Source organism: Chenopodium album, chromosome 25 (genome assembly GCF_948465745.1).
Source record: "Chenopodium album chromosome 25, dcCheAlbu1.1, whole genome shotgun sequence".
Lineage (NCBI taxonomy): Eukaryota > Viridiplantae > Streptophyta > Magnoliopsida > Caryophyllales > Amaranthaceae > Chenopodium > Chenopodium album.
In genome coordinates this window covers 22,624,972-22,697,060 of record NC_137858.1, presented here as the reverse complement: position 1 = coordinate 22,697,060, position 72,089 = coordinate 22,624,972, and the positions used below count along the sequence as shown (strand labels likewise).

General features: G+C 36.7%; 3 protein-coding genes across 7 annotated transcripts in view; 2 read left to right on the top strand and 1 right to left on the bottom strand.

Moving 5' to 3' along the window:
- LOC145614795 (uncharacterized) overlaps positions 1–1,414 on the bottom strand; it is a 3,860-nt gene extending 2,446 nt beyond the window's left edge. For 2 of the 5 annotated variants that reach the window (XM_081669858.1, XM_081669859.1), the window contains exons 1-2: positions 1,137–1,414; positions 891–1,051 (exon numbers count right to left, since the gene is read on the bottom strand). The gene's annotated coding sequence lies outside the window, so the exon portion shown is untranslated. The remainder of the gene's footprint in view (positions 1–890; positions 1,052–1,136) is intronic. The other 3 variants (XM_081669860.1, XM_081669861.1, XR_014107159.1) reach the window with 2 other exon arrangements.
- Positions 1,415–32,851: 31,437 nt separating this feature from the next.
- LOC145614560 (putative cyclin-A3-1) lies at positions 32,852–35,374 on the top strand. Its single transcript, XM_081669616.1, has 8 exons — positions 32,852–33,486; positions 33,692–33,924; positions 34,021–34,096; positions 34,186–34,262; positions 34,390–34,423; positions 34,525–34,674; positions 34,765–34,899; positions 34,998–35,374. Exons 1-8 carry the CDS (start codon positions 33,115–33,117, stop codon positions 35,070–35,072), a joined length of 1,152 nt encoding a protein of 383 aa, XP_081525742.1. The 5' UTR covers positions 32,852–33,114; the 3' UTR covers positions 35,073–35,374.
- A 2,944-nt stretch (positions 35,375–38,318) lies between these two features.
- LOC145613883 (metal transporter Nramp3.1-like) lies at positions 38,319–46,530 on the top strand. Its single transcript, XM_081668922.1, has 5 exons — positions 38,319–38,625; positions 40,749–41,064; positions 44,079–44,215; positions 45,531–46,183; positions 46,273–46,530. Exons 1-5 carry the CDS (start codon positions 38,319–38,321, stop codon positions 46,528–46,530), a joined length of 1,671 nt encoding a protein of 556 aa, XP_081525048.1.
- Positions 46,531–72,089: the final 25,559 nt, after the last annotated feature.

Here is a 72,089-nt window from a genome sequence, read left to right as displayed (position 1 = left end):
TCATGATAGGCACAAGATTAGGCATAAAAATTATGAAATAAATCAGTTAAAACCATTCAATTCACATAGTTCACTAATTAACCTGACAACAGCACTTTTGCTTAGGTTTAGGCTCATAATCATATCGAAACTTACCCAAAACATGATAATTTAACTTAGAGATATATCTAACATGATGCTATACCATAATAGGCACAAAAACAAACTAAATCATGACCAAATGAGGCTGTAAACCCACTGAACAACTATAGCAAATAGAGCAGCGCAAATTCGTGAACATTATAGTACAATTAATACTTGAAATCCACCACAAAACGCAACAATAATTAATGGTACCAAAGCTATATATATATATATACTAATTCTAGGCTTGATTATACAACATAACAACCAGAAAAAAAATAAGTAAATAATTAAATAAAATCAGTGTAATTCGTAGAAAAAGGAGCTTACAGTGTTAATTAGATCAATGATAACAGACTCAAACTATTATTAGCTAACAAGAGGGACAAAATCGAACTCAAAATCAAACAGCACATACAAACTCAAACCCAAACACAGCAACCACATCACAAAATCCAAAATATAACCTTATAACTCAATGAAATCGAAATCAAGATAAAAATTCATATTATCAGCTGTAAATACCCCAAAAAAACCCACTAAACACTCAAAAAACACCCAGAAAAATGCCATAAAAAATCGAAACATGTCTATCACACATTAACACAACAAACTAATCAATTCCAAATCAATTCAAACCAAAAAAAAAAATCAGAATTTCAGTAAATTGAAGCCCAATCTGAACCAGATCCTAACCCTAAAAACACAATTCAGCAAAATAAAAAAAAGAAATCGAAAACAATCGAAAAAATTACAAATACAAGTACCTTATTCTCGGATTTAAGCAGAGGACTCGAGAAGAGATAGAGAGATGGAGTGGGCTGGCGGATCGGGACCAACGTCACCATAATAGCCTTGGCGCCGTGAAGAGAACAACATGTTCATCAACCTCATCACAACATAACCCCAACTAATTCAATCAAACGCCCTATTCATTTCAATTGTTCATCATTATTCACAAAAAAAGTAAATAAAAATCAGAAACCCTAAATCTCAAATCGAAGAGCACATACCTTCGTGAAGAATTCCACCACATCTGCAAAGATCTGGCACCGGTAAATAAATAGACCGTCAATTACGATGGTGGCAACAACATTCACCACCGCCGTCATCCTCAAATCCTAAATTCCCCAGTAATGCTGCCAAGAGAGAAGTGAAAAAAAGAAAGATTGGAGTGGCGGTAGATGGAGCGGCGGTAGATGGAGCAAGAGGAGGCAAGTGAAGAGTGAGAAAGGAGGGTTTGAGCAGAGAGAAGAGAGAGGAGACGGGGAAATCAAGAAGAGAGAGAAAACAAAGGAGAGAGTACGAGAAGAGAGGAAGGCTAAGCTAATATAATAGAGATGAGGCGCGTTTTTTTTTTAACAAAACCACCAGTTCAAAACCGGTGGCCTTTACCATTTATGCCACCGGTGGCCTTTACCATTTATGCCACCGGTTCGGCTTGAACCGGTGGTAATTTAAATATATATAATCCCGCCCACTTTTTAAGCCACCGGTTTTCGAAAACCGGTGGCCATTGAGTAGTGCCTTTTTGTATTTTTCTACTAGTGAGAAAGTAGCATTTTTGGGCCATGTGAATTCCAAGGACGAAGTTGCAGTGGACCTGAGCAAGATTCGAGCTGTGAGTGATTGGCCAACCCCAAAGAATGTGTCGGATAAGGAGTTTCTTAGGTTTGGCATGCTATTATAGAAGTTTTGTGAAAGATTTTTAAAGAATTGCAAAGCCCATGACAAGTTTGATGAAAAAGGAGCATAAGTTCTCATGAACTCAAGAGTGTGAGGAGGCATTTAAGATTTTGAAAGAGAGGTTAACCACAGCACCTATGCTAGCTTTGCCGGATGGAAGTGATTTGTATAAAGTGTATAAAGATGCATCGAGGTTTGGACTAGGATGTGTTTTGATGCAAAGTCGAAGAGTGATTGCGTATGCTTCGAGGCAGTTGAAGGTTCACGAGGGGAATTACCCAACCCATGATTTGGAGTTAGCCTCGATAGTGTTTGCCTTGAAGATTTGGAGACATTACTTGTATGGGGTGACTTGTAGGATTTTCACGGACCATAAGAGTTTGAAGTACATTTTCACCCAAAAGCTTTTGAATGAGAGGCAGAGACGATGTTTGGAGTATATGAGTTATTATACATTAGATATTCGATATCATGAAGGAAAGGCTAATGTAGTGGCAGATGCTTTGATTAGGAAGTTAGAACATACGGTGAATGTGATGGTAATAACAGATCAGTTGTGTGTGGAATTTCAGAAGTTGAACTTGGAAGTAATGGAGCATGGTGAAGTGACTAGGATGTTGAATGCCTTGGTGATTCAACCATCCATTTATGATGAGATAAGGGAAAGTCAATTGGAAGACAAGAATGTAAAGGCAATTAAGAAGAAGATTGATGGAGGACAAGTGTTGGATTTCACCATTGGTGATTAGGGAAGTATTTGTTTTAAGGGAAGATGGTGTATACCGCATAATCGTGGGGATCTAAAACAAAGATTGATGGAAGAAGCCCATAATTCTAATTATTCAATGCATCCTGGAGGGGATAAGTTGTATAAGGACATGAAGAAGACTTTTTGGTGGCCTAATATGAAGAGAGAAGTGGCTGAATTTGTGACTAAGTTCTTGACACGTCAGAAAGTGAAGATTGAGCATCGTAGGCCTCAAGGAAAGGTCTAATCCTTGGAGGTGCCCAAGTGGAAATGGGATTCGATTTCTATGGATTTTGTGGGAGAGCTGCCAAAGACCAAGGCAAGGAATGACACTATTTGGGTAATAGTGGATAGGTTATAAAAGTCAGCAGCATTCATACCCATTAGAAGTACTTAGACTATGGATCAATTGGGAAGAGTTTATGTGAAGTTTGTAGTGTAGTACCATGGGGCACCCACGGATATCATTTCAGATAGAGACTCAAGATTATTGTCTAACTTTTGGCAAATTTTGCAAAAGGCGATGGAAACTAAGTTGTTAATGAGCACAACATTTCATCCTGCGACAGATGATCAAATAGAAAAAACGATTCAGACATTGGAGGACATGTTAAGAGCTTGTGTGATAGAGTATCAAGGGTCTTGGGAAGACCACTTAGATTTGATAGATTTTGCTTACAACAACAGTTACCATGAAAGTATTGGAATGGCACCGTTTGAAGCTTTGTATGGTCGGAAGTGTAGAAGCCCAGTTTGTTGGAGTGATATAAGTGTGACTATGCTAATTGAACCAGAGATGATTGAGGATATGGTGAAGCAGGTCAAGTTGATCCAAGAAAAGATTAAGGCTTCCCAAGATTGAGAAAAAATTTATGCTGATTTGAAAAGGAGGGAAGAGGAATATGAAGTAGGAGAGTAGGTTTTGTTGAATATTTCACCCATGAAAGGTGTGATGAGGTTTGAGAAGAAGGGGAAACTAAGCCAAATTACATAGGGCCTCGTGAGATCATCTAGAAAGTGGGAAATGTGGCTTATAAGATGGATCTACCTTACGAGCTAGAAAGGGTTCACAATGTGTTCCATGTAAGCCAAATTCGAAAGTATGTTCCTATTGTGACACGTGTGTTACAACCAGAAACCATTGAGATGGATGAGAATTTGACTTACGAGGAAAGACCAGTAAAGATTCTTGACTCTAAAGTTCGGAGCACAAGGAACAAGGAAGTGAGTATTGTGAAAGTGTTGTGGTCAAATCTAAAAACTGAGGAGGCTACATGGGAAGCTGAGGCTGATATGAGGAAACGTTACCCAGAGCTGTTTGCCTACGGTTAGTGGTCGAGTTACGGGGGCGTAACTCCTTTTAAGGGGGGTAGAGGGCGAAAGAGTTTCGCGTGTCTACTTTTCGAGTCTTATTTGAGTTTGATTAGAGTCTTGAGTCAAGTTAGGATGTGCATGAACCAATAATTTCAAAAATGATTTTCGTTTCTTTTGGCTAAGTTTCGGGTCGAAACTTATTGTAAGGGAGGTAGACTGTACCCCATATTTTCATACCTATTTTCTAATTAATTAATTAGGAATTATTTTATAAAAAGGGATTTTAGTAAATTTATTATTTGGAGCCAAAATGATATTTGAATTTTGGCGCCAAAAGTATTTTGAAAACCAATCATTATTTTGGATAAGATTTATTATCCATTAATCTTATTTTAAAAACCAGAGTGTTTACATATTTCGGATATTTTAATTAAAGTAAATTATTATTTTATTAATTATATTAAATGGCGGAACATTCCCATTTATTTAGGTAGGAAATTCAGATTTTTCATGTATGGAAAATCTGATTTTTGTTTTTTTTTTTTTTAGTTATTTATTGGTGAATAATTGGTATTTAATTAATTTAATAATTTAATTAATTATTCTAAATTATTTACACAATTATTTTTATTCCTTAAACCGAGAGAAAATCTTCCTAAATACTACTAAGGGAATCCGATAATCTGAGCTATGGAAAACTCAAGATTTTTGGCCCTCTTGAATTATTTTGGGGGAATTTTTTTTGGTAAAAATTGCATTTTTTATTTATCTCCCAAAATCTCTTATTTTCCTTAATTCTATTTCTCCATCTTCTTAATATTTGATCATCATATTTTTTTTTGCTTTTTATTCCACTTAATTATTCCCCAAGTAATTCCAATTGCCATGTTATTTTTCATGACAAACATACCTTCCATATTAAATTATACACTATCACCTTAATATCAAAACCTTCCATAATTCTTTTATTCACTTCTCCAAGTAATCCCATAAACCCAAATTTCCATAATTCTTCCTACACTTTCCTACCATAATTCATGCTTACACTAGCCTATAAATTCGCCTTCAATTCATGATCAAACACTCACTCTAATTCTCAAAATTCTCTCTTATTTCTCTCTCAAATTCTTTTCTTATTTCTTTTTCTTTTTCTTCCTTGCGCACCACCTCCACCGTGCACCACCACCTCCGGCACCACCTGCTTCTGCCGACAGCCCCTTGCCGCCACCTCCTCTCTTCTCCTCTTCTTGGTTTCTTATCTTTTCTTCTTCTCTTCTCTTATTCAATTAATTATAATTATTATGGGGGATTTGTAAAAATTATTATGAGTAGTTTTTATTATATTAATCAGATTTTTAATGATGTTTATGAGAAATTAATTTAAAAGGTTCATGTACATATAGTTGGGGGTTTTTAATTTAATTATTGTGATTATTTGTTACCCTTATATTAATTAAGGTTATATTAATTTGTAGGGTGTGTTCGATCAAGATCTAGGTTATTTTGGTTTGTTTTGCTAAGCAATGATTAAGGTATGTTAGGTGGTTAGATAACTTGAAGAGATTGGTTTGAATAAGAATGTTTGAATGATGATTGAATTAAATTAAATTGAATATTTATGAAATAAAAGTATGTTAAATAATTGGTTTTTATAATTAAATTGGAGTATAAATTTTTATAACATGTTTTGATTAATTAAATTATTATTCATGTTTAAAAGGTTTGATTTTGGAAGCATTTTGTATTTAATAAAAAGGAGTTTGAATTATTATTATTAAGGTTGGAATTATTGGATTTAAAAAGAATTTATTGAATCATTGAATTATTATTGAATTAATGCTTTATAAACATGTTAGTAATCCCACTATGCAGATTTGGTTTATTGATAAGGACTTGGACTTTGTATGACCGGATCTTTCCTAAGGAATAGCCTTGTAACCTAAGGAGACTAGCTTGGGGGTGTGCACACTTGGGAGAGGAATTGTTTTAAAATTATTGGAATTGGTTTTATTGAATATTGATATTGGTTATTGAAATTGGCTTTGGAATTATGAGTTGGAACTATGGGTTTAAATATTGGAATGGATGGAATTGGTTTCAAAAGCATGTTTGCAAATAAATTGAGTTTAATTATCTTGCACTTATCGTACTTAGCATATTTTGCTAACCTGTACTTCTTATTTGTTTTGGTTTGCCCTGTTTACCGTAATGGTAAGCAGTGTTGACTAATTTCAGGTGGAGTCAATGATTGAGCATTTGGAGTCCCGGGATGGTTTCACCTAGATTAGGAAATGTTGGTCTTTTTATTTATGTTGAGTACTCATGACAATGGTTACTATTTTGGTCTACTATTAAATAAAGAAGAGTATTGAAGTTTTCGCTGCAAAGTATTGGTTTTATTTAGTAAGTTTGAGTAGTCTTGCGTAATCGCGCGGCGGTAATACGCCTAACTCTATCTCTACGGTTTAATTTTACGTATTATACTAGTATTTCCGTAGAGGGAGATTTAGGGGTATTACAATAGCCAGTACGTCTCGACGCAACATCCGAATCGATGTATCCGCAGGAACCAAAGGCTCCTCGGATGAAGACTTCCAGAGAACATGCTCGCCTAAAAACCAAGCGTCTGTCCTCTAGAGCACAGAGAGTCCCTGATAAAGGGACGGGAAATGGCAGCGAACCATGCCTGACTGGACAGCCTCAGGGACCCCGACGATCAAACTCCTCGGGCGGAGATCGATCTACAAAATACAACCACATGAGAAAATCATTTAAAAAAAGATACATATATTTAAACGTGTGCAATGTTAAAATACTCACCGACGCACGAGTCGCCAAAAGAATCCTCTAGCGAAAGTCGCCTGCTGAAGTTGCTCGTATCTTCCTAATCATGACCAGACTGTGGTCAATAGGAAAACGAGCCGCCCCAAGTATCCTGGGGGCTAAGAAAGTTAGGTACGAGTATCCCCGAGCCTAAAAGAAACGAGAGAAAACAATAAGATTAAAAAGGCAAAAATGATGATTAAAGATAAAAAGATTAAGACAAATACGCACCTCGAGGATACGACCGTGCCACGAAATGGAGATCCAAGGCACCTTAGTAGCTACCGCAGAATCCATCATCCAGGTTGCCTTGCCCATAGCTGTAAGCATATGGGAATACGACACCTCCGCCCAACTCAGGTTACCTACTTCCCCCAAATCACTAAGGCGAATAAGTAACCCGATAGCGAAACGCTCTCCCCGATCAGTCAAGATAGTGACGGAAAGAACGTGAGAAACGTATATCCGAGCCAGCTGCTCAGGTGTACATTGCCGATCAACCTCGTTAGCCGACAGTTCGTCAGTAAGAACCGAGTACGGACAAGACTGCGCGTACATATGAAGAGCCGTCGCAAGACGGTCCCCCACAAGGTCGCGTAATCTCTCGTCTGACCCCTTTACGGTCTCCATAATCACAGGCTCACCTCCGAAAGGAAAACCCGTGATCATAGAAAATCGAAAGGGGTAACTATCATCTCTCCCCATGGGAAGTGGAAAGTGTTGATGGAATCCCACCCAAACTCCAGCAACCCACGAAGGAAAGCTAACAATGTAGACTGACTCGATAGATCTCGAAGAGCCGCCTGCTGGGGGCTGATCCCCGAAAGCTCCACTATACCCTTTACCACGTTAGGTTAACTCTCAAAACAGCCTCTCTAGTCGCTTGAGCCGTACAAACGCATGCTAGGCTCGCTCTTAAAACACAAACATACGAAAAAAAATACGACTTATTCAAAAAAGAGAAACTGTAGACACCCATTTGTGTCTCCCCAAAACCAAACCCAGTGATGAATGCCTTTCACGTCGAACCATAATCGAATGAGGTGAAAGTGGTTGAAAGTCAAGTGTTGCGGTTTAGTTTTATTAAAATTCTCTTCTCTCTGTTTTTGAAAATAACTTTATTTATTTTAAAATAGCCAAACCAGTTTAGTTTAGTCCATAATTAAGGTCCAATAATAGTGTAGTTGGATAGGGCTCGAAGAGACCTTTCTAACGATATATTATAAGCCCAGTACCGATGAATATTGAGGAAGTTATGGCCAAAATACTAAACTGGGCCCGGTTAATTATTTACATACGGCCCAATGATCTAGAGGAGGGCCCAATATTAATTATTATTCCTAAAATCATTAGGATTAATTATAATTTTCTAGAAGTTTCTAGAAGGTTCTTTTTAATTCTAATATTATTAGATTTAATAATTATTTATTTTAAAATAGACTTTTATTTGGAATAAAACATTATTATTATTATCTTAAAAATACGTATTTTATCTTCTGTACAAATTCCGTAGATCAAGTTGATTAAAGATCGGATTCCGCGTGGAGAAAACGCGCTAATACAGGTTGTCGCCAAACGACAAGTCTGTCGCCTCGCGACAGAGTCGATTCTTCGCGACAACGTGTAGTTTTATTCCTTATCAAATTCTGTATTTTTTCAGAATATTTTCCTTATAAATAGGGTCCAGAATCTCTGTTTTCATTCATCAACTTTCATCAATTTTCCCAATCAATTCTCTCTATCAACTCTCATCAAGAATTACTTAATTCTTATTTTTCTCTCTCTCTTTCTAAACCAACCTTTCAAATACAATTCCGCATTCACAAGACTTAGAGTCTCTTAGCCAAGTTCGAAGTTGCCTTCGCCCTAGACGTGCAAGGTTGATATTTTCTGAGGGTTTGGTCCAAATCTAGTCAAAACTTTATTTAATTTGATTTCAATTTGATTCTTTAATTATTCTTTATTGATTTTCATTGAAGTTTACTAACTTGTGTATTTTGTTATTAGAAAGAGGTACGAGGCTTCAAAGTAAGTAGATTAGCTTACTCCCTATTTTATTAACAATGTAGAAAGCATGCTTATTATTGTTTTATGATTCCTAGTATCATGTTAGGATGTTTTTAATGCTTTCTAGTATCATGTTTAGGATGCCTTCAATCGTTTCTAATATTGTAATATCATGTTAGCATGTTAGTACCATGTTAGGTTTAAGGCTTTGATCTTTATTGTTTAGTGACATGCTAGGAGTTGTTATTAATCTTGTTAGTATCATGCCTAGGATCTTGCTATTATATTTAAGCTTTATTATGCCTTATCATGCTATTATCGTCATTATTGTTATTGATTTATTATTATGTTGCTTGATATATTTTATATTGTTATTGCTTGATTACACCTTTTATGATTGTTAAAGGGAATTTGTACTTGAAACCACGCTTAATAAGATAATTATTAATTTTGTTTAGGCTAATGTGATTTTAACTCAAGTGATCGCCAATAATAGTTTATTTGTGCATTAATATTCAACTAACCAACATAGATTAAACAGGTTAGGTTCAATATAATGTTTGTATGTTATTCGAAAAGTGCACATGAATACGAGCAGAACAAAGTAGAGGCCTATTTTATAGGGCGAGTCCTTTCTTTTGTAGATTGGATTCGTACCCTCATCCCCGGACCCTATTTGGTTCAAGACCTTATGGAGTTGATGGTCCTTTTGGATTGTCTTTTGGGTTTACAAGTTCCTAAATTTTGTTGGCGACTCTTTTGCTCTCTTTTCTTTCCCTTTGGAACGCCACCATACTTTTGTGTATGATCACAGTGGGGTTCAAGTTTGGGATCATAATGCTTGAAATATTCCCTACAGTTTTTGGCGACTCCACTGGGGAGGATTTCTATTTATATTCCTGAAATTTATTTTGGCAATTATTTAGAATGAGCGGATGAGACTCGAAAAATTCTAAGTATTTCATGTGCGTGATTTGATTAACATTATTTTCATGCATTAAAAGGTTCTCATGGGAGAGCCCCATGAGTCAATACCTAGGAATTTTACACGTAGGAAATTTGAGAAATATCTTTCATGACTAGAATCGAAAAAACGATGCGAAATCTGGGAAATCCTAAGAACACAGAAACTTGCCAAGGCATGTAGGAACTAGCGTCTAGAAAACAGGGCTTGTCGCCCGTAAAAAGTTTCTGTCGCCTGGCGACAGAGGCTTTTTTGCGGCGACAGTCCCTGTAGTCTGGCGCCAAGTTCTTCCAGTACCGAGCTAGGGGTCTGCCTTCTTGCTTTGACCATTTCTAGCATTGTTGGCTTGATTTTACTTATTGATTGAGTCCTTTTCTCACTTTTCTGAACCCATATGTGTTCTACATATGGATATAACCCTCTGGGGGTTCCTGCTTCACCTGCCTAATTGAATAATCCAATATCATGTGCAAATAACGGGTACGTGCAAAGTTTGTGAATCCACCAAACCATGGAGTCGAGTTCGATTTCATCACGAACTCGCGGGGTCCCGTCCATCCGCACCAACCCTCACGGTAGGCTTATGTGCAATGCATACGGATTCATAACCATGGACCTTTTTGACTTAACCCATATCCTTGAACTTTAGAGAACTAGAGCCATGGTTAGGTTGCAAACTCATTGCATCATATTGTGACTATGTGAACTACTTGTGCATCCTTGCTTGTGCATATTATATATGTGTTAACCGTTTGTTTGACTTGTGATTAAGACTAAATAAATTGACTAATGACTAAAAGGACTTTGTCTAATTAATTAATGTTGAATTAATTAAAGGCTAATAAATTAATCAATTTGACTTAGTACGACTTTAGGCATGTCCACTTAGAGTAAAATTACTGGAAACAGTCCAGATTGATGTTCCAGCAATGGCACAGAAATTTGGACTGTGGCGCTGCAGTTTAGTGTCTGTCGCCTGGCGACAATTTTGTCGTCTGGCGACAGGCTTTAAACAGTGACGACAGTCCTGTTGTTTTAGCGACAGTCCAGTTTTTCTTGCTCGAGTCATCACGACGAGTCTAATTAACAGTCTACTAATCAGTTTATCAATTTATTGTTTAAGTCTTTAATTGAGTCTAGGCACTTAAAGTCCAATGGTCATACACTAAGAGTCAAAGCATGTCACTCACACACATTCATAAAGCACACACATAACATGTTTGTCACATTATGACCATGTCTAGAGAGTCTTGTATGCGTGTTTTCCGTCATTTTTTTTAGGGGGGTAAGTCGGATATTAATCCTCCAATTTTAAAACTTCATTAAATTTTCCCTTAAAGTATATACCCCATTTTTTTTGAATTTTAAATCATAAAGTCAAGTCAATTAGAGTCGAGTATTAAAACAAATATGGTTTAACTTACAGCGCGTGGACAAGAAAGGAAGGGCGTTTGATCAAGGACAATACCTTTGTGCAAGTCTTACTTTTTGATAAACCGGTTAGTAGGAAAAGGAAAGCTAAGAAGATAATGGCTAGTCAAGAAGAACTTAATGAGGTTAAGGGACGGGTAGCCAACTTGGCTGAGACATTACAAAACTTATCTATGCAAATAAGTGACCCTGCAAGACAGAAACAAATGGACCTAGTCCAGGAAAGCTTGGACAAGCTGTCCAACGACTTTAGATTCCAAGGGATTAGCTCACAAGGGGTCTCGGTGGATAAGGACCTTCTCCTACAGAAGTTCAATCCCAATGACATCCCTAAATTTAAGGCTATGGATAACCCTTATTTTCATTTAAGAGCATTTGAAACTATAATGAATATTAAGGGGATAGATAAGAAAGCATTTCATTCTGTATTTTCTTTGTCTTTAGAAGCTGTATGTCAACAGTGGTACTTTTCACTTGATAAAGAAAAGACCTCTAGTTGGGAGTCTATTGTAAGTGCTTTCATTGAAAGATATAAATGCAATATACAAATTGAAACTGATCATAGAGAATTAGAAATTCTAAAGCAAAAAGAAAATGAAGGTTTCACCTCCTTCTTTAATAAATGGAGGGAAACTACTGCAAAAATGGTTGAAGTACCTAGTGAAAAAGAATCTGTCAGGATGTTCATTAAGAACCTCCAAGAAAAATATTCTAAACATCTTAGGTACCAAAGAAATCTAAATACCTTTAAGGCTGTCTATGATATTGGTATTAATATTGAAGATGACCTCGCTAAACAAAAAGCTGTTAACAACAACTCAAATAGTGGCTGGAAAAATAAGAAGAATGACAATCCTTCTTCATCCAAATCCACCCACTCAAACAATGTTAGCACCTTTAATCTAAATGAAGTCCTAGCAATGAATAACAATCAAGGACAAAAAAAACCATTTAGGAAGAACTATACTCCTATTGGTATGATTTATGACACCGCATTTGACCGCTTACATGCAAAAGGTCTTATAACTCCCATTGGACCATTTGGGGACCCACCTGTCGAAAGGAGAACGGCTAGCTAGAACCCAAATGCACATTGTAAATATCACCAAGGCAGGGGCCATCCCACGGAAAATTGTTGGAGGCTAAAGGAAGCCATTCAAGACTTGATCGATAGTAACAAGCTTCCATTGCCCCCTGCAAGCAAGAAGCCAAGCATCAACACCGCACCGCTGTCGGATTCCTTGGCTATTTCTGACGAAGACAATCAAGTAGACCCATCTAGCCTCATAGAGCCTATCGAGACCGTTGAAGAAGAAATCTTCGAAGATGCTCTTGAATCTCATGACCAAGAACCTGCAACTAAGCAAGACGTTTATGTGTTAACACTAATACTGTCAGAAATGTACAAGTTGTTGTTCCAAACTTATGAGGCTTTAAGAGAGAAAAATGAGTTACTCAAGAGTAGACCTCCACCCAAAGAGAAGAAACCCTTTTCTCTCCAAGTAATTGACACTCCCAGGAAAAATAACAAATGTTATACTCCAATCGGGACGTCATACGCTAATATGTTCAAAATGCTCTCCGAGAATGGTAAAATTCAACCTCTCGAACCGAGACCATTTGAGTCACTAAAAAGGATGAACAAATACTATTGTTCATACCATCAATCAGGGGGACATACAATAGAGAACTACTTCAAGTTCAAAGATTTGGTTCAACGTTTGATTGATGAAAAGAAACTGGTTCAACTTCCACAAGATGCTACGATCAATGGAGTGTGGGACAGTGATGATGAGGATGTCTACCTCAAAGATATCGAAGAAACTCCTCTATCAACAATATACCCAGTAAGTGACATTTGGGACGAGGAAGATTCGCCCATAGATGTCCTCACCAGGTCCGGGAGAATGCAACCTCCCATTTTAACACAACCTATGCCCACTATCCAGCAAATTCCCATGCCTATCATAGAAGACAACGATGTTGTCAAACAACTAAAAAAGACTAAGGTTGAAATGAACATATGGAAGCTCTTAGCCACATCCCGAGAGCATAGAATTGCAGTCATGGATGCCTTGGCTAAAGTAGGCATAGATTCGGACACCACTCCTGAGGGACTTGCTAACTTCCTCACGAGTGATCTTCCAAGTCCAATCGACTTGGTCACCTTTTCGGATAAGGATTTACCACCGGAAGGTGACAAACACAATAAAGCTCTAAACCTCACAGTAATATGTAAAAGGATGAACGTTCCTATGACTCTTGTGGATAATGGTTCAGCAATTAATGTTTGCCCGCTTAGAACCGCAAGAATGTTAGGAATAAGAGATGAGGATTTATCCCCATCAACTCAAGGGATAAGAGCTTATGATAACTCACGCCGTCAAGCATTAGGAACAATCACCATGAACATAACGGCAGGTGCAATTGAACATGCCACCACATTCCAAGTAGTGGATATTAAGGCATCTTTTAACTTGCTATTGGGACGCCCTTGGCTTCATGATCTAAAGGCCGTCCCTTCATCTCTTCATCAACAAGTGAAAGCCATAGTTGGAGGAATTCCAATCACCATCGATGCTTTATCCATGAGAATCAAAACGGTGGAAAATCCATTAATCAATGTAGAGCACGATGAAAATGATGAAGATTTGTGGGGCTTTAGCGAAGAGGTCTCCTTAATAGAGGAAGATGAAAGGACCCCTCTTCATTATGACCTCCACTCAAACATGGTAACTAATGATATTCTAAGAAAACAGGGACACTTTCCTGGAATGACTCTAGGAAAGAAGAAAGGAATAGCTAAACATATGGGATTACCTGACCTCCCTAAATTGGATACTTTCGGACTTGGTTTTGAACCAACTCGCGAAGACCTTAAACGGGCCCAGGAAAAATCGAGAGCACGGAGGAACGCTCGTGCACAAAAGAGGGAAATACCCATGTATCAATATCCTCTCACCTTAAATTGACAATTTATAAGAGAGGGAGAGGATTATCCTTGTCATGAATTTCCTAAACCTTTCGTTGTAAATGGCATAAGACAACCTGGGTTCGAGATCTTTTTGGATTGTTATTTCCTAGACGAGATCCCAGCTCCCATTTATAAGGAGAAAGCGCCCCCCTGCTTTGACTTTAATGTCATGGGACTTCTCTTTGGAAGAGAAAAGAATGAGCCAAGCTACGTGGAAGATAACTCTTCGCTCATTCAAACGGTCCTCCAAAGTGAAAGCTTTGATCCCTCGAAATTCATCACTCCAATAGAAGATCAAGAGCGTGGATGGCGCAAAACGGTGAAGATAACCACTACAAATGGAAGGAAGATTTCAGTAACTATAGGACAAGGGCCAATGTTCGAAGAATAGTCTGAGTCAGAGTCTGAGTCAGAGTCTTCCCCTATCGAATCTTCCAAACCTTTAGTTGTAGCATCCTCACCTTCTATTTCTACTCCTAAGATAGTTAGCAGTCAAGTCCCAACGGACATCTCTTTATTCGATGTAATGATTTCTGAATTCAATAATATGTCTTCTTCCCCGTATTCCTCTTGTTTTTCCTTATCTAAAGATGACGAGCATTGCTTAACTAATGATGAAAATGACAAAGAAATAATTAAAGTAATGGAAACACTTGAAAACAAAACGCTAATAATTGAGGATACAGAAACGGTTGATATCTCAAAAGATCCAACCATTAAAAGAGAAGTTAAAATCGGACTAACACTAAGTAAAGATGAAAGAACCGATTTAATTAATCTACTTAAGGAATTTATTGATGTATTCGCTTGGTCATACGAAGATATGCCAGGTATTAATAGAGAGATAGCTCAACACACAATACCATTAATTCCAGGAATGAAACCTGTAAAACAAAAGTTACGTCGAATGAAACCCGACGTAGCTCTTAAAATAAAAGAAGAAGTGCAAAAACAAATAACTGCAGGTTTTATTAGGGTATCTAAATACCCCGAATGGGTCGCCAATGTCGTCCCGGTTCCGAAAAAAGATGGTAGAGTTCGAATGTGTGTCGACTATCGAGATCTAAATAAGGCAAGTCCAAAGGACGACTTCCCTTTACCACACATCGATATTTTGGTAGATAATACAGCAAATCATGCGCTTCTCTTGTTTATGGATGGGTACACGGGATACAATCAAATCCTTATGGCTAAAGAAGACATGGAAAAGACAACGTTCATAACACCTTGGGGTACTTACTGCTACACGGTAATGCCATTCGGGTTGAAAAACGCGGGTGCTACTTACCAACGAGCAGCGACTGCCCTACTCCACGACATGATGCATAAAGAAGTGGAGGTTTATGTGGATGACATGATCGTAAAATCCAAAGACCGCCCAGGACACCCAATAGCCTTAAAAAAGTTCTTTAAAAGGCTAAGGAAATATAACATGAGGTTAAACCCTTCCAAATGTGCTTTCGGAGTTACCTCAGGAAAACTCTTGGGATATGTCATAAGCTCTAGAGGAATAGAGATAGACCCCACCAAAGTCAAAGCGATCATGTCCATGCCACCGCCCAAAACCAAAAAGCAAATTCGGGGATTCATTGGCCGGTTGCAATACATAAGTAGGTTCATATCCAAGCTAACCACAATATGTGAACCAATATTCAAGAAACTTAAGAAGAATGTACCAATTATATGGGACGATGAGTGCCAAAAAGCCTTTGAAAAGATCAAAGCCTATCTCTCGAATCCTCCCGTATTAGCTCCAGCACTCCCTGGAATACCCCTAAGGTTATACTTGACCGTCACAAAAGAAACAATGGGAGCCATGCTTGCACAAGAGGTAGAAAATAAAGAAAATGCTATTTACTACCTAAGTAAGAAAATGCTCGAGTATGAGACACGTTATACACCATTGGAAAAGTTGTGCCTCGCATTGGTGTGGGCCACAACTAAGTTAAGACATTACATGCTTGTACTTACCGTTTACGTAGTCTCACGAATGGGTCCTCTTAAATACCTATTCGAAAGATCTACACTTAACGGGCGTATCTTAAGGTGGATAGTGAATTTGGCCCAATTTGATATAAGGTTCATGCCTCAAAAGGCAATCAAAGGGTCAGTGGTCTCGGATTTTCTGGCAGATTTCCCAATAGAAGATTTGACACCCTTGGAAGAGAATGAATTCCCAGATGAAAGTTTAATGATGACAGAGGATGATACATGGACTTTATATTTTAATGGAGCCTCAAACCAAAAGGGATGCGGCGTAGGAGTCTTACTAGTATCACCCAAAGAAGAGCATGTTCCTATATCCATTAAGTTAGATTTCGACGTTACCAATAATGCAGCCGAATATGAAGCATGCGTGGTAGGCCTCGAAACTGCTTTAGCCTTAGGAGTAAAGAAACTCCGGATATTTGGAGATTCTTCATTAATCATTAATCAAATCTCAAAGAGATGGAAGGTTAGGAGTGAAAGCTTAGCCCCCTATCAAACATATTTGGAAACCCTCACTGATCAGTTGGAAAAGGTGGAATACACTTATCTACCTAGTGAGGAAAACCAATTTGCCGATGCCTTGGCAAGACTAGCCTCAATGGTTAGGATTCCTAAGGAAATTGAGCAAATGCCTTTAACCATAGAATAAAGGCATAAACCAGCATACATTCAAGCTATAGAAGACGATGAAGTGATTCAAGAGGAAGAACATGAAGAAGAACCATGGTTTATAGATATACTAAATTATGTCACCAAAGGAGAATATCCTCCTCATGCTGACAAAAGAGCAAAAAGAGCACTAAGGCTTTTAGCTTCCCAGTTTGTACTCATAGGAAATGAATTACACAAAAGGGTACCTAAAGGTCGAGCTTTATTGTGTGTAGGCAAAAAGGATGCTCAAAGAGCTATGAGAGTAGTCCATTAAGGGATATGTGGAACACATGTTAATGGCAAAATGCTAGTCCAAAAGATAATGCGAGAAGGGTATTATTGGACTACCATGAATAAGGATTGTCATCAATATGTAAAAAGATGTCCCAAATGCCAAATTTATGCAAATTTGCAACATGTCCCACCATCTCTCCTCTACACATATACTTCACCGTGGTCTTTCTCTACATGGGGAATAGACATAATTGGAAAAATCACACCTCCCGGAACAGGAGGTCATGAATACATCTTAGTCGCAATAGATTACTTCACAAAGTGGGTAGAAGCACAATCATATGCTAAACTCACCGCCAAACATGTAGCACTCTTTATCAAAAGAAACATAATTTGTCGATATGGAGTCCCACATGAAATGATAAGTGACAATGGAACTCACTTTCAAGCCGAATGTGAAGAATTGCTACAAAAGTATAGTATTCAACATCATCATTCTTCCCCTTATAGACCTCAAGCAAATGGAGCAGTTGAGGCCGCTAATAAAAATTTAAAGACAATTATTGAAAAAATGACTGAAAATTATAAGGATTGGCCTGACAAACTTCACTTCGCACTGTGGGGTTATCGCACGTCAATCCGAACATCAACAGGAAATACGCCATTCAACCTAGTATATGGAATGGATGTCGTACAACCTGTAGAGTTAGAAATACCTTCTCTACGCATAGCGTTAGAAAGTAAACTTGATGAAGTCGAATGGACTAGAGCACGGTATGAAGAGTTAATTCTACTTGATGAAAAACGACTAGAGGCTCTACATCATACCCAATGCTATCAAACCCGCATGGCTAGACATTTCAATAGGAAGGTCAAAACTAGAAATATCAAGGTTGGGGACTTGGTATTGAAAGCATTAAGGAAAAATGTTTTGGACCCAAGAGGCAAATTTAGGCCTAATTGGTCCGGACCATACATTGTTAAAACAATCCTGTCAGGAGGCGCGGCTAAGTTAACTGACATGGATGGTAACGAATTTTCAAACATGACAAATCTTGACCAACTTAAGAAATACTACCCATAATTACTTGAGTAAAACACTCAAGAGAGCTACGTTTGGCCTGATTCCTTAAACAAAGGATACGTAGGCAACCCCGACAGGGTGCGGCCACTTTAATTTTTCAAAATTCTGTATCCCATAGATAAAAAATACATGTTCGCAAAATTTCAACACTAGCGCCAGAAGAAGGACTCTGTCGCCAGGCGACAGAGCCAATTTGACAGCGACAATAATTCAGATGGCAGCGCCAGGTTTCTGCGAGTGTCTGGGCAAATTTTGTGTATTCTGGAAATTTATTCGACTTCCGTACTCGAATTAATTCTCCGAAAAATAAATGTTGTAATTGTTTTCATTGCTTTAATTGTAAAGTTAATTTAAATAAAAGCTGAAATTTTATTAATTAATAAAGAAATTACATTATTGATGAAATAAAAGCTTAAAAATTAACTAAAACAAATTAACATTGTCTAATAAATCAAAGGAAAAGTAATGCTCTAATCTTTTTTCTCTTTCTTAATTCTTTTCCAATTCTTGTCCGCATTCTCTTCCTCTTCATCCATAACCTTTGCTAAGAGACATCCATTAGAAGATCTACACTCTATTTTAGTATAGATAGTTTCCCCTTCCGCTAAAACCCCGTGTTTCTTCTCTACCCAAGCTTTCTTTTCCGTAGAGTCAACCTTCCTTTTTCCTTTGTCTTTTTTAGAACTTTTCTTTCTAGGCATAATAGGAGTTTTGAATTCACTCCTTTCCCCTAGGCGTTCCTTAGCAGGGACCTTTTTGTCACCTAGACGATCCTTCACATCGGTCTTCTCAACCTTGACTTGGGATTTCTGAAATTTTCCATCAAGCCACTGCTTTACATTATTTGACAAACAAGGTGGAACCCTGTGGGTAATCACCTCCCATAAGGGCCTACCACTCCAATATTTGTCAAAACGCTCAACTTCTTGTGACACAGGAAATTCATAAGGACGGCGGAGATTACCTGTAGGGATGGTTTGTGCAAGACCATATTGTCTCTTAACTCTACAAGGGAAATAAAAAGTCAATTTTGATAAGCTCGGGAGACGACAGTATGCTTGGCTATTACAACCAACCATCTTCTCAATCCTCCGCCAAGGGATGACCTAGTTTATGGTAAAATCACCAGCAGCAAACACCTTGCTCCATTCACGGCGACCTATCTTCAAGAATCGTTGCTTTCGCCGGACTATGCAATTGGGAGTGTATTTGTGTATATCATCAGGAGGATTAATAAATTTTAACCTCTCCATGAGCCATATCTACAAAACATACATTTGATTAGTATTACAGTGTAAAAATATTTTTAGTTCTTTGTAATTAAGAATAGTATTATTTATACCTGTAATAAAATTGGAGAACCTCGAAAAGGTGCTTTTGGATTCTTTCTCAATGCATCTAACCACAGCATGGTCTCTCCAACAATTAGCGGCATTGGGTTTCTCCCGGATTCAACTTGTTCTATAACAAATATTATTATTGCTTGGCCTTCATTATCTTTACCACTAATTAAAAGAAGTTGGCTAAACATGCAAAAGAGGAAAGCTCTTCTCTTATAGACATGAAATCCAGGGTTAGGATTGTCATAATAATAATGTGCAAATTCTGTCAAATCAACTACATTGCCATGCACTATATTTTTTAAACCCATACCCCTTAGATCAAAGAAGCATTCGAAATCTTTATAATAATAATCACTTACTCTAGGCATTACCGCAAGATCTGTGGAATAATAGCCTATAATGGCTCCAAATTCTTCCGGTCAAGGGCATATTTCATCATGGAAAAATCTAAAACAGTGAGTATTAATATCCCAATAGTCTATGGCAGAGTAAATAAAGTCCATGTCAAGACTCACCCCCTTTACACCATACATACCCCCATATGGAAAGTATCTAATTCTTTTTTCTCTTTAGAAGTTAAAAGACGACACCACTCATTCATGTATCCACAAAAGGTTCTTTTAGCTAAAGGCATGATTACTAGTTAATTAATTAATTAATAAACTGGTTAAATCACTAGTAGAATAAACAAAATGGCAAGCGGTTCAAACCCCCTAATGGCAAGCGGTTTTGGAATTTCGCTTCCCAAATTATAAATGGCAAGCGGTTTGGGGTGAACCGCTTGCCAAATTGTAAATGGCAAGCGGTTTTGGGTGAACCGCTTGCCAAATTGTAAATGGCAAGCGGTTTGAACCGTGAACCGCTTGCCATTTGTTAAAAAACCCTAAAAGATTAAAGGCCCATCTATTCTCTACTCCCCTTAGCCCCTCAATACTCAAGCTCTCTCTCCTCCCCTCCCCTCCCCTCCCACGATTCTCTCTCTCCTCCTCTATCTCACGCCCTCCATTCTCTCTCCCCTCCCCTCAAATCCTCTATCTCACACCCTCCATTCGATCTCTCTCTCCTCCCTTTTCCCCTCATTTTTCCCGTCGTCCTCTTTCCTTTCTCCATCTCCTTCTCTTTCTTTTGTCATCTCCTTCTCTTTCATCTCTCATCTCCTTCTCTTTCGTCCTCCCTCACGAACTCAAGGTGCGGTGGTGGTGCGTTCCCTTGAAGGACGACGGCGACGAGTAACCTTGAAGTCCGGTGGTGGTGCGTGTGGGTCTTCGAGTTTTCTAGGTCAAATTCGACCATAAAAACTCTAGATCTAGAGTTTTCATGGTCGAATTTGACCCATAAAACCCAAATTTCAAGCCAATTTTGAGGGTTTGGAGGAATTCATGGTATGCTCCTTTTTTTTATTTTTTATTTGTTTTTTAAAGTTTTTTTTTAATTTTATGGTGATGTGTGGTTAAATCGGTTTGTTTCAGGCCGATTTGGTTTGGGTGGGGGTTTTGGTGGGGGTCGTGGTGGGCGAAGTGGCTGGGATCTGGTGGATTGTGGTGGTGCTGCTGCTCGTGCGTGGCATGGTGCTGCTACTGGTGCGTGGTATGTTGCTGCTGCTGGTGTGGTCTGCGATCTGGAGGTGGTGGTGGTGCACGTGGACGGTGGTGGTGGTGGTGCGCATGGACGGTGGTAGAACAAGAGTTCTTCGTATTTTTATTTATTTATTTTTTTTAAGATATCTTGTATTAATTTATTTACTTGTATATACTGCAAAAAAAAAAAAAATTATTTACTTGTATAAATTTTTGTAATTTTTTTTTTATGAAAATGTAATCACATCAATTAATTAATAAAAATATTATTGTTCTTATATATATTTTGTTTGTGTATCAATTTTAGCAAAAAAAACAAAAAAAAAAAATTAATTTTTTTTTTATTTTTTATAGCCCTAATGGGCAGCGGTTTGGCGCCAAAACCGCTGCCCATTCTCTTCAAATGGCAAGCGGTTCTGAACCGCTTGCCATTTGAATGGCCAATGGCAAGCCCCCCAAAAGCAAGCGGTTCAAAACCGCTTGCCATTAGGGGGTTTGAACCGCTTGCCATTTTGTTTATTCTACTAGTGAATTATGCAGAAAACTAAGGATTCGGGGGCTATTTATAAGCTTTCTTCACGACAGAATTCAACTCCTGTGAGAAATAAAAAAAGTGACTCTGTCGCCAAGCGACAAGTCTGTCGCGTGGCGATAAAGGCTGTCGCGTGGCGACAGGTCTAATTACGTGGCGCCAGTATTTTCTTAGCAGCGACAGCTGTTACGCGTTGGAAACCGTGTTTTTACTTGCTCGAATTCGACTTTGACTTGACTTATTATTTTCCCCTTTCTTATCCATACACCTTTTTTACCCTTATTATTATTATTATTATTATTATTATTATTATTATTATCATTATTATTATTATTATTATTTTTATTTTTATTATTATTATTATTTTTTATTTAAGCTTAATTAATTTTAGGCTTATTTTTAATAAATTATACTTTTGTCCCTTCTTTTTTTCATTTTTCTTTTTGGGGGAGAGAGTCGGTACCCTCCACTAATATTAAAAATGACAAAAAATTTTGCGCAAAAATTACACTTTCTCACACACTCACACGCACAATAAAAAATAATAAATAAAATAAGAGATAAAGTGTTTAATAAATAATAAGTGCATATATATACAGAGTGTCTAATACATAAGTCATGTAAATAAAAATAGACAAGGTCCTACAAAGTCAAAATAAATAAAAATAGTGGTACAACTATGGTGCCGGAGGTCGCAAGTCGTGTGGGACACCGAAAGCATCAAAGAAAGTCCTACTCCGTGGAGTATGACCATCACCGTCCCCTGAACCACCAGGCGGCACAAACTGCAACTCAGGGCCAGGCCACCTAACCTCACCCTGGTACCCGACAGAAAGAGGCTGAGGCTGCAAAGGCTGCTGCGACGACGAGCCAAACTCGTACGTCCCACCACCCATCTCACCTCGGCCGGTAGGCCCAGTCGGAACGTCCTCAGGAGATGCGTCGAGTCCTCTACAGCGGCGGCCTCATAACGACCACCCCAACCACCGGAAGTAGTCCGACGATGCCTCGAGTCGAACCTAGTAGTCTCTCTCCTAGGCTCGGGTCTCGACCGAGTGCGTGGAGAAGGAATAGGCTGCCCCTGCAAAAGTAAATCAAAGTTAGCAAATGCAAATAAAAAACAAGACAAAGATGCCAAATGCAAGAAATAATACCTCCTCAGCATCGTTGCTACGACAGGTAGCACGGTTCCGCAACCTCACAAGCTGGCTGCGAAAGGCGTCTATGCACCTAGCCATAGCTGTCACCACCTCGCGAGAAAACTGTCAGAGTAACTAAGTCAGTAACAACTATAAGCAAATATAAAGACAAGATATGTGAAGCTACTTACTCGAGTCTGGTGACGGGGAATAGACTGCTCCACAAACTGCTCCCCCTCTGGAGCTGGTGGAATGAGCTCCTCGATCGGCCCATACATGCCCTGGTAGCGTATGGACATCCTCGGGGGAATGAACTCCCTAGGACCGGCCTGGCAAGAATAAAAGGTTAGGAAAATACTTGGGGGCTACCTAAAGATAGATAAATCAGATGAATAAAAGCATACCGCTGCCTCCTCTGAAGGGACAGGAGCCGGCGCTAGCAACGGTAGCAGGTCCTCCTCATAACTCTGCTCGAGGAGAACGTAGGACCTCCAAGGAGTACCCCGAGTAGATCCACTGGCACGATCCCGCTGCAGGGCATCATGAAACATATGCCGAGGTGGAGGAGCAGGAACCACAAAAACGTTTGAGGAGTGCTAGATGGCTACCCTCTCCCCTAGGTAGACCACCGCGTCGTACGTCCCCAGAAAGTAACGACGCTCAGCAGTGTACTGCGCCGCCAGCGCAGGAATAGGAAAAGTAGCCCAAGGTCGATAGACCGGGCTGGGCTCCTGCAAGAATCACTATATAAGGCACTAATACCAAAAGGTGATAAAAGAAAAGTATAAGTTATAGAAACCTACCGAGAGGATAATCTCTCGAAGGCGTAGCACCTCCGGTGGACCTCTACGGCCTCCCCAACTAGCAGCAATGGGGAGCACGCGAGGAGAAGGCCTCGCAGGCGCAAGTGAGGGGAAGTACTCGTAGAACCAGATCTATATGAAAGGGCAAAAGTCAGTAAAGGTTATGCTTCTAAATCTAGAGTTAAACCTCAAAAAAGAAAAGAGATGTACCTCTACGACCCTCAAGAAGCTGGAAAGGGCTACCTCTCCAGACAAGGCCTTGTGACGACCAGAACGCCGTAAGCCCAGTAGAAAGTCCGCGTAGGCCATGCTGGCCCAGTCATATGTCCCGACCAAGTGAAGGTCGCGAACGGCGGACAGGTTGTAAAGAAGTACTCTACTACCTCGATCAGGTGAAAATGTCCCTAACAGCAGAATCAACACAAAGATGCGCACCCACTGCTCTCGGGTGGTGGCATCATCCTCAAAAGCTGCAGCCAGTGTGCGGCGACGAATGCATCGAGAACTCAGCTGTCCCGACTGAGCCTCAGCCTGGGCCCAAACAACAATCGGCCCCAACAACTCCTGAACCTCCGGCGAATAGACGGTAACACCGGCGTCGAACGGTAGAGGAGTAGACTGGAACTCTAGCCCCGTGATGAGGGTGAAGTCAGCTAGAGTGACCGTCATCTCACCCTAGGGAAAGTGGAAGGTGTTGGTGGTGTCCCAAAAGAACTCCACCAAAGCACGGACGACGAGGTTACCCCCATCGTATGAAAACATGGCCCGGGTGGCCTGTAGAAGAGGAGTCAATCCACATGACTCCCAAAGACGACGAAGACCCTCATCACGACTGATGAAGTTGTCGTACAGAGAAATGATGGTGGAGTTACCCGAGCCGTGGCTATGGGTCCTCTCGCTCGCAAGACCTCGTCGGACTCGCTCCGACAGATGGTGAACCGGCGCATGGAACAAGGTGAGCTCGTCCCAATCCGGCATGAGACCCAGCCTGGAAGTAAAAGGCACGTCCTATATCGCCCTCACTGGTGGGCTCGTCTTCTCGACGTGAGTCTCTCGACCGAGAACCAGAACCACGTCGTCTAGCCATGCTAAAGTATATAAAAGTAATCAATTTTAAGGCTCTACAGTGTCTAAGGTTCGCCTAAACTGCATGATGCTATGTTCGCAAAACAGAGTACGTAGTACTAAAACAGAGTAAAAATTCAAACTAAGCATGAAGGCATTTTTCAAGCAAATAAACAATGTCTTACAAACATATGATGAATGTTGTGACAAATTGTACAAGCAAAAGCAGTAAAAATGCGAAGAACAAGCCACATTGTTCTTCACGACCTCAAGAGGTCCAACAATGGTAAATCGTTCGTTTCTTCACCAAATTGAGTCAAACAAGTCTCAAAATACTCCCAAGGTAATGTACAGGCATAATTAAACAAATTCAAGGCATAAAATTCAACGAACAAAGCAAATTAAGCAAGAACATTTTCGAAATTTTCGAAAATTCGCGAGCAAGAACGCATAATTCGTCAAAAACCGAGTAGAGTTTGAGCAAAACTTACATAGATCGGGAAAATAGATGAGAAAAGCTTCGATTTGTAACAAGTTTGAGCGAATTCGGCTAAGAAATGAGCAAGAACGAGAATTTTGAAGTTTTTTGCGAAATATGAGAAGCAGAGCAGCGAAATGAGAAAGAAGAAGAAGACGGGTTTAAAACCCCGATTCTGTCGCCAAACGGCAGAATTGTCGCGAGGCGACAGACTCTGTCGCGAGGCGACAGGAGCAAATTCTCGCGACAGGTGTCTCTGGTCAGCGTTGGAGCGGCGACAGAATGCTGGGCCCCACACTATGACCTTGTGGGCCTATTTTAGCAATTTGGGTTCCTTGGTATGCTAGTTAGCCCCTTTAAGCAAAATTGACATGATTTAATCAGCTTGATTGCAGTTGCATTAAGTGATCGACTTGATAAAAGATCGTCTCACTTAGCTTAAAGCGCCTAAGTATTGGCTCATAACAAGGCACCGAAATAATGGTTCAATAGAGGCACCGAAATAATGGTTTACAAAGACAAAAAGCACCGAAGCATTGGCAGAAACAAAAATAATAACAGTAATATATTAAGGGTCAATATGCAGAATGATTCTTTGGCAATATCCCAATATAGAGAGGAGTTGTCTAGTGGCGAAATACGGCCGTGGCAAGGTAATGTCACAAATTTTGAAGATGGCGAAGCAAGGTCATATCTTTTTATCTATAACGATATTAATTCCGAGCTATAACGAAAAAGATATGAAAGAAATACGAAACTCTATCCAAAACTGACACCCTTCCACTATTTCGGCCATATCTTTTTATCTACAAAAGATTTTAATCTTATTCAAATTGCATTAGAAACTATACTTCAAGAGCTTTCCAACGACATATGATATGACTTATTTGGACTTCTGGATCAAAAGATATGATAAAAGCAAAATCCGCAAAAAACTGTCTTGTCGCGAAACGACAAGCCTGTCGCCTGGCGACAGGTCTAGTTTTCTGGCAACAGAGTGGAGTTTTATTCCTTATCAAATTCTATGATTTTCCGGACTGTTTTCTTATAAATAGGGTCCTCGACCTCTGTTTTTATTCAACAACTCTCATCAACAATCAACAACTCTCGTCAACAATCATCAACTCTCATCAAGGATTCCTGGATTTATTCTCTCTCTCTTTCTAAACCATCCCCTTCAAACACAATACCGCATACACAAGATCTTGAAACACCTAGCCAAGTTCGAAGTTTCCTTCGCCCTAGATGTGCAAGGTTTAATATTTTCTGAGGGTTTGGTCCAAATCTAGTCAAAACTTTATTTTGATTTCAATTTAATTATTTAATTGTTCCTTATTAATTCCCTTGAAGTTTACTAACTTGTGTATTTTGTTATTAGAAAGAGGTACGAGGCTTCAAAGTAAGTAGATTAGCTTACTCTCTATTTTTTTCACACTGTAGAAAGCATGCTTATATTTTATTAATTCCTAGTGTCATGTTAGGATGTTATTTAATGCTTTCTAGTATCATGTTTAGGGTGCCTTTACTCTTTTCTAATAGCATGTTAGTACCATGTTAGGTTTAAAGCTTTGATCTTTATTGCTTAGTGACATGCTAGGATTTGTTATTAATCTTGTTAGTATCATGCCTAGGATCTTGCTATTATATTTAAGCTTTATTATACCTTATCATGATTATTATTATGATTATTATGATTATTACTATGTTGCTTGATATTATTTATATATTTATTATTATTGCTTGATCACGCCTTTTATGCTTGTTTAAAGGGAATTTGTACTTGAAATCACGCTTAATAAGATAATTAATAATTTGGTTTCAGCTAATATGATTTTAATACAAGTGATCGCCAATAATAGTTTTATTTGTGCATTAATATTCAACCAACATAGATAAACAGGTTTAGGATTAATATAATGTTTGCATGTTAGTCAAAAAGCGCACATGAATACGAGTAGAACAAAGTAGAGGCCTATTTTATAGGGCGGGTCCTTTCTTTTGTAGATTGGATTCGTACCCTCATCCCCGAACCCTATTTGGTTCAAGACCTTATGGAGTTGATGATCTCCTGGATCGTTTTGGGTTTACAAGTTCCTAAAACTTGTTGGCGACTCTTTTGCTCTAGCTTTCTTCCCTTTGGAACGCCGCCATACTTTAGTGTATGATCACAGTGGGGTTCAAGCTTGGGGTTATGATGCTTGAAATATTCCCTACAAGTAGACTTCGTGCCATATTTTCGGATTTAAAATTTTCAAAAGCATGACTCATGAAAGTAATAATAGTTCCAATGCTATAATTTACTTCATAATCAACAAGTATAACCAAAATGAGCAAGCAAAACAACAGATTCAAACTACATTCGAAGGAAAAAAGGCAAGAACGTACTTAAGCAAAGAAATGCTCATACAAGGTTCAATACTTAACCATTTTTGACAAAATTTGTTGCAAACACTCCTTAAATATAGTATGACAACATGGAACAAGTAAATTCATGAATAATGTAGCAAATCGGAAACCCCTAAATTCGAATTTGGGGTTTTACGATTTGAAAATCGCCCAAATTCTGCCAAAAACGAACGAAATTAAGTAAAAAAACTTACATTGGATTATGGCACATATGGATAGGGGATGAGATGTACTTCCTTTAGCTTCAAAAACAAAAGAGATCCAAGATTCTTAAAGACAGAAACAAGCAAAAATGGTGAAGGAAGGAGAGAGAGTGTGAAATGAAAAATCGCGCTAAGCGATTTTCTTTTTGCTGATTTAAATGTTGCGCGCAACTCAATCAGTTGTGCTGGTCAGTCACTCGCAACTCAAAATGATGCGCGCGCCTGGCCAGCACGACCCACTGAGTTGCGCGTAGATACTAGTCACTTAAAAGACCGGTATTCAGATTTCGATCTTTGATTAATTATCGAAATCTTTTTAATTGCTTTGCATTTTGTACTTTATTTTCTTCTTTGATAGTTTTATTTTTGCATCATCTTGCAAGCACACCGTGCTTTGTGCCTGCCCTAAGCATACGCTTTGGACGTTTTTCGTGAGCGTGTCTTAAGACGTTTCGTAGTAGTGCTTTACGTAAAAGCTCCCATAGACAAGTTTGTCATTTTACTGTACTGACTTTAGAAATGTCACGTTCTTTTCTTTCTTTTTGGCGTCCAAAGCAAAAAGGATGGCGTTACCATACAGTGTAAAATTGTAAGTCGTTATCATACAGCGTAAAATTGTAAGTCGTTATCATACAGCGTAAAATTGTAAGTCGTTATCATACAGCGTAAAATTGTATGGCGTAGGTGTTGCGTAAAATTTCACCTCTTCCCAGCCAACGTGATCTACCTCTCGTAACTAAAACGGTAGAAAATCTATACTTTCTTTCTTTAGGCGTTAGCTAAAACGAGTCGACTGGCGCGCCGAACCATTCGAGAACAGACACTTCTTGGTTGGAAGCAAATACGGTAGTTAGTGAGCCCACTGGTTTACCGGACAGTTAGGGTGTCCATCCACCCCCAACATAAAGAGCGACGTGCGATGTCGCATCTATTTAGGCACGTGCCCCTAGTCCCGAGACACGTGTTTTCATCTTGTGGACAAAATTGCTGAGAGAGTTGCCGATTTTCTTCTCTCTCAGTAGATTTGGATATATGCCTCCAAACATGTTTTTCCTATCTTATGGACACCGAATACTGCGTTTTGACGAGCGAGTGTCAAGAACTTTATTCACGTGTTAGGCTACGAATGCGGAAACACCTCCCCTTTTATCATCTTTTTAACTTGTTAAAATCAGGCTAAAGTTTCAATGACATGTCGAGGGACTTTAGACCAACAATGCCATAATTGAGAGGATTTCATCCCCTTTAATCCTTTTTTAACCGATTTCTTCTCTTGACTTGACATTACCCAAGACCGCCTTTATTTGTAAAAGCGTTCTACATTTGCAAAGGATCAATTTAGATTCTTTAGCGTGTTAAGACTAGAAAATGCTTTTTTCTAGCCTTAATAGCTACTTGTCTCAAATAATTAGTGAATCAAGGATCGTTTCGACATCCTTATCATTTCTGAAAGATTCTCTACTCTTTTGGAACTTTGCAGAATGAGTCTCGGATTTATTTCCTTGACTACTTTGATCCTCATCTATTCTAGACTCGATCAAAGTGGGGGCTAACTGTAGACATCTACTTTAAGCCTCTTGTCCCGACAGGAAGAGCAATGACGATAAATAAAACCATCTTCGTGTTGGATCAACGTGAAGAATACTTATGGATAACTGATTAAATCACAAGAACACAAAAATGACTAGCCTAACCCAAAAACAAACGAAATAAGGTCTAATTAACTAAGCCCGATCATAACTAGGCTTAAGCCCGAGGTTAAAACCTAATTATGACAAATTTAGAGGCGCCTAGGTTAAAAATCAATGATGCCGCAGAGAAATCCGCGCGCATCTCAATGATTCGCGCTGGTCTGGCGCGCGCAACTTAAGTTGCGCGCGCGACACCCAGCGCAACTGCTAGTGATGCGCTTGTGTAAGATTTAGAGTTTCATAAAAATATAAAATCGAATCTTACCATAATACCGCGCTCAAGATTATCAGTTGCGCTGCACGTAGCAGCGCATCTCAATCACCTGCACTGGGCTGTAGCGCACAACCCATTCAGATGCTTACGACACCTGCTACGGCAGAATGCTTAAAATCCTAAACGCATCCATTCCCTATAAATAGAGGCTTAATACAAGGCTTAAACGGACAAAAATTAACCTAAAACTCTGGCAGAAACTTTGTGAACTTGTGTGCTACCAAACCTTCTTGTCCTAAACACTCACCCCCTTTAATACTTGTTACTACGGTGGAAGTTCCCGAACAAGAAGGAGTCCATAAGTGTTCTAAACGAAGATCTAGCAAAGAGAAGTGGTATAATCCCGAGCACTTAGATCAATCACCATTGTTTTCTTGTTTAAAGTAACTTTTAAATTAATTAATTAGTGTTGTTTGATCACTTTAAACGAACTTTTAATTAATTAATTCCACGTAGTATCTTGTATTAAATAAAGAATAGAATTGAATAATTAATTGTTGGTTGATCACTTAAGTCAAGGCGAATCTTGTTTATTTATTGTTTTCTTCACGAATATTGACTAAATAAGAATAACGACTTTTGCAATGTAATTCTTACATGATTGACGCGTGTAAATAAAATCAGCTAACTTAGTTTTTAGGTATCACGTTGCATATATTGTTTGGTGATGAAATTGTGAAAAAGAAAGAGCTAGTAGAGGCCGCACTAGGGCTAGAATAGCGATTCCTTCCCTAAAAGGAACATTACTTTAGTTCCCTCGCTCCCGAACTCATCTCTGGTACACGTAGACCAATTTGGGCATGGGTAAACTTATGATTCGTGCTAAATATCCCTTGAACTCTACTTGGAGAAATTCATGAACGAGGTTTATGAGTTTTTTATACAACTCATTGGCATTTCCTACTTGTTTCTTGTAGAAAAGCGTGATGATAGGATCAATTCTAATTCAAGGTCCTCCAAACAGTCAGGAATTCAAATCCTATTAAACCCTAACAATTGTAAAATCTTAGGCTTTTAAAGAGCCATGGGCATTTAAGGAGAAAGATCCCCTACGATGGGAACACCCTCCTTACACGTGGCATCTTCTGTCAACAAAGAGAATTGCGGCCTTCGCAGCCCCCCAAATCTAGGTCATAGTGACATAAGAGAGGGCACATTTTCCAACGACCCCATAAATAGGGAGATTTCCCCCATTTTGGGTTTACATTCATTTATTACATTATCTCACGACAGAGAAACCATCTGATCTCGGAATCCGAGAGGATCTCACTTTACTCTTTTCGCACCTTTTTACATTTTTCGTACACGTACTAACTTGATCGTCGGAGGCGAAACTCCCACCACCCGTAGTCTCCGTTGTTTTGCAGGTAAAGGCATCCAGAATCTAGTCTTGGTGTTGTAACTCTCCCGAGGGAAACAAAAAACCCCGAAACAAGTACCATAAATGTCACTCATCACTTTCTTTAACAATTTCTATCTTAACTATTTTTTCGCATGATTCGTTGCTAATTGGATTCTCCTTTGCTTATTATTTGATGTAATGTGGATCTTGGCCCTAGTTTACATAATTTTATATTGTTTTGTAGCATTAGTTTGTTAGTTTTAGTCCTCTCTATCCATATAGACTTTAACTTAACTTGAGCTTTGGATCAAGAACACTATTGTATTATAGTTTCTAGTAGTTCGACCCTTGACTTGCCCCTATACTTGTGTTAGGGTAGTTGAATTGAATGATTATAAATTTTTGTTAATCCAAGGAGGTTATCATTCGGCCTAATTTTCCTATTATTAATTCAATATTTATAGGTCATGAAATAATCCATCCCCAAACGTTATTTAACGCAATGTTATCAATTAAGACCAAGCTTTTTCACGGAAAAGAAACATGAAATATATCTTCACGAAAGGCTCCAGAACTTCTTTAAAACAACTACTTGTCGATTTTCACACCATTGTATGACTTCATTGACTCATACATAAGCTTTTAATTGGGGTCATACAAATGTTGCATTTTGTTCAATGGTTAGTCATTCTACCTTTTGAAAAATATATTTTAGCATATTTTTATGGTAATTAAATTACGAGTATTTCTTTGTAAGTTGTGACCAATCTACTTATTCAAAATTTGAATTTCTTCCCTTTTACCCTTATTATTTACTTGTAGTTTTTTTTTGCCAAATTTTTGTTGTACCTGTTTCTTTCTTTCTTTCTTTTTTTTTTTTTTTTTTTGACGAGAAGAAAAAGAATTTCAATGATGAAAGATAGTCAAACGAAACTTACAAACAATTCCTAGACAATCTAAAATTCCAATACAAGTACAAATTACCTTAGAACTAGTTATATCGCGGATTCGATCAACGATCACCTTAATAAAAAAAAACTTCATTCGAAGCAGTTCAATCTGTGAGTTAGCACTAATTCAGCTTGAAATTCACATATAAGTAGTTGTTTGGGTGAAGAAACTCATATGACCTTCTAGATACTTTCGGAGACGATGAAACCCTAAATCTTCAAATTTTAGCACACGAACAAACAAAAAAATAAGCCTAATTGAATAAACCCCATCATAAAGATGGGATCCATTACTAAAAGCAAATAAAAAGTTTTTTGGGCTTACCATCGGTAAAACCACTGGTAGAAGCCCCTACAACAATTTACAATTGAGATCAGAAGAAAAGAGATGGAAGAGAAGAGAAAAAAGGAAAAGAATGAAAGAAAACCTTAAGAAAAAAAGCAGAAAAAATCTAGCAATGGAGATTAGAAAAACCCTCCCAAGGGAAAATCCCTAAAGGGAATAAAAAAACCCTCCCAAGGAGAAAACCTAGATTAAGGATTATTGCTTCTTGTTGTACCTGTTTCTTAAAATTTCGACTTTGTTGTTTTTCGTCCGCGGTTTTATCCTAGCATTCGTTATCAACCGACGAAATATTAATTAAAATTACCTATGAATTTTTCTAACGCGGACCTAATTTCACTCAATACAAATTTTTTTTTTTAACGGGAATATATTACTATATTAGTTACTTTCAGATCATCAAAATTTTTTTAAATTTCCTTTCCACTTCCACCAATGTTTCACTCAGCGCTCAATGTCCCAAATCACGGAATACTTAAAAACTTTAAAATAGCTAACAGCCCGCCTACTGGCCTACTGATTAACAAATCACAAGTAGTCGTAGAAGAATCCTAAGTAGAAGCAGCTCCAAAATAGCCTTGCTGTTTAAAAACATTTCGCAGATTAAATTAGAATTAGACCGCGCAATTTTCATTCCAAAACCCAAACCTCAAAACTGTCCAAACAAAAACATATTCCCAAACCCAAATTTCCCAATTTTCAAAATTCGAAACCACATTCAATTTTTCACCGAACCGAACCGAAATTAGAAATACAAATAATATTCATTCTTAGAACCGCGAAACTTTAACATTTTTTGAAACAATCTCAAATGGCGCCTTCATTCTTCTACAAAGACTCTCACTTCTCTCACCTCCATTTCCACCACCACTCTTCTTCTTCTTCTTTCTTCTCTTTCTCTCTCTAATTTTCTCTTTCAGTTGTTGGGTTATCGAAAACAATGGCTAATCAGGAGAATTGTATGAGGGTTACCAGGCAGTCGGCGAAGCGAAGAGCTGCCGAAGCTATGTCAGAGAACCTACAGCATCAGCCACCGACCAACAAAAGAAGGGTTGTTTTGGGTGAAATATCTTCCAACATTTTGGGGAATTCAAGCTTAAGATCTTGTTCTGAGCCTCGTCCAAGAGGTCGTTCGAGGAAGTCTGCTAAACCAATTAGTAGTTCGTCGATTCCGGCATCGGAGAAAACTCCGGAAGAAGATGTTGTTGGTGTTGGAAAGGTAGCTACTGAAGATATTGATGCTGGTTCAGATGATCCTCAAATGTGTGGGCCTTATGTTACTGGAATTTATGAATATCTTCGGAATATGGAGGTAAGATTGTTAAATTTTTATCAAATTTTCTGTCATTTTGGTAATATTTTTTTGAGGGTTTCGAAATAGTAAATTATTTTTCTTAGAAATGTATCAATTTTTTCCTAATTCGGGTTGATTTGGGAAGGAATTGATTGTTAGGTAGGGTTTTTCCGAAATTAGGGTTTATGTTTGAAATTGAATTGGGGATAATTGAATTTTGTAGCAAGAAGAGAAGAGAAGGCCGCTGGGAGAGTACATGCAGAGAATCCAGAAAGATGTGAGTGCAAATATGAGAGGAATTTTGGTGGATTGGTTAGTAGAGCTTGCTGAAGAATTCAAGGTTGTTTCAGACACACTTTATTTGACAATTTCACACATCGATCGATACTTGTCTCTCAAACCGATTAATCGACAAAAACTTCAGCTTCTGGGTGTTTCTGCTATGCTAATTGCGTCGTATGTTTTCAATCTTCGATTTTGGGTTTATATTTTTGTTTTTTGTTTTTATCTTGTTAGAATAATTTTATTGAAGTTCTCTGTTCTAAACTGTAGGAAGTATGAAGAAATAGATCCCAAACCTGTTGAGAAATTCTGTGATATGACTGAAAATACCTACACTAAACAAGAGGTTAGTCTCAATTTATATTTTCTCCAAATTATTGAATCTGAATCTGGGTTTTTGGTTTGTATTGAGATTGTTACTCATTTTATGTGAAGGTTGTAGATATGGAGGCTGATGTACTCAAAACTCTCAACTACGAAATGGGTAATCCTACCGTAAAATCGTTTCTCAGGTGAGGATCTGAAGTGAATTACATTGTTTATTACATCATTTACATGTACGGTCTCTTTGTTTCTGGTGTGGTTTTGGCGGATACTTTATTAATTAGTTTGCCTTTCCCCTTTTGTTAATTTCTGCAGGAGGTTCACCAGGGTTGCTCAAGGAAATTCTAAGGTATGTTAACTGGCTATGGCGCTGTTTTTTCTGTCTATGCTTGATCTCATGATCTGCTAAGAGGGATTAACTAATCATTAACTTGTTTTGTAACTGTACAGACTCCAAATCTGCAGTTGGAATTTTTGGGTTACTACTTAGCTGAGCTCAGTTTGCTAGATTATGGATGTGTGAAGTTCTTACCTTCTATGGTAGCAGCGTCAGTTATTTTTCTTGCGAAGTTTACAACACAACCCAAAAAGCACCCTTGGGTCAGTATTAAACCTTGATTTGTTGTTTAGTATGTTAGATCCTGAAATAGTGAAATGGAAGTCTATATTAACTGATTATGCATTTCACAGAATTCAAGCTTGCAATCTTATACTGGTTATAAACCATCGGATCTAAAAGAGTGTGTTATTCGGATCCAAGACTTGCAACTAGATCGAAGAGGAGGGTCCTTGGTAGCAGTAAGAAACAAATACAAGCAGCATAAGGTAATGCATTTTGCCTGACTGACTGCTTCTTATGGTTTAATTATGATGGGGCTTTTCTAAGTAGTTTATCTGATGTTGTTCTTTATTTTCTGTCACAGTACAAATGCGTTTCAACATTAGTATCTCCAGCAGAGATACCCGCTTCTTACTTTGATGAAGTTAAGGAGAGATAGATCACTCGGATAGCAGATCTTGCTTATTTTGCCATTGATAAAGCTCTCATTGCTAAATGATGCTACCGAGGATCAGCGTTACACATTTTTTTGTAGATTTAGTAGTTAAATTGCTGGTTGAGTGTAGCAAGCACTTTTGATATGAATTGAAAGCCATGACAACATCATAAGCTTGTATGACTTGACAATTGATGAAGTTGCCGGAGCAAATCTGTGCAGTATATAGGCATGTAATTTAGGGGAAAATCAAAATCTGGTTGTAGATGATTAGTCTAGTCTCTAGTGGTTAATTGAGGATGAATGAAATTAGCACTTGTTGGAAACTTCAAATTAATAAGAATGCATTATTTGCCTCATCTTGCTATATATGCATTAATTAATCTTTTAGATAATATCTATGTTCCTTATTTCTTATGGACCTTTTTTACAATCATGGACAAACCAAATGAAATCATAAATTTTATATTTTTATGTAAGCTGTTCTCGACTTAGTGTGGGTGTTGCAGTATTTCTGCAACGGAAGAGAAGAAAAACAGAAGGTTCTTCATTTACAATCCAATCGATACTATTTTGATCACTTGGAAGATGGATATCATAGCACCAGTCTTTCTTATGTACGTAGAGCTAGGCAATAAGCCCTGCAATTGAACAAATTCATCTCCACACTACTGAAAGTTGTGAATGCCTGAATGTTTGCAGCCAGGTGCTGCAAGTACCTAAGTTGAGAAGTTTTAAGCTTTTTTCTTGACTATATAGCTTAATAGGTAATGTAATTTACATACTCCATATCATTTGCGTTTGTACATTTTTGCTTCAACGAATGCACGAATATGTTAGCATTAACCTTAACTTACCAGAAATACTATCCTTTGTATGACACTGGTTGCGAGCCCTTTACCAAACAGGCAGTAGGTAAACTTACAAAAATGTTATGAATCAGTGTAAGTAAAGGGATGTTTCAGGTTGAGGGAGATGGTGGTTGGCCGATGTATGTGAAACTGATGGCGGTAGGGTGGTGGTGTATTGATGGTGTGGTGGTGCATTAGGGGTATAAAAAAAGGGAAAGGGAAAGGAAAAGGAAATAGCATAGAAAGGGTAAGGAATCCGAGTAGAGGAGTTTGGAAGTAAGAAAAAGGTAAATGGTAGGAATTTTTCAAATAAAGTATCTGAAGGGGAAAAAAAAGGGTTTTGGACCGGAAAGAGTTACAATTTTTTCGAAAATTCTATAATCCGATCAAAAAATTCGTTGGTGCAATTTGAAAACCCGATGTAACCTTTTGCCCTACCATATCAATCGGGACCCCAAGTGAGACCCAAACTGATTAACCTAGTCCATACCCAAATGTTGTTGAAGTTCAATTGGAGTAATAGAGCTAGTCTCCTTATTGATCAAGATTTTATATGAGACAGTGGAAGCACATTGCCAAATTAGTTGAATCCATTGAGATAGAAGACCATATGCCAAGAGGACATGTTGAAAGTATTCCGATTAACCCTGTCATAGGTCTTGCTTATATCAATTTTAACTACCGCTAAGAAGTTCATGCCTTGCTTTAATCTCCCTATTATTATATAATTTGTTAGCCTCTAGTTCTACCTTTCAATTCTAATAGTCTTTACATTTATTCTTACAATCTTACCTATGTACATACTACTAGAATATCTGAATATGAAAGATTAAAGAGTGAGATTGATATAAATCAAATGATAAATACATTCTTAAACATCGACCATGACCTATGAAAGAACCGAGTAGATGTCCCTATATAATTCACAAGTCATTTGATATTGCTTCCTTTGATATTATCCAACATGTTTGATTTTAAAAATTATGAAGTATTACTTCATTATTTGATATACTTAAATCAACCTTATTTTTTTTTGGAAAATTAGAAATAATAAATTAATAATCCCAACTTTCATCTATTTTTCTACAATAATCCCAACTTTGATTTATTATGGAATAATCCGAATGTTGGAGGTTGTTCTTTTTCTTCAATCCCAAAAACCAATGACCAGTTTAATGGGTTAATTTTTTTTATTTTTTTTTAAAGTGACACTTGTCACAAGTGAATTGGCTTAAACAATATAAAAAAAAAAAAGAAAAAAAAAACCAAACCCCAAAATCCCGACCACCAACCAAACCCCAAAAAACCACCAGCCTAACACCAAAGGGCGGCGGCTGTTGCCCTTACCCCTCCCCCTGCGCAGGTTTCCCCCTCCCCACTCGTCGGTCCTCCTTTTCCCGTTTTCCGACTACCCTTAATTGAAACCCCCAACCTCCCTCCACTCGAAAATCGCTTAAAACCACCTGTCCCAAAACCCCCCCAAAACTCCTCGCCACCGTCGAAAAAACCCCAGCCGCTTAGGGTTTCGAGGTGGTGGGAGGAAGGATTTGGGGATTTTGGCAGTGGGTAGGGTTTTCATTGGTGGATTCGGGGCTTTGGGGTGGTAGTTTTATGGGGAATGGGGGGTGTTACGGGGATGGAGGAAGACGACAACGCGGTGGGTTATTTTATGCGGCTGGCCGACGAGAAAGTGGCGACAGGCTGGCAATGGGGTGGTGGGTTGGTAGGGGAAGTGGAGGTGACTGGTGGTTTGGTTATTTTTGGGGTTTTTTAATTTTTTTTTCAATTTTTTTTTGGACCAATCAGGACTTGACACGTGCTAAATGACCTGATATAATAGGTCATTGACTTTTGTTTACCGGTTAGGGATTGAAGAAAAAGAGGAACCCCTAAAGTTGGAATTATTGTAGCAAAATTGATAAAAGTTGGGATTAATATTTCTAATTTTTCCTATTTTTTTTAAAAAGGTCGGGGCCTAATATTTTCCTTATCATTACATCAAACAAACGTATCTCTTTAGTTTGCAGATAAATTCCATATTTTAGGAAAGCAATTCTTAATATTATATTTATGTTTTTTTTATTGTTTTTTTTAGTTGACACGTGTCATTAGAATTGTATCACATATTAAAATATTATTGAATATATATGGAGATAAAATATTTTACCAACAAAATTTTATAATCCTATATTTTTTTATGCTTTAACCCATACACTATATTTTGGATGAATTTGCTTAAAAATTTCAAAACAATCAGAATTTTAGGGGATCTTTTAGCTTATATCCTAAATTTTCTTCCACTAAAGTAAACCACAAATTAAATAGAAAATTCAACAAGCTCGCACATACCAAAAGAAGAAACAAACTTTTCATAGCAAAATGTTGCTCCCTTACCAATATGGACTCTCATTTTCCCCTTGATAATGAAAACAAATTTATCGTCGATTATGAATCTTTTGAGTCAAATAAACTTTTACCTTCCAATGTTGCCTCTTCGTCTTCAACAAACTTTCAAGAATTTTCCGATAATTATTATGAAGAAGAAGAGAAAGATAGAGAAGTTACACCATATTTTACACAACAAGTATATGGTGTAATAGAAGTGGAACATTTTGATGATACTCAAACACCACCCTTTTCATGGAAGAAGTTATGGTTGTATACAGGGCTTGGCATTTTAATGAGTATTGCATTTTTGGATCCAGGTAATGAATAATGTACGTACGTTAATGCCTACACTTTTAAATCCCCGTTATTACAATCTTTAAATAATATATTGTCTCATTCAAGTAAATGTTAATTTTAATGATAATGTGATTATTTTCCTAATGACCACAAATCATGTGCTTTAACAAATGTGGTGGTATATACTCCCTTCAATTTTTTTTTTGTCCCAATAGGAATGTAAATAAACTTTAATAGAAATGAAATTTTGCATTTTTAACGATTGCTCTATACTCTGGTCATGCTTGTATTGGGGGTAATACATTAAGGGGTAATAAAAGTCAAACTATGTAAAATGAATGTGAAAATAGGGAAGAAGAAGAAAGTGATGTAAGAAAATTATGTTGTGATGGTATGTTGTGAGATGAAGAAAGAGGAATCAATACCCTCATTTTGGGGGTAATAGTTACACCAGGGGGAGGGTGGGTAACTATTACCCTCATTATGAGAGTAATGATTCCTCCATCTCTCTCTTTTCCTCATGGCACAACTACCTTATTTTATTGGTAAACACCTTGTCTTCTACAATAATACCTCTAATTTTGTTTTTTTATGTTTGACTTTTATTACCCCCTTAATGTGTTACCCCCAATCTAAGCATGGTTAAGTCATATTATGTAAGGCATTGTTAGGTTAATCTCATTTTTTTCCTTAAATGTGTAAAAAAAATTAAACAAAATTGTAATATTCATCTTGAGATACTTAAAAGAAAATTTTGACATTTGCTACCAAGAAAAATACCACGATTCACATTTGTTACATGTTTGATTTTTTTTTTCTCTTTTTTTACTTTGCTACCACCTAAATTACAGTTTGTTAAAAACAACTACCACATGCCTTATTCTGTTTTTGTTATCGTTAGTGGGGCCCAACCACTGTCCGACCACCTTCTAGCCACCCCTCCCTCATTCCAGCCACCCCTACTCCTTGCTGCCACCAACAATCAACCACCAACGACCACCCAATCACACGCACAACACCTCCCTTGTCTCACCACCATGCACAACACCTCCCTCCATCGTCACCACCCTTTCATCACCATCGCAAAATCTTGCAGCACCATAAATCGCGGCAGCCAGCAGCACCTCCCTTTTCTCACCATCACGCACAACACCTCCCTCCAATATTAGTAGTACCACTGTCACTTCCATCAACAATCAACAAAGCAGCAGCACCGTCATGGCAGTAACCGTAGCAAATCGCAATAAATCGCGGCAGCAGTGGCGGCATCAACAATTAACCACGGCAGCAGCATCGACCAAATATGACCAACCACCTTCACCAAATGCGATCGATCGCGGCAACCGCAACGGCAATTGGAAAAACGTTGTGAAGTCAGAGGAAGCAGAGGGTCGTGAGGTCGTTTAAGGCGGATTTAAGAATGGCAATTGCGGCCAATCGTAACCAACACCACCCTAAAAACGAAACCCTAAAACCTGTTTAGGGCGGTTTTAAGGGGTGGTGTTTAGGTTAAGGGTCGATTTTTTGGTGAGGGAGGGAAGGCCATGGGGTCGTCGGCACCGAGGGAACAACCGGCACGAAGGTGGGAGGGGGAGGGGTGGCTGACGGGCTACAGGCCGACGGAGGTGGGGGGGTTGACGGGTTGTTTTGGCTGTGATTTTTTTAAAAAAGTTTTTTTTTTAATAAATTAAATTATTATTTAATGAAATATTGGGCCCACCTAACGGATTTTGTTAAGTGGTAGCAATATATAACAAATTATGATTTAGGTGGTAGCAAAGTAAAAAATAAAATTTAAACATGTAACAAATGTGAATTGTAGTGCTTTTCCTAGTAGCAAATGTCAAAATTTTCTACTTAAAATTAATATTGCATGGAAAAATGTGCAAAGAACAAGTGGGACAACAAAAAATAATATAGGGAGTATAAATTTGAATAATTTAATGCAATGCAATAACATAGCAAATATAAATCAATCTAGCTTTTCACGTCAAAGCTTAGGGGTTAAGCTAAAATACTAAAGTATATAGTAAAACTAATATGACTAAATAAGTAAAGAATTTATACTCTCCCTCCATTATTTAATAAAATATTTGCAATTAACTATAATTTAGTAACTTACTATTATTCACCTTTATAATAGGAAATATAGAAGGTGATCTACAAGCAGGTGCAATAGCAGGTTACTCATTGCTTTGGTTGCTATTATGGTCAACACTAATGGGACTTTTGATTCAACTTCTATCCGCAAGAGTTGGAGTTGCAACAGGCAAGCACCTAGCTGAGTTATGTAGGGAGGAGTACCCTCCATGGGCCAGGATTTTACTATGGGTTATGGCAGAGGTAGCGGTTATCGCCGCCGATATCCAGGAGGTTGTTGGTACAGCTATAGCCATTCAAATATTAACTAATGGTGTTTTGCCTCTTTGGGCTAGTGTTGTCATTACTGCAGCTGATTGGTAAGCTTCTATCTTGGACCTTTTAAATTTTACTCGTAATTTGTTTTATTTTTTGCCTAAATAATCTATAAAAACAATATAAACGCTAATTATGGAAATATAGAGAATTTGAACGTGTGAACTTTATAGGGCATTGTTTTGGTCAAAAAACTGAATACCATATTCGACCTGGGTTGCGATAATAACAGCTAGATTAAGAAGGCTAAGGTTGCTAAATTAGATCTAGGAAATGAACAAAAGGAGAGGGGAAGAAGACACACGAGATGATGACGCAGAAAACTCCAAGAATAAGGGTAAAAACTGCGGGTGGCTATGAGTCCACCAATCCACTAAGGTTACAATGTAGGTTACAGATTGATAATTGAATGACAATATTGCGACTAGAATACTAGGATTATGATGCCTTTTACAATGAATATGCACCTATTTATAGCCTACAAAATATCCAAGGAGCCCTTAACAGCTATTTCCCTCAATCCCTTGGAATCCGGAGTTGAGGGCCAAAGCTGTTCCTATTTTCTCTCCACGTCTCAGTGCTAGTTATGCAGCTATCATCAACCTGCATTACACCAACCTGTTACCCGTAACCTGGTTTCCTGTAGAACATAAGAATTTAGGATGAAAGGCATGACTACATTGATTTCTACAAATTTTGTTTGTTTATGTGTTTATTATAATTTATAACATCCTCTACTAGACACAATCTTGTATAAGGTAAGTGGATAACCCACCAAACTAGTGATCCCTCTAGTTTTTAAGTGTCATATTTTTTTATCAGCTCATAATTTTAGCCAAACAAAAAGTAATTAATTTTCAACTGTACCCGCTAAACACACAAATAGAGGTATATAGGACCCTTAGAATAGATTGAATCGGTGCTCACATTTTCTAGTTAAGCACGCACTACTACTTTAATAGTCGATTAGTCGGTCATTCAAATTTGCTATAGTTTTGGTCTTGGATGTGCCATGATAATCCTTTTGTCCATTTTTACTCAAACATTTATGATTTTACTTGTAGGATCACTAAAATCCACTTCATTTTGTAGTACCTTTTATTTCCCTTTTTGATAAATCTACTCGTTGGATCACTAAAATCCATACATTGATTCATGTTCATAGGTTATCCAACACTACATTACTAAGTCTATATGTATGAGATGTATCCATGGAAAATCATCTCTCTCATTTTCTTATAAACAAGTTATGTATTCATTATGTTTCTAAAATCTAAATACTCATGAGTCATGACCAATTGGCTTTAATACTACCTCCGTTACATATTATTTGCAATGATTAGACATAAAGTAGAGAGGAAAAATGTCTAATCGTTGCAAATAATATGTAACGGAGGTAGTACTATTATTGTATTGTATGTAGTTAGAATAATATCAATGTATATTTTTAACTAACATTTTTTTAATTTGTTAATAATACTAGCAAATATTTAAGATCAAAATGTATTGTGCATTTTTTTTTTTTTTGAAAGAAAAATGTATTGTGCATTAGTACATGTGCCAACTAAACGGTTGCATATATTGAAAAATGAAGGGAGTATAGTTTATAATGTGTGTACATTAACAAAATTATATTATTGAAATATCAATGGATTGAGCAGAGTTAAATAAGTAAAGCATTAAAATCAATTAAAAATTTGAAAGCATGATGCTCCTTGAAAAAGCACGTAGGTTATAATGATAGCATGGAGTTCAATATTTTATAACATGTCAATGTATTACAGATCTAGGTAATAAACCAAACAAGTTTGAGTATTTTAGGTGGTAACTAGTTATTAGTGTCCGTGATGCTTATGGTCATTACTGTTGTAAAACAAGTGTTTCAAAGGCTACAAATAATAATGTAATTGTTTGATAAAAAATAATATGATGTGACGTGACTTCGTCACTGACTTTGAAAAATGAATTTCGGCGCAAGCGGGGTGCACATTGTATCGCTGGTACGTTCCCTAAGGTTACACACCACTCTCACTCAAAGGCACTTTTGGTTGAGAGGTGGAGTCATCATAAAAACTTATGCCCAAAAGAAAAGAAAAAGTGTGTAGCTTTTTTTTGTGTATATAAAATATATTTGATGAAAAGATTCCAAGCCATATATAGACAATGCAAGGAATATGGCGAATCAAATGTAACCATCAAATGAGTGATTAAATCATAATAATGAGGATGATTTAATCACAATAAACAAGCACTTGAATGAGGCGGTTACATTAGAATAGCAAAAGACCATCAAGGAATCCAAGAGAAAGAGTAGAAAGCCAAATCTAGACATTACAACCCACTTGTGGAAAAACATAGTAGGCCACATCCGCCACAACTTACTTGTAAAGTAAATTGATCATACTCTAGAAAAGCCAAAAACCAACCAAGAAATTTAAATTTTACTCTTTTTACTCCAACAATAACTAGTTATTATCTGATTGATATGAAAATTCAATATATCTAATTTGATATTAAATTAGTTAAAAAGGATTTAAGATCAATATATAAATGCGCAAATATTGTTTGACAAAAAGTTAAAGGCTGGTCATCGCCTTGAGTTAATTAGTGTTTGATAATGTTGAAAAGTGCTTTAAGATCTATACATACATACCTAACAAATGAAAAAACCTATTAGAATTAAAATTAGTTACCAACAATAGAATCATTTGAAATAGTTTTATATATTAAGTAAAATAATAAATTTACTTTGAAAACCCACTGAAACATTCTTGTTTACAAATTTATAAAAAAAACTAACATACATTTTTTTTAAAAAAAGAAAGCAAGAAAAAGAGATTAAGATTTTGGTGTTTAGATATGAAATATTAATTCTTCCATATGTTTTACTTGTAATTATATTTGTTCATACAAAAAGATGTAGATTTAAAAATTTGAAACTATAGAATGGGCTATTTTAAAGGTTTGACTTGTGGGAAATGGTATGAATGGTAGTCCAGTTTTAGAGGCATCGTATCTAAATTTTAATTATATGCATTTATCTTTTTTGGACAAGCAGCTTCGTGTTTTTGTTTCTTGAGAGTTATGGAGTAAGAAAAATGGAAGCAGCTTTTGCAGTCATGGTAATGACAATGGCTATCTCATTCGCGTATATGTTTGTTGATGCTAAACCAAGCGGAAAGGAGCTTCTATTAGGTAACAATTTATCAGCAATATCTGCTTTAATTCATGCATGAGCTAAGGCTCTGTTCTCATTGACTAAACTGAACTGAACTGAACTAAAGTGAATATTTTATAAGAGAAGGAAATTAGGAGCTGAACTGACCTGAACTGAACTGAACTGAGCTGAACCGAACTGAATTTCAATGTATGAGATCAGGCCCTAAGTTTGTTATTTTATTATTATATAACACTTTTTTTTTTTTTGAGAACATATTATTGTATAGGAAATTTTGTCAGAAACAACCATTTATAACAACTATTTTGTTGGAAAAAAAATTTATAAAAATTTTTTGGCAAGGAGAAACCAAATTGTAAAATATTTTTGTTGAAGACAACTAAGGATCTCTAATCACTCAATTAACCACTAATTTTCCCTTAATTCTTCTAATTACTTATAACTCTAACTTAATATCTTTAATAATTAAGTTGATTTATAAATTTAAAAAAAAAAAAAAAAACCACCTTCACCACCACCAACCATCCTCTCCTTCTCCCCCTCCCAGCAGCAGCCCTCTCCCCCATACCCAGCCGTCGCCTGAAACCCCTAACCTCCCGCCGATCAGCCTCCATCATCGAACCGACCCCCTTCCTTTCCCCTTTTTTCCTCGTTGTGACCACCCTCCTAAACCCTAACCCAAAAATTCCACCCAAAGAAACCACCAACAGTAGATCTTCTTTGTATTTGTGAATTTTGAAGTTGAAATTAGATGGGAGGAGAAAGATTGAGGCGTTTAAGGAGTGATTGTTGAAGATTGAGGAGGGGATTTGGTTGCATATGAAGCGTTTTTGTTGGGGTTTCAGGGTGGTTTTCTAGGTTGTGGTATTGGTGGGTGGTTTTCCGGAGGAGGGTGTTCGGCGAGGGTAAAGGGAAAAGGGAGGGGGTCGGTTTGGTGGTGGAGGTTGGTTAGTGAGGGTGAGGGGATCCAGGCGGCGACTGGGGATGGGGGAAGGGGCTGCTCAGCTGCTGCCATTGGAGGGGGAGAAGGAGAGGGTGGATGGTGGTGGTGAGGGTGGTTTTTGTTTATTTATTTATTCATTATTTTATAAATCAACTTAATTATTAAATAGTTAATGAGAGTTATGAGTAATTAGAAGAATTAAGGGGAAATTAGTGGTTAATTTAGTGATTAGAGATTTCAGGTTGTTTTCAACAAAAATATTTTATAATCTGGTTTCTCCTTGTCAAAAATTTTTTATAAGGTTTTTTCCAACAAAATAGCTGTTATAAATGGTTTTTTTTGACAAAATTTCCTACTGTATAACATGGTCATGATATTGATGGATTTAGGTGTGTTGGTACCAAAACTCAACTCCAAGACAATTCAACAAGCAGTAGGAATATTTGGATGCATCATCACCCCGCACAACATATATTTACATTCTGCTCTCGTTCAATCGAGGAAGGTAGATGTAAAAAAAATTGGCCAAGTTCAAGAGGCAATCAATTACTATTCCATTGAATCATCAGTGGCACTTTTCGTCTCCTTCATGATAAACCTTTTTGTTATGACCGTTTTTGCCAAGGGATTTTATGGAACAACGAATGCTTCAAGTGTAGGCCTTGAAAATGCAGGGCGATACCTTGAGGAGAAGTATGGAGGTGGTCTTCTTCCTATTCTTTATATTTGGGGTATCGGGTTGTTAGCAGCCGGACAAAGTAGCACCATAACTGGAACATATGCTGGACAATTTATTATGGGAGGTTTTCTTAACATTCAGCTAAATGAATGGCTTAGAGCAGTCATAACAAGAAGTTTTGCTATAGTTCCTACTATGATTTTAGCTATTATATTTGATAGATCGGATGGGGCAATGGATACTATGAATGAATGGCTTAATGTGCTCCAATCGATTCAAATTCCTTTCTCTCTAATACCCCTTTTTACTATGGTGTCAAAGGAGGAGGTGATGGGAGTTTTTAAGATAGGACCTACACTTGAGGTTTGTACTTGACATATATGTTCGATGTTTCATACAAGAATCATGTCTTATGTTATTCTAGGTCTAATGTTGCTGATATTTTATTGCAGAAGGTGGCATGGACAGTATTGGCAGTGGTAATGATGATTAATATCTATGTTTTATTGGACTTTTTCATTAATACTATCGACGGGCTATTACTTGGGGTTCTATTCTGCATTTTATCAGCGGCATATATCGGATTTATCATATATCTTATTTATCGAGATGGTTTCTTTCCAATAACTTTGCATAGGAGGTTATTTGAAAGATTTTCTTACACTTCTAAAATTGAAAGCGCGAGAACGCCTCAATTTCAAGAGTTATGAAGTTTAATTTGACTTAGAATGCCCAATACAACTAAAGAGAATTTAGGGATTCACTATCATATCATCACAAACAATTCTATTGTTTTTGTTGAAATCAATAAGTTGGCATTTTGACTTCTACAATCATGAAGAGATTGCTCACAAAAAGGGGGTGAATAGTTATTGAAGATCAAATTGCGTAAAAAATTCTTGCTCATTGTAGGTTAACCATCTGCAATGGGGTGTTTCACCCGATCCGAATCTTATATTAGAGAAGTGCATTGAACTACATTTTAAAAAAAATGAATTTTGTATCGAGTCGAATATTCATGTGCTATGTATTAGGTCATTAGTAAATGTTTTTAATTTTAATTTTCGCCATATGAAGTACATTCAGCCTAACCTATATATGAATTACTAACCATTCAAATTTTTTAGCTACATCTTTCATTCCCTTACAGCAACGAACCAAATTTAGGAATTATATTCAAAGATGAATGACTAAAACATTGTAACACCCCCAAATTACTCTCTAATATTAACAATAATAATCTGACTTAGGGAGTAACTTGGGAGTATTACCGCCACGTGATTACGTAAGTCTTAACAGAGTTTTGCAGCGAAAAACAACACTTATCTTTCATTAATAATAATAATAATAATAATAATAATAATAATAATAATAATAATAATAATAATAATAATAATAATAATAATTGTTTGATAATTGTTTGAAACACTTCCAAGGTAACTACAACACTAATACTATGTTTACTAAATTAAACTAGGTGATCACCGCCCATCGTTCCCAATGCAGCATATAATTCACGTCGTCTGGTCGCCATCACCTAACTACTCATCAAAATGATAAGTAGGGCTGTAGGGAATATTTCAAGCATTATAACCCCAAGCTCGAACCCCACTGTGATCATACACTTAAGTATGGTGGCGTCCAAAGGGAAAAAAAAAGAGAGCAAAAGAGTCGCCAACAAGTTTTAGGAGCTTGTAAACCGTTCACAAGGTGAAGGTTATGCCCCTTAACGATCCATGAGATCGTCAACTCCAAAAGGTCTTGAACCAAATAGGGTTCGGGGATGAGGGTACGAATCCAATCTACAAAAGAAAGGACCCGCCCTATAAAATAGGCCTCTACTTTATTCTACTCGTATTCATGTGCGCTTTTTGACTAACATGCAAGCATTAGATTTAGCCCTAAACCTGTTTAATCTATGTTGGTTGAATATTAATGCACAAATTACACTATTATTGGCGATCACTTGAATTGAAATCATATTAGCCTAAACGAAATTATTAAATTATCTTATTAAAGCGTGATTTCAAGTACAAATTCTCTTTATACATGCATAAAAGGTGTGATCAAGCAATAACAATAAATATAAATCAAGCAACATAATAATAATAATAATCATAATCAAAATCAAAATCATGTTAATAATAAAGCTTAAATATAATAGCAAGATCCTAGGCATGATACTAACAAGATTAATAACAAACCCTACCATGTCACTAAACAATAAAAGATCAAAGCTTTAAACCTAACATGGTACTAACATGCTGTCATGATATTAGAAATAATAAGAGGCACCCTAAACATGATTCTAGAAAGCAATAAATAGCATCCTAACATGATACTAGGAATTAAACGAATAATAAACATGCTTTCTACATTGAAATAAAATAGGGAGTAAGCTAATTTACTTACTTTGAAACCTCGTATCTCTTTCTAATAACAAAATACACGCGTTAGTAAACTTTAATGAAATAATAAATCAAAGAATTAAATTAAATAATTAAAAAAAATAGTTAAAAAGTTTAGATTGGATTTGGGACCAAACCCTCAGAAAAGTATAAACCTTTCACGTCTAGGGCGAAGGCAACTTCTAACTTGGCTAGGTGTTTCAAGATCTTGTGAGTGCGGAAGTGTGTTTATGAAAAACTAGAGAGATGAGATCTTAGAGAGAATTGATGATTATGAATGAATAAAAACGGAGTTTCGGGACCCTATTTATAAGAAAATAGTCCGGAAAAACATAGAATTTGATAAGGAATAAAACTACAAGCCGTCGCCGCAAAACCACTATGTCGCGTGGCGACAGACCTGTCGTTTGGCGACAACTTGGTTTTCACGCGCTTTCCACGCGGAATCCAATCTTTAACCAAATTTGATCTATGGAATCCGTACAAAAGCTAAAATCGTATTTTAAAAAAAAATAAAAATAATAATATTTTATTCCAAATAAAACTCATCATAATATAGTTATCAATCCTAACTCAATTAGAATTTAAAAGAACCTTCTAGAGAATTCTAGAAGACTATAATTAATCCTAATAATTTTAGGAATAATAATTAACGTTGGGCCCTCCTCTAGATCATTGGGCCGCACATAAAGAACAAGCCAGGCCCAGTTAATTAGTATTTTGGCCATAACTTCCTCATTATTCATCGGAATTGGGCTTATAATATATCGTTGGAAAGCTCTTTGCAAGCCCCATCCAACTACACTATTATTGGACCCTTGTCACGGACCAGACTAAACTAGATTAGCTATTTTTATAAAATGGAGTTGTTATAAAAAACAGAGAGAAAGAATTTTAATAAAAACTAACCGCAACACTTTAATTTTCACGCTTTCACTTCATTCGATAATGGTTCGACGCGAAAGGCATTCATCACTGGGTTTGGTTTTGGGGAGACACGAATGTGTGTCTACAAGGGCCAAGCCAAAACAAAACAAATACGTATTAGCCAAAATGCTAAGTACATACAAATGCTAGACATGTAAAATCAATTTATTTAATTAAACATGCTTTCGAAGAGATTTAACTTTAATAAATCATAATTTATCCAACCATTCATGAATAGAAATTCATGTATAAAACCTTGTCAAAAGAACCAATTTCCGAAATAACCAACTTTCCAAAGATAATTCTGAATAGGATGGATCAGTCCATATTTTCATAAATCATTTTTCCATCTAAGTGTGCACACCCCCCAAGCTAGTAACTCCTTTACATAGTGCTATCAAGGGGAAAGACTAGGTCATACAAAGTACATAGTCTTCAACTTACTCCGCATAGTGGGAGTTAAAAATCCAAAGATCCAAGGAATACATCCTGATAAATAACTTTCCAATATCCCATAATCGGGTTAATATAAACAATAAAACTTCCTTTTAAACATCTTGAACATCAATACAAGTTTGTAATCAACCATATAAAATATTTCAACATTTAAGATTAAACTATTAAAGCATGTTTCACAAAAAAATATATTTCACAATCATTTAAACATGGATCGAAATCACTTAACATGTAAACCACGTTGCATATAAACGTCACTTTATAAAAGATCTAGCCACGTGTACGTACCTTGATCCTTGCAAACAAGCATGAAGTTCCTAATTACAAACTTAAAATCAATACTACAATAAACACAAAGTTCTAATAAAAAACTCTTCAACCCATAGAGACTAGTACATAAAATGTAGACCCTTGACTTAGTTGTGCATGGTCAATTAGTTTAACTCTTATACTTTCATAGTTCAATAAACTTTTTAATATTAAGAGAGTTAATTATATTATTAATGATGATGATGATGATGATGATGATGATGATGATGATGATGATGATAATAATAATAATAATAATAATAATAATAATAATAATAATAATAATAATGATGATGATAACAACAACAACAACAACAACAACAACAACAACAACAACAGGAACAGCGGCAACAGCAGCAACAGCAACAACAACAACAATAACAATAATAATAATAATAATAATAATATGTAGTAGTAGGAGTAGTACTTAGAGTTGTAGTAGTAGTAACAAAACACCAACAACAACATGAATAGTAGTAGCACTTATTTTAATATGTAGTAGTAGTAATAATATGACCCAAAATGAAGAACAACAACAACAACAATAATGTAGTATCAAAACAAGGTTGGAAGCTTAGATAATCAAGCAAGGGAGGAAGATGGAGGGACTACCTATGGGTGGCAGCGGCGGCAACGGTAGGAGGGCTGCAGCAAGGTGGTCGGAGTGGTGGTGATCATGGTTTTCACGGCCAAAGAGGAAACAAGGAAAGAATTTAGAAAGGAGAAGATGGAGGATGAAGAGAGTAGTTTGGGGGAGATGAATGTAGGAAGTGTGACTGATTTTCATGGCTATTTATAGCCTCAATTAGGCACTAATTCAGCTGTCTCCATTAATAAGGGTGAAAGTAATTCAGATTAAAACCGAACCGAAAACCAAACCGAATTAGTAATTCGGTTTGGATTTTTTTTTAATTCGGATTGGATAGGATTGGAAAATTTAAAAAATATGGATTACGGATTAGATTCGGTTTGGGGTTTAAAAAAATCAAAAACCGAATTACAAACCGAATTTCGACCTAATACTTAAAGCCTATTTTTTTTAAAATTACCCAACCACTTTCCCCTTTCATATATAAACTTAAAAAAAACCTAATTCTCAATTCTCCTTTTGCAATATCTTACTCTCTCACAAAGAATATAGTTAAGAAATGATTGTAGGAATTTTCAAGGTAAAGTTCGAATTTCGGGTTTGAATGTTGCAAAAGAAGGGAACAAAATTCGGTTTGGATTGGATCGTAATTTGAAAAACCGAATTAATTAGGTTTGGATTGGATTGGATCGAATCTTAATTCGGTTTGGATTCGGATTGAGATTTTCAAAACCGAATTAATTCGGATTGGATTCGGTTTTGACTATAATCCAAACCGCAAACCAAACTTTCACCCCTATCCATTAATGCAAGAGCAAGTGGGAACCTTGGTTCCATTTTTGCCGACATGAAGAGGTTCTAGAAGCAAGAAAACGAGTTTCTGTTCGGCAGCCATAACTTTTGTTCTATAGCATCAAACAACAATCACACCGTTGAAATTGAAGATTGGGATGTCTCAAACAAGTTGATCAGAGGTGTTTTCCGGGACTGCTCAAGTTTGGAACGAAAAATGGGGATGAATGATGTATAAGGGAGCTACGTTGAGCAATTTGTGTGGAATTTTAGAGTTGACTATAGCAAAGAGGATACTAAATACTTTTGGCACTTTGTAGTAAGACTCTGGAACAAAATATTTGGCTTGGGAACAAAGAGTTTAAGGTAGAAAATCAGGTTTTCGGGCATGATAACTTTAACTTGATTAGTATAAACAAACTCATTATAAAACGTATTATTAAATTGTCATTTGTATATAATGACTTAAATAAACGTTTTTGTATAATAACATAATATTTGAAATATCTGGGAAAAATCCATAGTTGATAATTAGTAAACGGGTTTAAAAATACGGGGTATTACAAACATACATGTAGAACCTTGATAAGGCATCATCAAGCCCAACCTAAGATACCAAAGATAAAAATATAATAACTTTGTCCTTTCAGTGGGTAGAAAGGACAATTAAGGATCGATCCCACAAGGACTAAGGAGAGCACCTACAAATGTCAAGTTGTCAGCTTATGATAAGATAAGCCAAGTTTTTTTTTTTTTTTTTTTGGTTTAAAGTTATAGAGATAAACTATATACAAAATAATAATAATAATAATAATAATAATAATAATAATAATAATAATCTTTGGAATCAAGTCATTTACAAAAATTATACATATAAAAGACATGGATACTCTCTTAAGGTAGAAGGGATGACTCGAATCATGAGCTACAACCTATTCTAATGGTTATAAAACATAATCTTAAGTATTAAAGCATATTCATGATACACTGAGATTCCATTGAGCAGAATCAGCACATTTCGGTTGATCCTTATTCCAGTACTAACTTGACCACCAAGATGACAAAACTTCGAACAACCGGAGCTTTTGTTATCTTGTATGTATAGCGCATCCGCGCGCAGTGACCTATATTCAGTGTTCTAACTTTCGCACTAGACATCCTGAAAACCCCAAAACTTGCTTCGTTTCAGAAGGCCATAACTTCGTCGTTACTCGTCAAAAAAAGAATGTGACCAGTCGCTTGAAAGCTCTTGAGATGAACTTTAATCTCCAATTTGAATAACTTCAAAATTTTGATTAGAAAATAAGATATGGTCAGTTGTAGACACCTTAAAAATGTCTCCCCAAAATCAAACCCGATGATGAACAACCTTTCGCCGCCATTATTGGTCGGGTTGAGTATGTAATCTTTAGAGTGCTTAAATCCATGTTTCATTAAATGCATTTCATAAACCAATACAATTCATAGCCCATTTTCCCAAATCATAACTTATTTCCTCTTTTTGTGCCTTTAAATCCAAAATAATTCATTTCGTGTCCTTTAAAATCATTCATTTTGTGTTCTTTTTATAAAAACGTTTAGATTGGTTTATTTTGGTCCATAAAATGGGTCCAATTGTTATATGGTTGGATGGTTCTTGGAAAAAGCTTTCCAACGATATATTATAAGCCCAAATCCGAGTTATAACGAATAAGTTATGGCTAAAATACTAAATTGAGTCCAAACCGAACCAAAGCCCACCTTACCTACGACCCAATGATCATGTGGAGGGTCCAAAGGATTTAATCCCACCCCTAATCCAATTAGGATTAATTGGAAGCTTCTATAAGCTTCTAAAAGATCTTAATTATCCTTTTTGAAAAGATAAGATTAAAAAGTTTGAAATAGAATAAAACTCCTCTAGTAATTCAATTCGAATTGAAAGACGTTCAGAGATTGTCAGAAATTATTTTCGTGCCTCACTGTTTTTATCTAAATCTTAGATGGTTGGATAGCTCTTGAAATTATCTTTCCAATGATATATTATAACATTAATTCCGAGATAACGAAAAAGATATGATTGAAATACGAAACTTTATCCAAAATTCACACCGTCTCACTATTTAGGTCATATCTTTTATTCTAAAAAATATTTTAATCTGATTTCAATTGGGTTAGAAAGTAGACTTCAACAGCTTTCCAACTACATATCATTTATCTTATTCCGATTTCTAGATCAAAAGATATGATAAAATCAAAAACCGCAAAGATTGCTATCTATCGAGTTTTATTCCGATTAAATTCGGATCTTATCTTAATTCTTCGACCCTTCTTTTTCCCCTACTAGTTGTCCTATCGTGCGCGTTGGCGCGCGATAGTCCAGCGTTTATTTTGTTGCTATAATTATTGGCGTAATTAGATATAATTAAGTGTGCTCTTTATTTTTATTCATTTATACTACATATTATTTAATAAATATATTTCCTACTATTTCCTTTTATTAACATGATTGGTGTGATTAACAGATTGTGTGGCAATTGTTTGTAGGCTTTTGATTAATATGCTTAAAGCTTGTTGTAATTATTGCTAAGTTTACGAGCTAATACTGCTTAGTTAGCATGGTGTCGTCATTTTAAATATTGTTTTATTATTTTGCGGAGTTAGTATTGTTGGTCTTAAAATCACGAACTAATATTGCTTATAATTATGTGCAATGGTTATTCTCAGATTTTGGTAAATATACATGTATTGAAAAAAAAAGACTTTGAGGTTAGGAAAGGAGAGGGGATGGGTTTTTGATGGTGGGGACGAAGAAGGGTGGAATATCCCCTCCCCTTCTCCCACCTCAAAACTCAATGTAAATTCAATTTTATCTTGATTAAAATAAACACCCTTAAAGGTTGTATTATTACAAAATAATTAAAATGTTGTATTATTAGAAAAGAATGGACCAAAGGTTGTATTATTTTTAGCAATTCTTCAGTATACAAATTGAATCGTGTTTATCACAATCTAATAGGGTTATTATAATGGACATTTGCTTAATTATCATACTGACAAAAGTAGGATGCAAACTGCTTTGAAAAAAAAATGTATCTTAGACACATCTCAAGTCATAGGAATCGCACAGGGCATTATAAAATTAGGAACCTAATCAAGCATTCTTAAAAGGAGTAAAGGTTACTATTCCTACATATTTTACAAATTAATTACAAAACTATTACATATGTCAGAATAAATGGCCGCAAGTTTTGCCTCTGAATCATTAATATATGTCAGTTGTAGCTAAGTTCTAGAGGAGTTAGCTACATCAACTTTTCTTGTGTCTACTTCTATGCATTCTTGTTCAAGCTCATGTAACATTTTATCATAGCTGTTTTTGGCTTGCCCATTTTATCCCATATCATCTAGATAAAATAGTAGGCATAGAGAACAGAGTTAATCATCGATGATAACAAGATAAAAATAACATCCTAACCTTGAAGAACTGAAGTGCAATTAGCTTTTATCATACCTGAAGTTCATACAAAAGAGACCCATAAGTAGTTTTCGCATCTAAAAGAGGATCATTCTGAACGTAATATTAAGAGATTTTTTTTAACCACCACATGTATCAACCTACACAAAAGTAAAGGAACTCCAATTTAGTAATTAGACCAAAACTTAAGTCTAATATAATGAACCTAGGTGCATAATGTACAAGCACCACAATACTATGATTCAGACACTAAATAGTGCAACTAAACCCAACATAACCTACACAAATTTCCAAAAGAGAAACTACTTCAAAGAGCTCTAAATTTGTTTCAATAAGCTTAAACTACTAAGGCCTGACTACCAAGATGAGTCCTGATTTGCCCAATAATGCAATAAGCCTGCACCATGACACCACAACCAATAAAGTAAAACAAATGTACAATAATATAAACTTGAATCTATAAGAGGAACATAATTTTGTTGATGTATACAAGAAGCTACTCAAACAATGACATCTTTGACAGTTGCTATGAACTAATATCAACTATAATCTATCAATCACTTTCTACTTATCTACAGTACCCATCATCATTAGAAATACCCAAGCCAAACCTATTATCACAAGTATATATATATATATATATATATATATATATATATATATATATATATATATATATATATATATATATATATATATATATATATATATACACTTGTATTAACCAATAAAGATTTACAAAAAAAATAAAATAAAATATTAATTTCAAGTGAGGAAAAACATAAATCTCACCATGTTTCTAATCACACTTAATTTAAAAGAAAGAAATATCCTTGTTCTAAGCTTGAAAATGAAAACCATGTTAGTGCACAATTGCACATAAACTGACAATTGAATATGCAGATTAGTTTGGAGTCTTATTGATAGAAATAAAAATGTCGTGTGACCCTTAGAAAGTTAGAATTCCTTTTAGAACTCTCACTTTCTCTCAGAAATAGCCAGAGTTCTTTGTAAAACTCCTATAGTCTCCCTTATAACCAACCTTCCTAACACCCGTCATAGAAACCAAATTACTCTACATTGTACCACTACCATCGCCTTTCCCTTCTCTCATGCCTACTCAGACATTTTCTGTAACAACCTACCAGCAGCAACCTTAACCTCAATCTAAGCTTTCCTCTACTCGTCCGTCTTGGTAGCCTCATTAATCTTATTCGGCCTCCTTGGCTCCTTGCTTTCAAATTACCCATCAAAAATTACTTCAAATCTAAAGGCTCATTACTCTCTCTCGTATTTGTCCCTCTTTCTTGTCTCATATTCTCTTTCTTATCCCCCCAACCTTATTGATTCCTCTTCCTCCCTCCCTATAACTCTATTTTTACGGTTTAAATGATTTCCCCCAACCTTATTGTCCCCTCTTTCTCCCTCCCTAAAACTGTATTTCACGGTTTGAATGATTTTTCCCAATCTTATTGTCCCTTTTCTCTCCCCCCCTATAACTCTATTTTTACGGTTTGAACGATTTCTCCAAAACCCACCCTTGACCTTCTTTAGTTACTCTTTTGAAGGGTTTTATATTCCTTACCCCAAGCACACTCTTGATATGGTCTCTTAAAAGTGATCTATTTATCTCTTTCCCTCTCCTTTTATAAGCTTGCACAGTTTATAACATATGAAAGTTCATGCTTGATTCAAGTCATTTGGATAATGCAGATAGCACTTTTGAAATGGCTATGCAAAACATAGCAGATATCACTTCATGTTTACCTCTAAAGCATATGAAAGTTCATGCTAGATTCAACAGTCGTGGACAATGCATGAATCCCAACAAAATTGATCAACACTATCGAATAGTGCAAAAACTAATTTGAAAATATTAACATAACATACTACAGTCATTGCCCCAATACTATCAGTACCAAACAAAATACTAATTGATAACTGCATTATTCTTATTTAAACTCATTTACAGTTACACTCCAGATGCATAGCAAAAAGTTGTCATAGTTCAAGTGTGAATCACATCACATACTTGATATAGTAATATAATAGATAAGCAATCGGGTTATACAAAAGCTTCTAAAATGTCACCAACACTGAAGAGTGAAGTCAAACAATGAAAATCATTGACGTTATGTTGTCAAAATAAAAGTATACCTTACAAAATTCGAGCAGTTTTAAAGCACTGGCCTCATTTGAAGTTACCTTAAAAGTCGCATGCACGGAGACATTAAAAAAGAGCCAAAAGGCAACAGGCAAATATTAGATAGATTACCTGAGCTTGGCTCATCTGCCATACAGTTAACACAATAAAGCCATTAATATTATAGAACATATGAACCCTATGATAGAGATGTTGCTACTTAGAAATAAGACCATTTTAGAGGTCCCGGCTTACAAATAGAGTATAATTAGCCAGCAGCAAGAAGTAGAGAAGCTCATAAAAGTAGTTTGAAACATTTCCACTAAAGTATACTTGTAGACAGATTCAAACCACATTGATAAACTAAGTGTTACTACTTCCAACTTTATCCATTACACAAATTGAATTAAGCCAATACCATCATGTATATGAGCAAGAAAGTCTTGGGTATTTTATATCATATACATGACACCATAGACCATATATTGACATCCATTCCCCTTGAGAAAGAGCAAGAATTTTAAACACCAACATAATATTCTCTTGGAATTTTCATAGCTCCTAAAATTATATGCTTTGACTAAATTGGTTTGATAAATATATATGAAGTATGTGTGGATTTAAAAAGTATCTTGGATGGATGGACGACATAGATAAGGCATATCAACTGACCTGAATTAAACAAATTTACAGTTGGAGAAAGATCGGCGTCAAGTTAGGGCTCAAACAACAACACACATTAATTATTAGTACCATACCTTAACTCAACACAAGAAGTATATCAAAATTGGAAGTGTTTCTACGCTTAAGACAGACAAGTTTCAGGTAGATTTTACACAGGTTGAGCAAAATGATACTACAGTAGTATGCAACATCTATATCACAGTTGAGCATAACAATATCAACCAGCTCAAAAACTAAAGATCACAATGCTTTAAAAGAAAAATTATTAAAATTGCAATGATAATTCAGACTCTCAAATTTCCACACAATTTATGCGAAATTATTAGCAATATCGATTCAAAAAAACATGAGTAAAGGGGAAACTAGAAAAGCTAACCAAATCGTTGACAACAAGAAGATATGTCTCAAGAGAATTCCAAAAAACAGGAACAGTGACATCTACTTCCTATCAAAATATCACCATCCACCTCATCATTGACAAATTTGTCTCTAATTAGACTCAACCTTTCTTTTTAGGAGTTTTGCAATTTCACCAAGCACTTGGTGAACAGGTATCTTAGCCGCCCTAGCAAAGGTAAGAATCAATAAAAAAAAAATCAGTAGGAACTACACATTATAGCAGCATGATTGGCAATTTGGTAACAAGTAACAACAGCTTTGCAAGTTAATCATGGTAAGATATTTAATTTGGTCCAATCAATATAAGCCAATCTCACTAAGCTCACTCATTTGTACACATGTCAATCAATCAAAGCCTTAATCCCAAAAATCGTTTACCTCAATCACAAGCCAATTTGGTCCAATATCTTATTTTAATTAGCATTTATACCTCATTACAAATGTGCGCTGATTCAATGGCAATGGTCCTTATCATGTTAGATTTTTAGCATTTTGTCAGTTGCAATTACCTACGTTTATTACACCCTTTTTTATTTTAATTTTTCCTATCTTTTTTAATTTAAAAGATCATGAAGTAAGTTTAGGAGCACACTAAAGTTTATAGAATAAAAATCATTTTTGAGTAGCAAAGCAAAGGATTACCTCGAATGTTAACCCAAACTTCTAGACTCGTGTGTGTCAAGGATGTACTCGTCTACTCTTGTACACGGATAAAACTGTTGCACTCGATATTTAAATTAGAGGAACACATTGACTGGGCTTGATTACTGCAAACAAAATCTCCCTTCCTGCACAATGTATCAAAAATTAACCATAAATAACCAGCTAGTTAAAAATTAGTATTTGCTAAAAAAAGAGTTCAATGATGTGATAAGGTAACTATACTTCTCAGGATAAAAAATTGGCTGGTTATCAGGCATTTGAGTCTACAGAGAATAGTTTGCATATTAGACCTCGAAAGTTCAATATCGAGAGCTTTTCCAAATGGCTAGTACAGCGGCCAGAGGAGGTGCGTAAAGCATAGCTTACTATTGAGGAAGGGAAGATCAGAGTTGCTATAGCTCAGTTGTATCAGGGCAGATTCAAGCAACTTTGCTTGAAGGATTTACATGTTATTTGCGTATACCTATCCAAAATCCTACAAATACAACAATCAAATTGATTCAAACTTCAACATTTCACTTATTCATTGGCATATATAATTCCCATTTTGTAAAACAGTACCCCCAACCTCAGCTAAACAAGAGATAATAAAACTAATAGCAAAATTTCACCCAAATTTAAACACAGGTCACTAATTGTCAATACTATTGACTATATAAGCAAGAGATCCGAACTAACTCAAGCATCACTAACTGTAGACACCCATTTGTGTCTCCCCAAAACCAAACCCAGTGATGAATGCGTCTCACGTCGAACCATAATCGAATGAGGTGAAAGTGTGGAAAAGTCAAGTGTTGCGGTTTAGTTTTATTTAAAATTCTCTTCTCTCTGTTTTCGAAAATAACTCTATTTATTTAAAAATAGCCAAACCAGTTTAGTTTGGTCCATAATTATGGTCCAATAATAGTGTAGTTGGATGGGGCTCGAAGAGACCTTTCCAACGATATATTATAAGCCCAATTCCGATGAATAATGAGGAAGTTATGGCCAAAATACTAAACTTGGCCCGGTTAATTATTTACATACGGTCCAATGATCTAGAGGAGGGCCCAATGTTAATTATTATTCCTAAAATTATTAGGATTAATTATAACTTTCTAGAAGTTTCTAGAAGGTTCTTTTTAATTCTAATATTATTAGATTTAATAATTATTTATTTTAAGATGGACTTTTATTTGGAATAAAATATTATTATTTTATTATAATCGTTATTATTATTATTATCTTTGAAAACACGTTTTTATCTTCTGTACGGATTCCGTAGAGACAGTTGATTAAAGATCGGATTCCGCATGGAAAAGCGCGTCTAAGTTAGACTGTCGCCAAACGACAAGTGTGTCGCCTCGCGACAGACACTGTCGCCTCGCGACAGAGTGAAATTCTGGCGACAGCGTGTAGTTTTATTCCTTATCAAATTCTATACTTTTCCGGACTATTTCCTTATAAATAGGGTCCCAAAACTCCGTTTTCATTCATCAATTCTCTCTATCAACACTCATCAAGAATTACTTAATTTTTTCTTTCTCTCTCTTTCTAAACTAGCTTTTACAAACACAATATTCCGCATTCACAAGACTTAGAATCATCTAGCCAAGTTCGAAGTTGCCTTCGCCCTAGACTGCAAGGTTTAATATTTTCTGAGGGTTTGGTCCCAAATCCAGTCTAAACTTTATAACTTTATTTAATTTAATTCTTTTATTCTTTATTATTTTCATTGAAGTTTACTAACGCGTGTATTTTGTTATTAGAAAGAGGTACGAGGCATCAAAGTATGTAATCTTATTGCTCTATTCTTGTAGAAAGCATGCTTATTATTGATTAATTCCTAGTATCATGTTAGGATGTTTTTAATGCTTTCTATTATCATGTTTAGGGTGTCTTTTATTATTTCTAATATCATGATAGCATATTAGTACCATGTTAGGTTTAAAGCTTTGATCTTTATTGCTTAGTGACATGCTAGGATTTGTTATTAATCTTGTTAGTATCATGCCTAGGATCTTGCTATTATATTTAGGCTTTATTATTAACATGATTATAATTATTATTATTATGCGTTATTATGATTTTGATTATGTTATGATGATTATTATTATTATTTATGATTATTATTATGTTGCTTGATATATTATATTATTGTTATTGCTTGATCACGCCTTTTATGCTTGTTAAAGGGAATTTGTATTTGAAATCACGCTTAATAAGATAATTCATAATTTGGTTTAGGCTAATGTGATTTTAATACAAGTGATCGCCAATAATAGCTTTGTTTGTGCATTAATATTCAACCAACATAGATAAACAGGTTAGGATTAATATAATGTTTGCATGTTATTCGAAAAGTGCACATGAATACGAGTAGAACAAAGTAGAGGCCTATTTTATAGGGCGGGTCCTTTCTTTTGTAGATTGGATTTGTACCCTCATCCCCGAACCCTATTTGGTTCAAGACCTTATGGAGTTGACGATCTCCTGGATCGTTTTGGGTTTACAAGTTCCTAAAACTTGTTGGCGACTCTTTTGCTCTAACTTTCTTCCCTTTGGAACGCCACCATACTTTAGTGTATGATCACAGTGGGGTTCAAGCTTGGGGTTGTAGTGCTTGAAATATTCCCTACAGTTTTTGACGACTCCACTGGGGATGATTTCTATTTTAATTTCTGAAATTTATTTTGGCAATGATTTAGAATGAGCGGATGAGACTCGAAAAATTCTAAGTATTTCATGTGCGTAATTTTGATTAACATTATTGTCATATGCATAAAAAGGTCCTCATTGGATAGACCAATGAGTAAAAAACATAGGATTTTACACGTAGGAAATTTGAGAAATTTCTTTCACAACTAGAATCGAAATAATACTGCGAAATCTGGAAAATTCTAAGAACACAGATACCTGCCAAGGTGTAGGTGTCGCTCGAAGTGCGCCTACGTAAAAGCATGTTATGAATATGTTTGGCACTCTTAGGAAGTGGGAATTGATATTACGATTAGGGACAAGGAAAGTAGGGAGCCACCAACAAGTTTTTAAGGAACTTGTAAACCATTCACGGATCATTATAAGGCAACCACGAAAAGGGACAACGATAGGCAACAACGATTGACCCGTGAAGGTTACACCCCATTCATAATCCATGAGATTACTAACTCCATATGGTTCGGAACCACGAAAGGAGGATCGGGGATGATGGTACGAAGTGAGTCATGGAGTCACATTCGCCCGTATTGGCCTCTACTCGATTTTTATTATGAAAAGTATTCCTGTGATCTCAAAGGCATGCAAATAAAATATTCAATTTGCTCCAAACTATTATTATGCTAAATTGGTTGAATATTAATGCAACATATAATTCTAATATATTAGTGATCACTTTATTAAATAACAAGATTAAAGGAACCTAAATCGGTTGTCCAAATTATCTTATTAGGCGTGATATTCAATTACATATTCCCTTTAATATGCAATATGGTGATCAATAAATATAGAACGATAAACATTAATATTGGAAGCAATTCAACAATAATAGCGTTAGTCAAATCAAATAATAATAATAATAATCATGATATTAGCAATATAAAATAATATAAGTAATTAAATTAATTAATTACTCACATTTCGCGCGTTCCTTAAAATTGCTACATCATGAATAAATTGTTAGTAACTTCAATAAAAATAAATCAAATTGAAATAATTAAATTAAATAAAAGTAGAGTTGATTTGGTCCAAACCCTCAGTTAATTATACCTTTCACGCCTTGGTTTTAGTATAGAACTTCGGGTATTATATGGACTCCTTGAAGTGCTTAGGGGAATTATAATGGAAGAATAATAAGAAAGCTAGAAATTAGGTTAAAGAGGGAGAATAGAATGATTTTAGGTGTAAGGTGAGAGAGAATGATATTTGGTAGAAAAGAGAGGAAGAGAGAAGGATTTGATGCCCCGAACTGCAGAAAGGGGGGTTCTATTTATAGGGAAAATGAGCAGACGGAACCCTAAAAAGATAAAAACCCTAAAAAAGGCTACCGCGACACGGCAGATTCTACCGCGACACGGCAGATTCTACCGCGACACGGCAGGTTATACCGTGTCACGGGGAAAATTAGTGTGACGCGAGGAAATTTAGAGTGACGCGGGAAATATTTGACCTACGGGAGTAAAAACGCGTGAAGGGTTTACGCGGAAAAGACACGAGAAGATTCTGTTACACGGCACAGGTACCATGACACGGCAGTATCTACCGTGTCACGGTACAGTACACCGTGTCACGGTATGGGAGACGCGGAATTTACACGGAAACAGCACCGTGACACGATGGGAATTACCGTGTCACGGCAGCAGGTACCGTGTCACGGCAACAGGTACCGTGCCACGGTGGAATTTGACGCAAAAAAGCTTCAAAAATGGCACCGCAACACGATACACAGTACCGTGTCACGATACCAGGCACCGTCAGACGGGAGAAAGCACCGTCAGACGGGGAAAGTTCCCGTGACACGGTGCTTTTGCACTGTGCGCGGTGATTCCAGTTTTTTTTACCCCTTTTTAAAATCATCATAACTTTTGATCCGTAACTCGGAATAAGGCATATAATATATCATTGGAAAGCTTATCAAGTCTACTTTCCAACCTAATTAAAACCAGGTCAAAATGATTTATAGATTTTATGATACGACCGTTTTAGTAGAAGGGTGTTGGTTTTGGGCCGAGTTTAGTGTTTTGCTCATATCTTTTTCGTTATAGCTCGGAATTGGGCTTATGATATATGGTTGGAAAGCTTATTGAAAGGCCTATACAACCAAATTATAATCGGATCAAAATTATATATCCATGAAATCTGTTTTGGGGTTTTTTGAGTCCCTTGGGAGAGTTACAACACTAAGACTGGATGCTCGCTTGGATGCCTGTACCTGCAAAACAACGGAGCACCGAATGGTCGGTGGTCCGCCTCCAAAGCTTAAGTTAGTCTAAGTCCGAAGAATAAGGTGCGGAATGAAAAGGTTACCTGCTCGGATTCCGAGCTCGGGTGTACTTTTCTCTTGAGAGTGACAGTTCTGACAATGATTAGTAATCACTGAATATTCCTCGTAAGGAGTGTAAAAGGTTCTTTGTGTACGTATCACGTAGCCATAAATGAGGAGGTCATCTCCTATTTATAGGCTTCTCGAAAAACGTGCACTCCCTAGGGTTTCGTGCCCTAGGGAATATTCACGCAGCTTTTGCAGACCTCGAGATTTGGGCCTGAAAGCCGCCAATCCCAGGTCCTTTTATCCATCTGCCACGTGTCGTTCCCTGAGAGGTCCAAGGTGGCGCCCCTTCCAGTGACACGTGGCAGACTCTGATAGGGCCAACTGGCCTAGGGTATTTTTACCCAAATCAAAATCAGTTCAGCTCGGTTTTGTAATGTGGATATGGAAAGTGGAAAGTAAGTTATGGTTTAGGGAAATGAGCTAGGAAATGGATTGGTTTATGAAATGTATTGGGTAGAAACATGGATTTAAGCACTCCAAAGATTAAATACTCAACCCGACCAATAACGGCGGTGAAAGGTGTTCATCATCGGGTTTGGTTTTGGGGAGACATTTTTAGGTGTCTACACAAGGCATGTAGGAACTAGCGTCTAGAAAACAGGGCTTGTCGCTTGTAAAGAGCTTCTGTCGCCTGGCGACAGTTCTGTCGCTTAGCGACAGGGGTTCTTTTGCGGCGACAGTCCCTGTAGTCTGGCGCCAAGTTCTTCCAATACCGAGCCAGAACTCTGCCTTCTTGTTTTGACTATTTCTAGTACTGTTGGCTCGATTCTACTTCCTGATTGAGTTCTTTTCTTACTTTTCTGAAACCCATATGTGTTCTACATATGGACATAACCCTCTGGGGGTTCACGCTTCACCTACCCAATTGAACGCTCCTGGCAACCGGGTACATGCAAGTTGTGAATCCACCAAACCATGGAAGCAAGTTTTTAACTTGCGGGGTCCCATCCATACGCGCGAACCCTTCACGATTAGGCTTCCGCGCGATGCATCCGGACTCATAACCATGGACCCTCTTTGACTTAACCCATATCCTTGAACTTGAGAGAACTAGAGCCATGGTTAGGTTGCAAACTCATTGCATCATATTGTGACTATATGAACTACTTGTGCATCCTTGTTTGTGCATACTATATATGTGTTAACCGCTTGGTTTGACTTTTGCTTGTAAATAAGTCTTAATAAACTAACTAATGACTAAAAGACTTTGTTTAATTAATTAATTAATTAATTTGAACTAATGAATAAGCCTTAAATCGAGTCATAGTTCCTTTAAGTCAACCCGGATTTTTATTCCCGTATACTGCACAAGCGTCAACTTGTTTTGGTCATAGCCGGAGTTCTAGCAAGAACTACGAGTCGTATAACCTATGGATCTGTAGCCCCGAGTTTTATCTTTCATTAGGCGTTGGTTTTGTCTCAATGAGAGTCACAAATTAAAAGTTATGACTAAAATACTACAGTCTATCCAGTTTAGTGCACATACGTGAAGTCTTAAGTTAGTCTTTGCTTGAGTCTAGTCACATAGTCTAGCCACATGGTCATGAAATACTTCCTCCGTTAACTATTATTTGCAACAAAGGGGGTGTTTGCGGACTCCTAGGCAAAATTTGTTTATGAGAGTAAAATGGAGAGAGAAAAAGTTGGGTGCATGTGATGAGGAGAGAGATAGAGAGAAATGATTACCTTAAAAGAAAAAAAAAACATTTGTTGCACATAATAGTTTGCATCCATTTATAGTATATGTTGCAAATAACCGTTAACGGAGGTAGTCTTAACATGTCACCTACACTCACTAGTCTTAGCACACACTCTGTATATGTCATCATGACCATGTATGAGGTTTATGCATGAGTCGATTTTTCCGTCACTTGAGTTAGGGTCCATTCGATTCCTAATTCTTCCATATTTCTTCATCTACATCTTCTTCCTACTCTCCACATACTTTCTTCCATATTTCTCCATCCACATCATCTTCCCACTCTCCACATACTTTCTCCACACATATCATTCCCTTCATTCTTTCATGATCTCTTTCCATCTATGCATGTTGAATCGAGTTTGAGTCATATGATTGACAAGAAAAAAAAGTAATGATGAGACAAAATACAAGGCAAGCATTTCACCAAGATTTCATGCTTTTTTTCTTCTTTTTTTAAACCTTTCCCCCAATATGTCTAGCATAGGCACCCTTTGTTTTCCTTAGATTTATTTTGTAGGTTTTTTTCATTCCCTTTAATAAAATGAACATTTTATTTTCTCGCATATGATCATTGCATTGCAAAAAAAAAAAAAAAAAAAAAAAAATCATCGAACTAAGCACAAGGTATACCCATGATTAGAGGCACCCCTTGTAGCCATATCATATCATCTTCACCCTTTAAATATACAATCCCTTTCTTGATGAACCACTTTGAGCCTCGTTTAACGATAGACCTTTCTTTCTTCAACACACATCTACCTAACCTTGGGATGGGATGGTGTGCAACTTATGCAAGTTCTAAATACAAAGCTTGAGTGTTTTTACCAAAAATTTCAAAAAAAAAAATGGCATAAAATAAATGAATAAAAGTGTACAAAAGGGCAAGTGTTCCAATGTCTTGATATGAAAATATCTTTGATAAGAACATGTCTCAGATTGCGTCTCTTATCGAGTGCTCGGTACCGTGCCTGAGAAATATGAATGCCAAGTGAGTGATAGACCGCATGATCGGGATTGCCCACACTTATAGAAATAAAAATGCAAAAGCAAAAAAAAAAAGATAGAGCAAAAAATAAACAAAAAAAGAAAAAGAGCTCAAAAGTGAGAAAACCTCAAGCATAAAAAAATAAAGATTCAAAAAGCAAGGTTGCACACCTTGGGGGCTTATCTAGGGTCTTGAGCCTTTATTCCCTTCTTCTCTAACCTTTAGCCTAACCACGTTACAACCCTTAAAAAAGACCTTTTTGAGGTATACATACACTTGTGCGAGGTTCGGCTAGAGCTACGTTTGGCCTGATTCCTAACGGATACGTAGGCAACCTCACAATGGGATGCGGCCGTAATAAAAATGCATTCATTTTCACATTCACACACTTACACCGTGATCATATCAAGGGATCTCCAATGCTCATCCCTATTCACTTAGAGCTAGACTTGGGGGCTTGATCCTTACATCATTAGCCTACCTAGCGTAAGAGTCATCATTATTTGACTCTTACCAAATACTACTTTTCCATACCGTTAGCCTTTGCAGCCTAACTTTAGTTTCACTTTCACACACTGCACAGATACATGACCAAATAGACTTCCAATTAGGAACCCTTTGTCATGAAGTCTTGACATAACGTTGAAGCATGCTTTGTCATACCACACATCACTCATCACTCATCACTCATAATCATCATTGTATCAAAAAGTATGAAGTGCTTAGCCTCCGTGCCTAAGTTACCTAAATACTTTCATAATCGAGTCAACTAAGATAGTTTAGGAGGAATTACTCCTTGTACTTTGAGAGATAGTATCAAACGCATATACTTGATTAAGCTCATTCAACATGCACCATCAAACACTTCGATTCTTTTTCATGTCTTTCTTTTTCTGGGGAAAGTCGGTACCCTCCACAAAAATGACGGAAATTTTTTGATTTTTTGCATTTTCGAGTCGCACATCACACACGAGTCATGTACATTGAATCACATCGTGTCATATCACATCGAGTTGAGTCTAACACATGCGTCAAACGCTTTGAGTCGAGTCATGTCGAATCAATGGTCAAGCAACACTAAGCCTTAGGTCAACCCTAAGATAATAAAAGATTAGCAAAGTCCTATAGTCCGAAATATAGATGCAGGTACATTCCAACGAGCAACAAAATTTTCGGATTTTTATATGAGATTCTTCCAAGATGAGAGGAGTTTGAGCAAAAATTATATGGATCAATAAATCATAGGTGAAGAGCCTTAATTTGCAAAAGATTTGAGCAGGTTTGGTTATAAGGAAACGACCAAATTGAGAGTTCGGAGCGAAACCAGGCAATGAACAGCAGCAGCAGTAGAAATGGAAACGGAATCTGTCACCAAACAACAAGTTTGTCGCCTGGCGACAGAACGATATCGCGACGACAGAAGGTTCTGGCATGCGCCAGTGCAGCGACAGAATGTGTGGCCCCATATTGGATTATGCGGACCTTTTACAGGAATTTTGGGTTCCTTGGTACGCCAGTTAGCCCCTCTAAGCAATTTGACATGATTTAGTAATCGGCTCGATTACAATCACAATGAGTGATCGACCTGACAAAAGATCGTCTCACTTAGCTTAAAGCGCCTAAGCATTGGCTCATCGCAAGCACTGAAGTAACGGTTCACAACAATTTCCTAGGATGGAAGATGATTTGAAGATTCAAGAAGACAAAGCTTTCAACAGGGGGGGTTTAAAATTTAAAGGGTCTCGCTTGGATTTGAGAAGGACAGTTTGAGATGAAGCGACCTTCAATAGCTTTCACTATGATTGGGGAGGTTATTATTAGATTTGAGAAGAACGATTCAAGATGAAGCGGTCTTTGATAGCTTTTGCTAAGATTGAGGGAGTTATTACTTGATTTGAGAAGATGGCACGAGATGAGCGATCTTCGACAACATTCGCCAAGATTGTGGGAGTTGTCACCAAGATTTGAGAAGATAGCATGAGATGGGTGATCTTCGACGACGTTCGCTAAGATTGTGGAAGTTGTCACCAAGATTTGAGAAGATAGCACGAGATGGGCGGTCTTCGACGACATTCTCTAAGATTGTGGAGGTTGTCACTTATATTTGAGAAGAGCGGTTCGTGATGAGGCGGTCTTCGACGACATTCGCTATGATTGGGAAGGTTGTCACCATGATTCAAGGAAAACATCGAGATGTGGCTGCAATGATAGACAACATTCCCTAGGATGTGGAGAGTTGTCACAAATTCTGAAGATGGCGAGATATGGTCACCTTCGACGGTCACTCAAGATAAAGAAGAGATTGTCTATAGCGGTGACGCACTGCCATGGCGACGTACTTCCACAACCCTGAAGATGACGACGTACGGTTATTTTCGACGATGTTCCCAAGATACTATGGAGGATTGTCACCAAGAAATGTTGAACATGATGACGCAATGGTACCTTCAAAGATGGCGTTCTCTAGCTTGTAGAAGGTCGTCAAGAGAAAATGCAACAAAACGGTTACTCCAGAGACGTGTGCTCGACGGTGCAAGATACGCATTTCTTTACTCATTTATTGATAGGTTGTCGTACACCTATCAAAAATAAATTCCTAACAAAACCAACTAACAATGTAGTAGGATAAGTAGGGTCGAATCCACAGAGAGATGGCTATTCAATCTAACTTCTAAGGTATGGAGAAACTAAACTATGTCACGAAATTGGGATTGAAAAGTAGTCTAAATTAAAATAGGAATAAAACAATTAATAAAAAGACCTAGGGTTAAGGTTCACCATGTTTATAGTTCTAAATCTATCAAACATCAATAACAATTCAATCAATCAATTATCTAGAGCAATTGCTAAGCCTACGGTCGGGTCTTAACGCTCTCAATTTAACATATGTAGTTCGGTCTCATAGAATTGCTAATTGTAGGTAAGCCTCTAAAAGTAAGATCTTTCGATTCAAACTCTTATTAACAATAATTAATCAAACAATTGATCAGGTTGCAAGATTAACAATAGAACACTATCAATTGGAGAAATCAATAATCAAAATATCAAAAATATCAATCAAGATTCATAATATAAACATGGATTCCCAAACCCTAGAAATAAAACTACTCAAGCATGAAATAAATAAATAAAACTAGATCTAAGGAATAAAACATAATTAAAAGCAAGAAAATAGAAATAAAATACCTCAATGAATTAAAATTATAAACCCAAGAATCATCCATGGAAGAATCCATGGAGATGCCATGAGAAACTAGGGTTCTAGAGAGAAAACTAAAATGAACGTAAAATAATAAAAGATATAAAAGGCCTAAAAAGGCATAAGGGAAAAATAATATCCCTTGAGTATTTATATTATCCTAAAACTAATCTAAAAATAATTAAAGAAAAGAAATAAGAAAATATAAATTACATAAGTTGAATTATTAGTGGATGATAGAAGATGACGTGGCTTAAGACCGCAAGAGAAGTCGAGAACACGAGCTTCATGTTGCTTCTTTGGCTGCTCGTCAGAACCCGCGGCCGCAGGGTGGTTCCCGCGCCTTAGCAGTGGCGGCAGCAGCCTCGATGGGGCGCGGGACAGGGGCGCAGCCACCCCTGCGGTTGGCTGACTGCCACACCTGGTTTCAAATGCTCATAACTTCTGTTCTAGGAATTTTCTCGGAGCGTGTGACCTATCAATGGAAAGCTCTTCAAGTCTAGTTTCCAACGCAATTTGAATCTCATCAATCCAATTTGTAGAACTCAAGTTATGATCAAAAGAGTGGACAAAGGTCATTTTTGCAACTTTGTAAAACATCGTTTTTCTTCGTTTCTAACTCAAATTCATTTCCGTAAAGTGCATAACGACCCTTGTGGATGCCATATTCATTCCTCATACATATTTATCTCAAAATAAGCTTCCACAATCACATATACTTCATTGAGCGACCTCGATTCATCGACGTTTCATCCTTTTATTGTCTGATTCTTCCATAACTACTCCGAAAGCGTCCAAATAGTTATAGAAACTACCTGAAACATTAAGAAAAACACAAACGGAGCGTAGTAGAGCACAAAACAAACAAATTATGCAATTACAACCTAATAAGCGATAAAAGACTCAAAAAGCAACTATAAAACTAGCATAAATGTGCCTATAAACTCTATATAAATGTGATTCATCAAATTACCCCAAGCTAAACCGTTGCTTGTCCCCAAGCAACACTAAACTCAAGATAGAAAAATATGACAAATAAGACTTTCAGGGAACCAGAATAAGACCGACTCGACTCTCGAGCAAATAATCAAACCAAAGGTATTAAGACCAAAATTTAGCTCGGACACAAATAGAACCACTCAACATCGCAATCCACAATTGAAACCAAACTTGGCCACAAACGATTTCCCAATCAAGCTAGTCGTCACCGCACACCTTGTAGAATATAAATATTTGATGCAACAAAAGGTAACATGACGATAGCAAGAAATAACGTTCACTCAATCACAAAACACACATGCCGATCAAAAGGACTTTTTAAAGCTTGTAATGGGGTAAAGGTGAAGGGGTAGGATAATATTTAGGAAAATGTGAGCGAAAAAGCCAACTTGGGGAGCAATAACATAAACATGAACAAATAATGATCTAAAATTCATTCTCCAATTGACATCACCAACTTTCTCTAAAACATTATATAGAACCAAGATTGAAATCAACTATACATCGTCATGGATAATCTTTTTCTTTCTTTTTTTCCTTTTTCTTTGCCTTTTTTTCTTTCAATTCTTCGGCTTTTTCAATAAGTACATATAAACAAGCTTTTTATTTATTTATTTTCTTTTTCTTTCTTTTTTTTTTTCTTCACATCTTCAAGTAACACTTCTCAACTATAAATACAAATTTTTTTCAATCTTTATTCCACCATGTTTTGCATAAATTGAAGCTTGACACATAAACAACGACACCGCATCAATAAGCTCCCCAAGCTAGCTAGACTTAGGAATAGTAACCAATGGGGCTAAAGAGGCTTGTAATGTAGCTATATATCAATGAATGGGCAAGGCAACAACATGGGTGAGCAAAGGGAACAAATGTATCTAAATATCATCTGAAGGCTACCTAAAGAACATGGCCTTTATCATATGCGGCATGCGTGAATCATAGTCAAATTACTAATAAATCTCAAGCCAAAGTCATTGAAATAACAAATTGCATCAATCACACAAACACAGAGTAAGGTGACCTAACAAGAGAATTGGCTAGCTATACTTGATATGGGACAACCAATCTTTCCACAAACCATTCAATTGGTTCACACAATGTCAAGCAGTTATCAATGTATAGCGTAAACCGACTGAATTTTAGAATTATAACTAAGATCAAAAGAAGCTCAAGAGAGTCAAACCAAATCCGCACACGGTTCGAAGTCAAAAATATGAAAAATAGACACAAGTATGCACTATCAAAACAACTAGAAAAAAAAATAAAAAAAAAAAGAAAGCAATACATTGTTTTTCATTGTATGTAAACTCCCACTCCTAATGAATGGTACAAACCATACAACACCTACAAAGCAATAAAAATTAAGCTAAAACACAACTAACATGTATAAAGTGATGATGACAATTATCCTCCCCCAAGCTAAACATCACATTGTCCTCAATGTGAACAAAGAGGAAACTAAAACATAAATAAGGGAGGGGCACAACTCACAAGGGGTGGGTAAGCAAAGGGAGCGTCAAGGGTATAG

Coding starts and splice junctions, on each gene's coding strand:
- LOC145614560 (XM_081669616.1), top strand. CDS start 33,115: ATGGCTAATCAGGAGAATTGTATGAGGGTTACCAGGCAGTCGGCGAAG. Junction 33,925..34,020: donor TCTGCTATGCTAATTGCGTC/GTATGTTTTCAA, acceptor TCTAAACTGTAG/GAAGTATGAAGAAATAGATC. Junction 34,424..34,524: donor TTGCTCAAGGAAATTCTAAG/GTATGTTAACTG, acceptor GTAACTGTACAG/ACTCCAAATCTGCAGTTGGA.
- LOC145613883 (XM_081668922.1), top strand. CDS start 38,319: ATGGACTCTCATTTTCCCCTTGATAATGAAAACAAATTTATCGTCGAT. Junction 41,065..44,078: donor GTCATTACTGCAGCTGATTG/GTAAGCTTCTAT, acceptor TTGGACAAGCAG/CTTCGTGTTTTTGTTTCTTG. Junction 46,184..46,272: donor AGATAGGACCTACACTTGAG/GTTTGTACTTGA, acceptor ATTTTATTGCAG/AAGGTGGCATGGACAGTATT.